Consider the following 70,579-nt stretch of genomic DNA (forward strand, 5'->3'; position numbering starts at 1 on the left):
ACTTCGTGTATTATATTGCTCTTTGATATTCTATATCCAAGAGAAATTTCTTCGAGAATATTCATCGTCAAAATCTTTATTTACCATCATGTCTTCTATGACATTTAATACAAAGCTTCGGGCCACTGTATTTATTTATGGAGCAACATATATATCTCATAGGATCATGTATAGCTTGAAAATTCAAGTTTCAATAATATGGGATATCTTCTAAAATTTCACATGTATCCCACAAAGACCTTTGAGATTTACTATGGTCATATATTCATTCTTGAGAGTAATACCAGGAACTATAGTGCCTGAGTCTACTACACTTCAGTGGTAGTAGAGTATCCTACTAGGATTTAACAATGACCATTTATTATATAATTCTGTCATTCAAAAAAAATCTAGGATATTCCTTCTTCATGAAGGTATGCATATATTAACATAAATTGGACAATGTGCATATAAGTTTACTACATGTAAACTAGTAGCAAGGTACAAAAAGGTAGTGGATGGTTATTCAAAATACTCTTAGAAGCATCCTAGCACTTTTCACGATTATGGTATAAATATAAATTTTCAGAATTAATATCAACCATTTATTCATCCCAAAATTCATTATGCTAGAAAAATAAATATGAGCCTCTTAAAGGTGATAAGTCTAAGGTCTGCAGGATTTAGAGAGCCCATATACCATATATCGTGTTTCTAATGTAATCATTCAATGCTTTACTCTTGTTATGACATGGTGTATTCATAATGTGTGATAAATAAATGCATTCAAAATAGCATAAAAATATCAGCACACATACGCTATATATAAACTGTAAATAAACGTATAGAATTTACTGTCAAGATAGGAATATATTTTTCTTCTAGAAATTCCATTGTCACATTCTAAATTTTTTAGTCTGTTCCAATGCTTCTAGCATATAGTGGTATGAAGTTGCAGGGAGCTACAAGTTTGTTAAAAGATGCAACAATTCAAAAAAAAATAGAGCTTGTAAGAAGTCCGAGTTTATAGAGGGAATTGCGGATGCAACACAGATTCAATCTGATTCAATGCATGCCGGCCCCGACGGTGCCTAGACTTCAGGCCAGCGAGAATACAATATTCTGTACTTGCCGCAATGACTACATGTCAAGTGCCAGCAAGCAAAGGATATGGCACGTGCAAGTGCAACTCGAATTATAAGTAAAGTCAAGATGATGGAACTTGCCTTAGACTGTCTCCAACAGTCTAGCTATTATGGCACTCATACCTAAAAATAGGTGACTCATGTTGTTTTAGAGGAGAAAATCATGTTCCAACAGAGTAGGCATTAGGAGGACTCATTTTGGGTCTGGGACTGGGCACTACTCATATATGCGTCCTCACTTGTGACTGCGTAGCTCTGACGGATTTGGCCCCACTTGCTTGCATGGTCTTCTTTTGCGTTGCCTGTTGGAAAATGCAAGTTTTAGGTACATGACCTTTTTACTGTATATGACCCAAAATCACTCAATGAGTCTCATATTTAGGTTCTTTTGTTGGAGATAGTCTTATTGTCTTCGTATACATAGCTAAAAACAATTGTAAGACGAGCTAGTGCCAAATGCAAGGTCACGAGATTTAGATGGTATTGACTGCATGTCAAACTCATGACTAATACAATGTAATTGTACGAGTGATCAATGATGAACTTGCACACGTTCATTGGAGAAAGCTAATACGGTAGCTATATCCATCCGCAGTCCATTGACATGTTTCGATTATACACGCACACGCAAAATTTGTACACATGCATATGCATGCTATTTAGCTTCCTTTACTTGCTAATTAATGCACCGTAGACTTCTAGTCTGATGTCATGATCTCCCATCTAATTTATGTATTCTTGCTCGATTTGGAAAAACAGAGTTTCTAGCTACTCACGCAAACATCGAATAGAGATTAATCCAGCTTGATGGCCGGTGCAAAACAATCTACAAGACGTGTTTCATACCTTTTAAAGGATGTCAATTTGATCTACCTCACATGCCGCGTAGGGCAGTGGTTAGTAGATACATACCGCGTAGGGCGTTTGACATTGTCGTAGAACTCCCTGCTTGACAGGGAAGATGACAGTTGATGTAGTTCAGATATGTAGCAGGTAGAGGTAGCAGATCCGTTCCGCTAACAACGTCGGGATGTCGACATCGTCGAAGTAGTCCTGTCCGCGACGTCGGCGGCATGAACGTTGGCGTCGAAGGTCGGCGGCGGCTTCAACGGTGATGTCGACGTAGAGCTTGCCGTGCTGATAACGTGTTATAAAACATGTTGCCAGCGGTTGGGACCTTTCCCTCTCCGTCTCTCATGATCAACATAGTAGATGAAAGTAGAAGAACAAATAGACACAAGATAGGGAGACTATTCTTTATTCCTCTGAATATTGGTGATTACAACATAGATCTCCCACGTATATATAGTCCTGCTAAGGCCTAAGAGTTTTGGTAAGAGCCCACATATAAACGGACTAAGATTAGGATTCCTCCTTCTCCTTTCCTTCTAGGATCAAGTCCGTATGTTTTACAACAGCCCCAACATCATATGTCTGACATTTATCTCCAACTGCCCGAGAAATATGAGCCTCATTAGGGGCAGATTGAGCATCAGGCACAGTAGGCACAACCTCCACATCCATATCAAGATTCGGTAAGGTCACCCTGGGCATTCGGTACTTCGGTTCGGTTCGGTTCGGTACTTCGGTTTTCATAGAAATTCGGTTCCTCGAAAAATAGGTACCGATCGGTTTCTTCCAAAAATCGATACCGAAGAAATTCGGTTTCGGTACTTTCGTTCGGTTTCGGTATTTACCGAAAAGTACCGAATTGATCACATAAATATATAATAGTAAGTTCAAAAGCTAATTTTGACATAATTTGAAAATAATTCTTAAAGAATATTAGTGTCAAATACATACATATATAAGTCTACAAATTATGTGAGTAAAGTACCACATGTATAAAATATAATAGACTAAAATAGTGCTATTAATAATATAACTACACTCAAACTCAGCATATTTCGGTAAATTCGGTAAATTCGGTTCCCCGAGGTAAAGTACCGAATTTACCAAATTAGGAACCGAACAAGGTACCGAAAATTTTGGTTTCGGTTAAAGGGAGGGTCAAAGGGTGCCTACTGAATCGTTTGTGGGGAAACCCTTTGAGGGGTGGGATCAGCTAACACCTGAAGCACAACCACGTCCAAACATTGCAACCGAGTCTTTATAATTAATATGACATAATTCTCCCACTGATCTCATACCCAATTAAGACGATTCACCTTAGTTTGCTGTCTTTTGAACCTAGGTGAAGTACACCCTCAATAACGATGTTGTCATCGTTTCCATACCAATGTAGCTCCTCCCGAGTCCTACCAACAAACTCACTAAACGACGGCCGATCATTGAATAACACAAGCACGTTTTGCATCCCAACAAACTTAACATTTCCATAATCATCTCTTTCCGTACTGCCTCCATGATATAGGATGACTAGGTTGTCCATCTAGTTCATACACAAATACAAACATAATACTTTTGGTCCAAATTGGATGGTAGGTATGACTAATAAGTACCTAAATGACTACCTAACTAATTCACTAACTACAAACTAACTACTACCTACTAACTTATAACGACTACTACTAACTACTAACTAGAAGCTAAGTAATTAAAATTTGCTAATAACTAACTAAGTTACTAGGTCACTACCTAAAATAAATCACTAAGTCACTAAACCAACATCATGTGTCGTTTTTGAGGTTGTCTTAAGTCAAAAATTTTAAACTTTGATTACAAATAAATTATTTTGGGTTGAGTATAAAAATATAAAAGTGATGTAAGTAGATTCATCTTGAAATATAGTTTCATAAAAGTATATACTGACTATATTCTATAAATACTTTATAGCAAAAGGTAATAGTCAAAGTTGTTTTTTTGAGACCGTGTTGCTTTCCAAAACGATATCCTTTTGAAAACTGAAGGGCGTAGCATTGGCAATGGTGTTACCTTTTCTAACGATGTCAATGGCATTATCGGGTGACATAGTGGTAGGGACTAGGCCTTGCCCTAGTAGGTGGCTCCTTGTCAGCCACTAGGCGCTCCTATGGTGAGGCTGCGACCACTAGGGCTGGCCCTTGGCCTGCAGCCCCAGGTGAAGAGACTGCGGCCACCGGCTGATCCTCGGCTCTCAACACTCGCCCCTAGACCCCCGCAAATCGGGCAACAATGAGGAGCCCACGATGGCTAGGCGGGCAGAGGATGACGAGGTGGGTGGGCTGCGTCGAGGAGATGGGCAATGAGAAGGCGTGCATGTATGGAGGCGTCGCAGCGTTGGGACGACGATGCGTGGAAAGGGAGTCAGGACGCGAGTGAGAGAGAAAGAGAGAGAGAGAGAGGAATAGAGGGCGCAATGATAAGGCTACATGCGGCCCACTAGTCAGACCTTGGTGTCGAGATCTATGCCGCTGAGCCGGTAGACCGGTCACCGCCACGCCAACATCCACGTTTGCTCCACGCAACAAAGCTCAACACCGAGATATGTAAAATCTTACGCCATGACCATCACACCGAGACGTGTAAGCTTGACGCCAATGACTATGATGCCAAACCTAACGGTCTAGAAAATAAAAGGAAACTTTCGGAGATCTATTTGTGAATATTTTTTAAAAAAGAGCAAAAAAAAAAAATCGGCGATCCCGTCTTCAGGAACTGAAAGGAACCATGACGATTTCTGTTTACAAGCATCCGGCTTTGTTGCAATCACATTTCAAAATATGCATTGACAATTTCCTTTCCTTTCCTTTCATTTATTTATACGCGGTGACAATGTAGGACGAGTGTACAAATACCACAAATTAATAAAATAAGACACGTCACACAAACAATTGGATGAACATAGTATAACGCGTAACAGAAGAGCAGCAGAGGCGCTAAATCATTCATGACACGTGGACCCCGAACATTTCCTGGAGGAACTTCGTGAACTGCACCACCTTGTCCGTGTCCGGCAGGATGCGCTTGGCTGCGGGGTGCGCGGCGAAGCGCCGGCTCCACCCGTCCAGGAGCGGCGTCGCGGACGCGTCGATGAGGGAGAGGCCGTGGAGACGCTCGCAGGCCCTGAGCGCCGGCAGGAAGCAGCCGAGTGCCAGGTCCAGGAGGCCCGGCGCCGCGTCGCGGCCGGAGAAGAAAGCCGCGCCGCTGCTGCGGTCCTTGAACACCTCCTCCAGGCGGTTTAGCGCGGCGCGGGTGTCTACCACGGCCTGCGCGCGTTCGTCCGCGGTCGGCGCCAGCGAGACGGCGTCCAGCGCCGGCCAAAACTGCAGAACAGTTGCATGTTAATCAGTTAATGTTACTACTGTGAGTGAAGACACTTGCCGTCTCCGGCGAGAACAAGCCCGACAGCAGAGGTGGTCGGTGGTCGGTGTACTCACCTTGTCGTCGATGAAGACGGTCCAGAAGCGGTGCATGGCGCGCTCGTATGGGTCGTCCGGCAGCAGCAGGCCGCCAGCCTCGGCGCCGCCGGTTCCCCGCACGACGTCCTCGACGTACTGGACGATGACGGCGGACTCGCAGATGGCGCGGCCGTCGGGGAGGAGCAGCACGGGGATCTTGCCGTAGACCGGGTTGGCGGCGAGGAGCCTGTCGCTTTTCTTGGGGCCGAGCGGCTCGTCCAGGAGCTCGTACGCCACGCCGCGCAGCTCCAGCGCCAGGCGCGCCCGTGCAGTGAACGGGCTCACCTCCCCGCCGAGCACACGCATGGTCCCGGCCGTCATCGACGTCACTTTTGCTGGCACCTCTTCTTGAGATTTGAGAAGCTCGTGCGCTCTGCCTCAGCTGGATGCTGCCGGCTCTCCTGCAATTTAAACGAGAGCCGGGGAGCCCGGGACGGACGGTAGTAGAGTGCACTAATCGACCTGAGATGAGTGTCGAGTCGTATCGTCATTGACCGGTCGATCGGTGCTCGTGCGGGTTGGTGCGAGAGCTAACTGATTCTGGTGCGTCCAAAATCGGCTCGCGCGCGTGTTTCTAGTTCTAGCTGGAGCTTACACAGGAGGTGAACAGCACGTGTGTGTAATAACGTGTGGCTACGATGGTGTGCACGTTCCGTTTTCTTTTAGCCAAATAAAACTGACATACTATAGGCATTTTTCTAGCAATTAATTTTGAAAACACACTCTTGGGAATATCTTCATCATGTAGTTGGACAATGAATGTAAGTGCGCCAACCGATATATAATTATTTTTTAAGCTGGCTAGTCAGAGAGATTAATTGTACTTCCTTTATTTAAGGTGTGTTTGGTTTGTAGCCCAGCTAGCCTGGATAGCCCAGTCTAGCGAAGCCAGTCCAAACCTGTCCTCATATAGCTTATATGAGCTTGTTTGGTTGTTAGGCTCTCTCTGACCTGATTTTCATGTTCAAATGTTTGGTTTCATGTATTTTTCCTTGGTAGCCTAGTGTAGCCGACTTAGGGGTGTTTGGTTGCTAGTTAATAGTTGGGTGGGTTCACCAATAGAGTCAACTAGTAGCCTTATCCTTCCCCATGCTTGACTAGAATAAATACCTGCCCTCCCATCCTGAATCGGTCACCCCCATTCGTTCACCTCCCACTCGCCCCTTCGTCTCCCTCTCACCAAGCCCTCTAGCTCTCTATCAGTGCACTAGCGTAGCCACCCTTCTTTGACGATGAGCAACCACCAGCCCGCCGCTGACACCGAGGTTCGTCGTGGGCTACACCATTGCCAGGGACACTGGTTGCGAGTGTTTCTTGCATTTCAAGACAGAACTCCGCCCCTCGGCCACTCTGTCTGGCAGCTTCTCCGCGAGTAGTGACGGCGAGCCCATCGATGAGGCTTCGGACAACGGCGACTACGACCACGACACCATATCCGAGGTACGACATCATCTACATCGCTCCACATCCCCCAACCCCTAGGGTTTTAGGTTTAGCCAAAGAAATTGTTCCTCTTTTATTGAGATTGTCGATTACACACCAAAGTTGAGCGATTGATTTGATTTATTATTTGGTTCGGTTCTAATTCGTTTAGTAATGAGTGAAACCCTAAGCTAGGTACCTAAAATTTTAAGAATTTGATATTGGGTCGGTTCTTTGCTCTCTATTCTTCGTAGGATAAGAGCGACTCGGTCGTCCCCGATGCTTATCTGGAACGTGATTGGTCCCGCGTCAGTGATGTTCATCTTCCAAAGTGTGGATGTGGTCTGAATGCCATCATCAAGAGAGCATGGGGAGGAAGAGCACATGCTGACACTTCTTTGGTTGCCCACTGTAGGTGATTTGATTGCTATTGCTTAGTTCATTTTTGTCCTAGATACTGTCATTTTTGTTTTATTTGTCCCTGAAAGATCTAATTGAAGCATGACCTTTGTAGGATGGCATTCAGTAGTGCCAATTCATGGAGTGGATCGATGCACCTTGGCCACATTACATGCAGGAGTCCCTCAAGGAGCTATGGAGCGGGCTAAAGAGCACCAGACATTATGAGGCGAGGACGAATGAGGAGCTGATCGATGCAATCCGCCTCAACTATGCCACGAACAATGCTAAGGTTGAGCTGGAGTAGGAGATCAACCGCACCAAGCGCATGGTTGAGATGATTTGTTCATGCTATCACAGGAAGACTACCAACATTACGGTGAAAGCAGGGAAGCTCAAGTACCTCATGTACTGCTTGTTGGTGGTGATCGTCGTCGTGGCGTTGGCCCTGATCAGGAAGAAGTGATCCCCACCGAGCCATCTTCTAGGTTGTTCGCCACATTAGGAGATTTTGCTGGTGAAGGATCTTAGGACTCACTGTTAGTTAGCATAGCAACTAGTAGTCTTTGTATTTTGGTTGATACCATGTTAGCTTAACTTATAGCTGACGGTGCTCGTATGATAGAATAGTCTACTGGTGTTAGGACTTTGAACACCAAACTCTAAAACTATGGATAGAGCTCATGTCAGTACAGCTGAATGGTACACTGGCTTTGCCGTTAGTTGGCATCTTTTGATAGAGCCCATGTCAGTTCAACTGAATGGTGCACTGGCTTTGCCGTTGTAAATATCTAAGTAGCTAAAACAACTGTCAAAGTGCAATGGCATTGTTCTATGTTAAGCTTGTGTTTGTTTCGTTTCTTGCAAATGACTTTGAATATTAGATTCTATAGATTGTGTTGTTCAATGAATGCTTGTTTCTTGAAGTTCATAATTCTCTTTGATGTTCTCACAATTGGATAACATGTGACAACATTGCAGTCTCACAAACATTGTCTCAACACCTAAATATGGATACTATGGAATATCTCTCGGGTGAAGTGCTCACCGATATCTATGCGCTTGTGGATTAATTCTCTGTGTGCGTATCTAATATCAATAAGCATTTCTAGCGCTGTTGCTGGGGATTAGACTTTTTGTCTATCTTTGATAATTGCGCTATGAAGTGTCAACAATGATCAACTTTGGCTCCTCGTGTTGCTGCCTCTGCTCGTCGGTTTCTCCATCAACCAGGGGTTCATCATTGCTGACCGTGAGCACCATACCTCCATGACTGGATGAAAAGGTTGGGAAGTGTGGTAACCCTAGCGGATGGGATGAGATGCTATCATCATCATCATCACTGTTATCGAGTTATTGGAGCTCAGTACTATCAGTATGGGTTGACCCGGTACTTGATCGGGAGCCAGAGCTAGTGTCCTCTTGAGCTGTATGTGTTGAGCCCTCTTGAACTTCCTAGATCCTGACCATGTCACAGTGGGTGTAGGATGACAAGGACCAGGTAGATCCAAGAGAGATAGATCTAAGACATGGCAACGCTCGATGGGATCCATGAAATGATGTGGGGTGCGAAGCACGTAATCGGAGGACACATTAGCCACACCGTAAGGGAAGGCATGGCATTGCTCTATTAGGGCTTGGTAGTCAGACAACCTCATACCAGTTGTGGGAACAAGTTAGAGGTGGACAGTGCATCCTTCTAGAGTTGAGGTGACCATTGGATCTATTTCTAGATGTGCATGATGACTAGCTCGAACTAGTTGGGGAGATCAGTGGTGACGCTAGGGACCATAACCACCCTTGGCAGATTAATCTCAGATCAAATCTACCAAGGCTAGGGTTTCGGTGAGGTCAGAGCCGATCTGGTCGATGGAATCAAGCAGGTTGGTGTTATCGATCTGTCTCCCCTGGTAATGGGAGAGCGAGCGACGTGATGGCGGTGTGGTCGGGACCAATACTAGTGTTAGTGAAGTCATGGTTGATGCAGTCAGAACCTGCATCTTCTCCGTGGTCGTGGCGGGAAATCTATTGATGCTGGTGGTCTAGGTGACTCGGCCAACGATGAACATGAGTCTGGCTGCCGTGACCATGGAGTCGGGGATGATGACCATCTGGCTCGCTTGGTAAGTTGCACGCACACCCCCTAGCTAGTGCACCACTATCGACAAAATATGGTCGACAGTCTACCTAGAGGTATGCCCAAGGTAGTAGATTAGGTAGAGGTGCGTGAGGCAACAAACTAGATGGTGATGCAAGACAATCACAGGAGTTTTTATCCAAGTTCAGCCATCGTGGGGGCATAATACCTATGCCCCACGTCTGGTTTGTATTACTATATGATATGAGATATCTAAGTGAGATCAATTTGAGGAGGTCCTTGCCTGCTTATATAGTCTGAGGGGCAGGATTACAGATCTACAAACTAATATTGGTCGGTTACAATTGCTATATGAGGGAAGATAAAGCTTCCTATTCTAGCCGACCAAGATATTCCTTGATCAGTAAGCTAAATATGTTGCCTTGCATGCAACGCCGACCAGACTGGTGGGCCGCGTGTGATCTTCTAGTGAGTTGGGTCATCCGTTCTGGGCTAGCCCATGTCGAGCTATGACGGTATAGGGGTTTATACCCCCACACTTTTGCACATTTATTTTTTACATGCCAAGTGATTCATCAGTGGTGAGCTACAGCTTTGTGATGGTTTATTCTTTGTTCTAATAAGGGTATTATGGTCACTAAAAGTTTTATTTCCAATCCTTATCCCACTCATATATACTAAACAAGGGTATGGGTTTGAAGTCTTATGCTCATATCCCATATCCACCTCTTGATCCTATCTCTACCCATTTCCCTTTCCCTTTCCTAGGTTCTATCCAAATGCCACCTTAAGAAATGCATTATGTACTAGAGTGGATTCGGGCCTAGGGCCACTACAGCTGGCCGTAAGCATGGCTTAAAATGATTTGGACATGTGAATGATGCACAAACTACTCCCTTCAATGCCAATTGTATCTTAAGTATCAACATGTAATAAAGATATTATATAATTATACGCAACAGCTCGATTGATGTCAAGTGACAACCATCTAAACAATCCACACAAAATATCTTCATTTTAGAATATTCTATACTTCTCAATATATCATGGTGATCTAAATATAATATGTTCTATGCTAATCTAGACTTTGTTATGTTCTTGTCTTTATTATGTATGAAAAAGGTATAGTATTTAGTCTCCAAAGCCTTGTAGAATTTTCTTAAATTCGCCATGAAGCTTGATTGCTTATTCTATTTCCCCCCTTTGATTGTCATGAAAAGATGATTTTGTCCATATGTGCCAAAGGTACAATGTTATTGTGATCTTCTAGAATGTTCTAGATATATATTTGATGAGGACATCACTTCTTCGGATGCACAAGATGATCCTCCGCTGGACATTCAAGGTCCAATCACAAGAGCTCGCGCACAAAATTAAATTTACAAGTAAGCTCGTTCCTAAGCAAGTCTTTTTATGATTTTGAGAATAGATTGCTACCTAATGATTATATTGTGCTTAGGAATCATGGAAAGGACCAGAGGATACATTAGGGATGGCTTGGAGGCGTGGAGGACTAGCAAGGGCGCCCAAGTCAAGGAGGAGGCGCGTACCGACAAGGGCGCCTGAGTCGACTTCGAGCCTGTTTTGGAGTCTAGGACCAGGGAGAAGTAAAATAGACTTCCAAGATGCATCCAAACTCCATTTTCGATGATCCACTCATGGTTGGAAAGATAATTTCATAACAAAATCAATGGCCTTGGGTTGAGGTCCAAATTCCTTTTGAGTCATCGGGAAATGTTGAAACAAGATAGTGTTTAGAATTTGTTTCGGTGCCGCGTCACCATTTTTGTTCCGTTGGACCGCGTATCGTTATTGAGCCCATTAAGGGGGCGCGTCTAGGGGTGGCGACGAGCCTTAGACCTCTATATCCCGCCGCCGCTACTCACGTTAGGTTTTGGATTTTGCTTAGATTATTCTATCAAGAACAGTTTCGCCGCTTTATTGGTTTGTGAGACCCCAACTCGTGAGATTAATCATTCATCTGTAAATTGGTTGCATTCTTTCTTGTCCTTGTTTGTGTTCTTTTATTTGTAGGCAAAGGACTTAGCCTTCTTGGCAAGGTCAAATCGTGTAACGTCGGTTGATAACCAGAGGAGACGTGGTGCTGCGATTGCGAGGTTTCGAATTGTGTTGTTCGCATGCCAGATCAATTTGTGTCTTGTTTCTACCAAATTGAGAGTTAATAGAACCTTTCGGAAGATCAGACCACCCTTGTTCACATCAATTTTGCTATTTTTATATGCATAATTTCAAATAAAGTGCATGATAAAGACATAGTCCATGGACAATTGAGACCAAATTGATGTTGTGCATGTTGATGCAATTTTTTGTAAACCTTGTTAAAGTTAGAAAAGTTTGGCTTAGACAAAGCTAAGTGTACAATTTAGAATAGAGGAAGTACATAGAAATTCTTACGTGATTCTTATTTCCATGAATTGATTTGTGTGAAATTTGTGTATGCTTCCTAGAAAGTTTATGTGTTCCAAACGGTTGTTGTTGCATAAGTTCTTAGTAGTAGAGGGCTAGACTGCCAATCCCACCTTTAGAAACAGAAAGTAAACGGGGCCTGTTTAGGCCTTGTTTAGTTTTAAAAAATTTGGCAAAATAAACATTATAGCACTTTCGTTTGTATTTGACAAATATTGTCTAATTATAGACTAATTAGGCTCAAATGATTCGTCTCGCAAATTACAGTTAAACTATGTAATTAGTTATTTCTTTTATCTATATTTAATGTTCCATGTATGTACCGCAAGATTCGATGTAACAGGGAATTTGAAAAATTTTACAAATTTTTTTGAACTAAACAATGCCTAGTTCTCAACAAATTTTGTAAAAATTTTTCAGATTCCCTATCACATCGAATCTTGCGGCACATGCACGGAGCATTAAATATAGATAAAAGAAATAACTAATTACATAGTTTACCTGTAATTTGCGAAACGAATCTTTTGAGCCTAGTTAGTTTATGATTGGACAATATTTGTCAAATACAAACGAAAGTGCTATAATGTCTATTTTGTAATTTTTTTTGGAACTAAGGCCTTGGTCAGTTCCTAAAAAACTTTGATTTCGGCTACTGTAGCACTTTTGGTTTTATTTGTTAAATATTGTCTAATTATGGACTAACTAAGCTCAAAAGATTAATCTCGCAATCTACAGACAAACTGTGCAATTAGTTTTTGTTTTTATCTATATTTAATACTCCATACATGTGCCGCAAGATTCGATGTAACGAGACATCTTGAAAAAAATTTGGTTTTTAGGGTGAACTAAACAAGGCCTAGAAAAGACCTTAGTCTGAGGCATTAAATACATACTGTTTGTGTCCATGTTTGTAAAATATTTTGGAATTAGCCTGTTTAGTTTGCAAAAAATTTTAAGATTTTCCGTCACATCGAATCTTTGGTCGTATGCATGGAGCATTAAATGTAGATAAAAATAAAAACTAATTACATAGTTTACCTGTAATTTGTGAGATGAATCTTTTGAGCCTAGTTACTCCATGATTGGACAATGTTTGTCAAATAAAAACGAAAGTACTACAGTGGCCAAAACCGAAAATTTTTGCGAACTAAACAACCAAAACCAAAAAATTTTGGTGTCAGATTTTTAGTGGGCTATTTAGGACTAAACAGCCCCCATGATGATTTCTGTTTACGTACCGACTTTGTTGCAAGCAAATTTCAAAATATGCATTGACAACCTTATTCCATTTATTTATACGCAGTGAAAATCATTCATGACACGTGGACCCCGAACTTTTCCTGGAGGAACCTCGTGAACTGCACCACCTTGTCCGTGTCCGGCAGGACGCGCTTGGCTGCCGGGTGCGCGGCGAAGCGCCGGCTCCACCCGTCCAGGAGCGGCGTCGTGGACGCGTCGATGAGGGAGAGGCCGTGGAGCCGCTCGCAGGCCCTGAGCGCCGGCAGGAAGCAGCCGAGTGCCAGGTCCAGGAGGCCCGGCGCCGCGTCGCGGCCGGAGAAGAAAGCCGCGCCGTTGCTGCGGTCCTTGAACACCTCCTCCAGGCGGTTTAGCGCGGCGCGGGTGTCTACCACGGCCTGCGCGCGTGCGTCCGCGGTCGGCGCCAGCGAGACGGCGTCCAGCGCCGGCCAAAACTGCAGAAATTAAGCCACAGCAGTTGCATGTTACTGTCAAAAGACAAGACACACGCGCCGCCTCCGGTCGCCGGCGAGAACAAGCCCGACAGCAAATGTGCTCTCTGCTCGGTGGTCGGTGTACTCACCTTGTCGTCGATGAAGACGGTCCAGAAGCGGTGCATGGCGCGCTCGTATGGGTCGTCCGGCAGCAGCAGGCCGCCAGCCTCGGCGCCGCCGCTTCCCCGCGCGACGTCCTCGACGTACTGGACGATGACGGCGGACTCGCATATGGCGCGGCCGTCGGGGAGGAGCAGCACGGGGATCTTGCCGTAGACCGGGTTGGCGGCGAGGAGCCTGTCGCTTTTCTTGGGGCCGAGCGGCTCGTCCAGGAGCTCGTACGCCACGCCGCGCAGCTCCAGCGCCAGGCGCGCCCGCGCCGCGAACGGGCTCACCTCCCCGCCCAGCAAGCGCATGGTCCCGGCCGTCATCGACGACGACGAGATGCAGGCCGGCCGGCTGGTCCCGACGTGCTGGGCTCCTCTCCTCTCCTCTTCTTGGGATTTGAGAAGCTCGCGTGCTCTGCCTCAGCTTGATGCGGCCGGCTGGCCTCGCCTGCAATAAACGAGAGCCGGTAGTGGCGAGTCGTGGCATTGACCGGTCGCTCGGTGCTCGTGCGGGTTGGTGCCAGCTAACTGATTCTGGTGCGTACAACTTCGGTTCGCGCCGGCCATTCCAATCGTCTGCACGACAGTTGAAAGAAAGATCGCTCTCGCACAAACTAGTGGTCAGCAAATAAACAAAATTTTTCTTTCACAAAAATTGATATACTCTCTCTGTCTCAAAAAAGTATAATTCTAGCTATGAATCTAGACATATGTGATGTTTAAACTCATTATTAAAATTGTATTTTTTTTTTGGAACAGAGAGAGTAAATATCAGCAAAATAAATAGAAAAAGGTTCAGTACCACATGGCTCCCCTGCCATGCGGAGAGGATGGGTTGGGATGATATTGTCATATATTGTTAATTTAATCATTCCATCATGATTAAAAACATGTGAACATAGCATGTTTAAAATATGTATTATCGCAACAAGCATAATCATATTATAATCCATAGCAGCAAGAATAACCGAATATTTATAAACTATATAAACACAATAATCTAGAGCATAATTAAACGATATAACAGTTGAGAGTGTACCCAGAGGATGGTCCCATGCAGAGGGCATTGAAGGCTCCATTCTCACTAGTATAGTTATGGAAGCAGTGAGTTTGGTCGATGTCATGGACCTCAGTCGATATAGGAAGATGTTCGCAATGCCAAATCCCACGAACGCAACACACCCAGAGGAAGATGACGATGACGATGGAGGGAGCAATGGTGTAGTCGCTTCCTAAAAAACTAATCGCCCGACAACCTCGAGTAGGATTCTCAGACGAGTGACGGTTCCGAAGGCACCTGCGGAATACCAGGACGGAGATTGCCTTGCCTTCAAGCAGTTGAGAGGGTGGATTCTGGTGTTTCTCACGTAAACCTTTCTCAAGACAGGACTCAACTATATATATCCTTGCATGCCAAGAGAGGTGAAGAGACAGGGGTAGGCAAGAGGTTTTGTAACATCAGAGTTTATCATCATAATCCAAAAGAGAAAACTCCTAGAATTATAAGACATCAAGGCACAACACGCCATGCACGCCGCCTGCCTCGCCATGCCCACAACCCGGTCAACATGGGTGGTGGTGCGTGCATGCCATGCCTTCGTTTGTTTCTCAACTTCTCAATATAAATAGATAAAATCCAACTATATAAGTCGAGTTAAGGTTTAGACAATATCTCGTACGGTATTTTTTATTCACCATGTTATGTTATGGATCATAGAGTTTAATTTATTTAATTTTAAATGGGCCAATCCAACATTCTCCTAGGGAAAGTCCTGCCTTGTTGCCACTGATGTCACCGTGGTCTTCTCCTCGGTGTCTTTCTCGTCGTCAATGGTGCTGCTTCTTAGAAAAAGACAAGTCCGATCTCTCAAGCAGTTCCATCTCCATCCTTCTCCGCCCATAGCTGCTTGAGCTCCATCGTCGTCGCCCTTTCGAGCATGATTTGGTGGCAAAAAGACTTTCTCTCCATGTATTTGCCATAGGATTATCTTTGATTTGGGTCTAATTTTAGGAAGAAGTCCAATTTAGCTCATGCAACTATCACAATCATCCGACTTTTCTCCCTGATCTACAAAATAAGTTTTCCAATCTCCCTCAAATTCTAAATGTCGTTCACTTTCACACCCTAGCGATTTTGATGGTAGTTTTGCAAGGAGGTAAAATTGGACTAAGTTGAAAGTTCAAGGAGATAAGTTGCATTATAAATATTTTATAAAAAACAAAATAAGATTCTAATATATTTTGCATAAAAATTGCAATTAAAAACTCCAAACCTACTTTAATTTTTAAATTAATAAAAAATTTATTTTAGCTTGAAAAACTATGAAACTTGTTTCAAATTTTTTCTAAAATCATACTCTATGTTATGGGTTCGTGGCAACCAAAAAGTGTCCTGGTTTCTTTTAAGAAATAAAATTGTGTTTTTTTGGAGCAACAAGAAATGCATTACGTACGAAAAAAACAATTGGACAGACCCAAAATATATAACTGTCCTAATATATGTGAATTTCTGGCCTGGCTTAAGTCGTTGGGCCTAATTTTTACTCCTACCGGCCCAGGACAGAGAGAGCTCCAGACTCGGACTCCCATCCCGACCCTCCACGCCCGCCGCAATTCCTCTCCTCATCTCTCACTCCGCCCGCCGCAATCGACTCCGTCTCGGCGTCTCCGATCCGGCTCTCCGCCGCCGCTAGTCGACCCAGGCATCCAGCACTGCAGCAGGGAGCAGCCGCCGCCCCGTCCATCGATCGGCAACTCGGCCCCTGCCGGAAGCCTACAAGGGGCTATCCGCAGCCCCGCGGTCGGCCGTCGGAGGCGCCGGGCGCGCTGCCCGCTTGGCGGCTGTCCGCCTTGGGCCTGGCCACAGCGGCACAGCCCGCAGGTGCACGCCCAGACTGGACGTTTGGACGCCTGGCCGACCAGGCGCCGAGCGCGGAGCAGCGAGCCGGGCAGCCGGCGACCGTGTATCTCCGTCGCAGCGTACGCTGTCCAGCCTCCAGCTTGGGCAGGGCGCCACCGCAGTACTCTGCACACATAATACATCTCGGTTGGCACTAGACACCATAGTATCAATCAACCAACCTCAATGTATGGTTGCAGCTTATTTTTCCAATATTTTTTTTGGGTTCAGTCAACTACTGCACTCAAGTCCTAGCAAAATTTGAGTTTGGCTTCTGATGCGTACTAAGATGTGATGCTTTGTGGGTCTTGTATCGTGGTAAAGCTAATGCTTTGGAGGTTGTGATGTACAGCTCTGCTGGTTAGATAGATGGAGGTGCCAATGAACTCTACGCAATCTGGTGCTCACTTTCCTGTGCAGCATCGGTCCTTCTCGTTAGACATCAAGGTACCTGTCTTGCTGCGGAAAGTTTCGATTTGTGTTGCATTTAGTCAGATTAAGCGAATGTGATGAATATAATGTACAGTAGAATATGATAGTTTTCCTAGACTGAAGACCTAATAATATCTGCTTTGTATGATTATTAGTATCGAGTTGGTATTGGAGAGTATATTTTGCTTTCTTAGAGTTTTATGAATACGAAGATAACTTGATTACCCTTTTCGCTTTTGGATTTTCTAGGGAAACAAAACAGATATTGTCATCAGTAAATATGAAGATACCTTTCTGGTAAGTTGAAAGTGTTGGTTTTTATTCAGTTGCTCCCTGATTCTCACATGCCAAAGATGTTCATCTTTATTAAATCTGCAGGTGATTGTGACACAAATCGGCTGCATGGGAACTATACTAGCTGCCAAGTATGCTTATTTTTTTTATGCAAATTTGTTCTCCTAAACATGTAAAATTCAGTTTTGTTATTTGCACTATTAGTTCTACATAAGTAGCTTCCAACGTGCTATTTGTTTCACAATGTATTGAAATTGACATTCTGTTGGATCCTTATGAGAGCGTACTCAGGCTTCCTCCACAAATACTTTTAACTGACTGGATCATCTAGTAGAAAGATCTGCTGTCACAAGCATATCAGGTCACAACTGCCAGGTTGTTCACATGTCTAAATCTGTATGCAAGATCATGCCTTTATTACTACCTCAGCATTCTAGTGAATCTATGATGCACTGACACTCCACTTTGGTGCTGTATGGGTATCTTCTGTGCTACTGCTTTGATACTTCTGTGAGCTACTTGCTTGCTACATGTTGGCTGTTTGAAAACCTAAACTTTGAATGTTGGAACTTGATTGATATGTTAATAGTTACTCCATCACCATATTGTATTGTTAGTTTGTGACATATAGACCGTCATTTTTCCTCTTACCTTGAAACTTTGTATACTGTATTTTTTTTATTAAAGCTTTAATTCCACTCGATAGGAAAGATGAAAGTGTTTTCTCGGACCCAACCTACAACGTTTCTGTTCTTTTTGGGAAGAGAGATGAGGTAAGCTCATTAGACCATCTGGCATCAAACTATATATGAACATGCACAGACTAAAGGCTGTACCAAATTTTTTGACTGCAGCCACTCCTAGTAGCTTGTGCACGTCAACTTATTGAGCACATAAGGTTTGCTTCCTACACCATCTACTTCTGCTGTCTGGTCTGTCTCCACATCTTCTAACAGTATTTTTCATATGTAACTTGTAATGGCAAACTGCACACAATTTCTGGCAATATGCTGTGGGCCAGACTGTATCTGTACCCTTCTATCATTAGAAGTAGCAATAACTATTTGAAAATATAGTCAGCAGCAAGAAACTCCTCTTTCGTACTGTTTTTTTGGACATGTATGCAAAAATTCCTTAGTAATGGCTCTTTGATTATATTTGTTATAGTCTGTGTTCAACTAACTTCGGTGCTTCTATTATAACAAAATTTAAAAATATTTCTAACACCACTGTCAACTGTTCCTTTGGCTGACGACAGATACACCGTTTTTGTACATTTGGGTACACAAAGAAATATTATACTCACACAGCATTGTCCATTCATTTTTGTAGTGGCAGTGGCTCAGCCCGGTCATTGGTGATTTCTCTGGGCCTGAAAGATCATTCTCAGGTAAGATGGGAAAATTAACTGTCTGTTTCTAGTAATAGATTTGATGGTCTCGAGCCAATACCATTTCTCCAAAAACATGTTCTGAATTCTGAATCAGCAGGATCACAATGCAGATTAAAGTTGGTTTGAGGTTTCCAAACCCCTGGATATTATTAGAAGAAATGTTAACATTTAATAGAATTAGTACTAGGCACTCTGGATAGTTCCCAGTTGAAATCATTAACGGTGAGTCTGATGGCAAAATGTATGTCGAGTAACAATTTTGAACTTTGCAGGGAACACTGAAGGATATCATTGTAGCTGTGATTGAGAATCGCCTTTGGTGATGATTGAATAGCTGAGCTGGGCATGAGATTGGCTTATTCAGCCCATGGATAAAGATACTGTTTATCATTGTGCGAGGAGCCATGGTTTACCATATACTGAATTCTGGTAGTTTTGTAGTTAGGCCTTCTATCTGTTTGAACTAACAAAAGGCTGGTTTTTAGCTGTGTCAAAATTTGACTGTCAACTCTCACGCTAAACAAAAGACATGGAACGTCAACTCAATCCGAGCAATTGGATGCTTAAATAATACTGTAAGTACCCATTCTTTTTCGTAGCACACGGTTGGAGATTTAGGCTTGGAATAATCCAATCCAAACAAGAAAATAACCCAGAACTAGTTGTCGTAGACACAATCGAGTATATATATAGGAGTAGTAAGCAACAGTAAAATCTTCAGTAGACTGTTCCTATAAAAAGAATCAAGAGTGGACTGAAAGATGCGTCTCTACAGCTAGCTAGCTAGTAATATTCCGCCTTAATTGCTGTCTCCCTGCTGCGTCGGCGGCGGTTCGTCGGACGTTGGGCACAGATCATCCATTGTGAAGAGGAATCTGTCTTCAAGCATCCACCCCAAGTCGAGATCATAGTCCGGCATCCCGATCCCGTCGTAGTTGTCCGCCGGAATGCTATCCTCGATCTCCTTGTCCTCTAGCTTAACGCAGTCTGTCTCCGCCGTGGCGGTGGCGTCTTGCCAAGAGCGCGTGGCCCCCAAGTTACCGCTGGCTTCTTGCCCAGCGCCGCCGTGCGTCGCCGTCAAAGGCGCCAGCTCTTCCGCCGACGGGCTCTCGGCTGCTGGCGGCGGCGTGGACACTGCCGCCCAAGGCAGCGAGCGCGTGGCCCCGGAGTGACTGGCTTTTTGCCCAGCGCCACAGTACGTCGCCGGCTTCGCGGGAGCCTGCTGGTGCGACGCTGGGCTCGCGGCGGCTGGCGGCACCGGCATCTGCGACGGCGCCGGCGGTCTTGCGAATTGTTGGAATGACTGACGACCGGGCAACCCAGTGCTGGGCGGTCTCGCGAACTGCAACAGCTGATGACGACCGGGCATTCCGGTGCCGTACGCCGGCGGCGGCATGGCCATGGTGTGAACCTGCTGGTGGGCTGATCTGGCCGGCGCGGCACCAAACGCGTACTGATGATGATGGTAGTACTGAGAATGCCCAACGTTGGGTATGTGATGCTGCTGCTGCTGGAGTTGCGGCGGCGGCGGCATCCGTGAGGTCGTGGCGCCGGTGGCGAGTGGTTGGTTCCGGCCGGTCAAGATCCCGGACGACGGCTGGCCTGCTGGACACGGCGCCGAGAAGTGGCCGTGAGCAGCAGAGACGTTCGCCAGCGTCTGGTTGCTCCCGGCCCCGTCGTCGCTTTTCATGTCGTCGCCCTTGAGTCTGTAGAGGCGGTACAAGGCCAGGTTGTGCAACTGCATGAAGATCATCATCATAATATAAGAGACAATCAGTGAATGTCAATGTGTGTTTTGCAGTGTCGCTGTGTCAATGTGCGATGGATCGAGAGAGAAATATATAGAGGAAAGAGCTATATATATATATAGGGGTACTGACATGAGTGGTCTTTGTAGGCTCGGAAAGCAGTTGCTGGTGTACGGGGACGGTGAACTCGTGCATGCCCCAATGGCTCTTGACTTGCTGGCCGTTATTACGATGATCGTAGAACACCATGGTCACCATCTTCCCGGCGACGAAGCCGCCCTTGTCTTTTGGCCAATGCAGCACATGGCCGCCGCCCGAGGGCTTCCACCCGCCGCCTCTGGCCAACCGCACCGGCCGCGGCTCGTTGTCGTCCTCGTCTTGGCCGGCGCCGGCGGCTCCCCGCTGCCTCTTTTTATGAACCGGACCACCGCCGCCGGCCGTCTTCTGGAACTGCCGCCTGCTGAAGAAGTAGATGTAGCGGTGCTCCTTGTCGCGCTCGTACATGTCTGCATGTTCTTGTTGGTCAGAAGCTGCTCTCGGAGCGAGAGAGGGAGGGAAGGGGATCCGAAAATTAACTAACTAAAGACGACGGCGGACGGCCGGCCGGCCGGGAGGGAGGGAGGGAAGGGTCGATCGCTAATTACCGTGGAGGTCCTTGGGGTGGTGGTCGAGGATGGTGAGCTCGTGGAAGATGCCAGCCACCTTGGGATGGAGCCGCCGGCCGTTGATCTTGTGGGAGAGGATGGTGATGAGCTCCAGTTGCGTGGGCACGAAGCGGAAGCCTTTCGGGAACCCGTGCTTCGTGAAACGCTTGTCTTCCATCGTCGTCGTCGTCGACGACATCGAGGTCGAGTCGCCGGAGAGGAAACAAGCTAGGCGTCGGTTGCCGTGCTTGTAAGCTGCCGCGCGCGGCGCCTGATTTATTTATTTATATGTCGTCGTCGTCGTGTTGCCGCCGCGGCGTCTCGTTTCGACTCCGAGTCCTCCTCGGTCTGTTGCGACACAGACATCAATTCGATTGTGATTCTATTTCCTATTATAATTTCTTATTAGTGGAAGTGGAGAAGCAAGCCGGGCGAACCGAACTGAACTCAAATTTCAGAATTTGAGCCTTTCTCGGTGGGTGGTGTGCACCGAGGATCCTACATGGCCGCTCACTGTTTTTTTTAACTTCATGGCCACTCATTTTTACCCAACTAGCATAAATACGTGTATGAAAAGCTATTAAATTTTAATAGTATTTGTGTTTTATTTCTTTTATAAAATCAAAAGGCTATAATTTTTATGATAACTATGACATTCATAATATATATATATATACTAGCAAAAATGCCCGTGCGTTGCAACGGGAGAAAAAAAGCTATCAAATCTATATCTATATATCTATTACCTAAAGACCTTGTTTTGTCCACCTCAAAAACCAAAAACTTTTCAAGATTCTCCATCACATCGAATCTTGCGGCACATACATTATGCATTAAATATAGACGAAAACAAAAACTAATTGCACATTTTACCTGTAAACCCTAGATGAAACTTTTTTGAGCCTTATTACTCCATGATTGAATAAAATTTCTAAATAAAAACAAAAGTGCTATAATACCTGAAACCAAAAAATTTTTAAAACTAAACAACACATCGCCGGTTCGTGTAGGTCCGTACAAAAAAAAATCAACATAGCCTCCTAGAAGCACCCGTGACTCATCCCGTTGTCCATGTTTGTGTGTGGTCCCAAAAAACGAGAAAAAAAAGAACTTGTGAAAAAGGCAAAAAAATCAAAGGAGTCACCTTCATCCATCTAGAAGCGTCTCTTTATTCTTGTTTGTTTTTCTTCCATTGCGGAACCGCCTCTACGTCGCTCATGGCCCTGCGCTCCCAACGCCGTGGCCGTGCGCCAGCCTTGCCCCCGCACTCGCTACCGGTGGTCGTCAAGCTCCGACTGTCCACACGCCTCCGCCTTATTCTGAGCTTACCCGTGTGGCTCCTCCGCATCCTCCCTCAGCGGCGTCGAGGATGCGCTCGCCCGCGCGGTGGCTGGGCGAATCTCGTCGGGCGGCCGAGCTCCGCGGCTAGAGGTCGTCCGCTTCTTCCCCGATTTTGGCCGGTGAGTCCCCACTTCTTTCCTGTCCTTAAGCTGATGGACCCTCTGCCGCCGATTCGCGCGGCCGCCCAACCCTGCGCTTTCTCGTGCTAAGATATCCCTGCTCTCTCCTGAAAGCCCTACTTTGGTTCTGGATAATTGATAAAACCCTAGTACTAACCTCTATACTAAGTGTGTATAGACTTAATGAGGTTGGTACATACCAAGTGATGGAGCAAGTGATGATCATGGTGATGATGACCACAAGGTGATCAAGTGCTCAACTTGGAAAAGAAGAAAGAGAAAAACAAAACCCTATGGAGATATTGCTGAGGGTTTTAGTTTGGTGATCAAGACACCATAGAAGGTGTAATCACATTTAGGATAGATAGTCGTACTATAAAGAGGGGAATTCTTTGGCTAAGCGGTTATCAAGTGCCACTAGGTGTCATTGTTCATATGCATGCATTTAGAACCTAGTGAGCTAACTTAACTCCTTCGAAGAAAATGATTATAAAAATGCTAACACACTTGCACTTGTTGGTACACACATGGTGGTGTTGACACACTTTGAGAAGGAGGAGGAGTTTGAAGGGTAGAGAGGGTTTGGGTTCCTCTCGGCAGGATTCAGCGCTTTTGAGAAAATAAAATGCTTATTTTCTATTGCGTCGGTGGGAAATTTTGGAGAAGTTGCGGAAACACTCACCGGACGCTGGCCCAGAGGCACCGGACGCAGTGCCTGTGCGTCTGGTGTGCTGTCTGCTTCTTGCGGTGTCACGGTTAAGCACCGGACGCTCTGCACCGGATGTGGGCTAGACCCTGTGTGTGCGTCCGGTGTGGTCTGACTTCAGCAGAGAGTTTGACTGAGAGCACCGGACGCTCAGGGTGTGTCCGGTGGTAAGCCTCCGATGTCCTTGCGTTTTTGCAGAGCTCTCTGGGTAAGGGACCGGACGCTCTAGAGCGCGTCCGGTGGTCTGGGTCCGGTGACCCCGCGTGTTTGCAGATCTCTCTGCGCACGAGTCTGGTGTCTTAAGTGCGTCTGGTGGTTTGTAGACGACCGTTAGACTTCGACGCGTGAGATTCAAAGAGCTGACATGTGGCTGCTTTTGGAGCACCGGACGCCCTATTCCAGCGTTCGGTGCCTCACCTGCAGCGAGTCTGGTGACCCTGTGTTTTACCCAGTGAAAGAGCCAACGACTCTATTTGTTTGAGGGGTTTATAAATAGTTATTGGCCGGCTTGGGGCTCACTCTCTTAGCATTCTAGCATTTGACATCCTTGTGGGCCTAAGCAAACACCTCTCACTCATCTTCTTCATAGATTAAACATCTTTGTAAGATTGGGAGTGATTCCAAGTGCATTTGCATGAGTGATTGCATCTAGTGGCACTTAGGGATCGTTCTAGCTGTGGTTTTCTTGTTACTCTTGTTGGTTGCCGCCACCTAGACGGCTTGGAGCAGCGGAGGAGCATTGACACGAGTTGGTGATTATTCGTGGCCATCTCCCGGTGATTGTGAGGGGTTTTGTACCTTCCCCGGCGGAGAGCCGAAAGGTAACTGTAGTGGATTGCTCGTGTCATTGAGTTACCTTACTTGCGGGTCGGTCCTTGCGGTGCTCGTGGTGAGTTTGGGTGTGGAATCCCAATTAACCGCCGGACCACGAAGTGTTGGTCGACACAACGGGGACGTAGTGTGCCGGCAAGCACGTGAACCTTGGGAGAAAAATTTTATCTCTCTTTGTCTCCCTTGGTTATTTGGTGATTGATTGGATTCTTGGTTATCTTGGATATTCTCTTGTGATTGGATCAATCTCCTCTACACAGTGGTATAACATCTCTAACTCAACTTTGCATTACTCTCTTTTACATTCTCGCAAAACTACAGTAGCTTACTTGTATAAAAACTTTAGGTAGCTCTCTAGTGTAAGTAGAGACTTAGATTGTGTGTGCCTAGTGATTATAGCAAGTAGAATTATTGGTTAGGTGGCTTGCAAACACCCCTTTAGAGCTAGAGCAAAAGCTTCGCTTTGTTATTTACTAACCTCTTGCTCAAGTGAGTTTGTAGAAATTTTTTAATAGGCTATTCACCCCCCTCTAACCATATTAGGATCTTTCATCCCCGCCCTCGCACTCCTTACTGCGTTGGCTCGTCGGTGCGCCTCGCGTTCTGACTTGCTTTTTTGATGAAGCTTCCGGCGAGATAGCGAGCGCGAGTACCAGGTCCGTCCGCTCTGGTTTCATCTCCATATCACACGCCCTGCTCTTCCTCTGCGGCTTGCTCTCGGTTCCGTACGAATCGACGCGAAGAGATGTACAACGCGTGGAAGCAGGAACATGGCTCGGACTTGGTGGCAGAAAATCTATTGGCATACTGAAATTTTGGTCTGCCCAAAACTTTAGTCTGTCCAAAACTTTCTGTCTGCCCCGCCAGTCCGGAATCTGCTCTGATACGTAGTGGAAGAAGAAAAAAATTTAAAACTTTTCTAGTGTTCCCAATACAAAATTTCCTATACACATTAAAGCATGTTAAAAGTAAGAAAAATACAGGGGCCTAAGTGTAAAGCTGTCCCCTCCCCTCTGTCCGGCCCGGCACGCTGGCCGCTCGGTCTTCGTCCGGAATTGCCCGGGCTCGCTGATCGAAGAGTAAAAAGAAATAGAAGTTTTTCTAGGGTTCTCAATGTAAAATCTTCTATACACATCATACCACGTCGAGAATAAGAAAAGTATAGGAGCCTATATACAAAATGTTTGTCCTATTAGTTTACTTTTCTTTTATTCTTTAAATCGGTTGAAAATTAATAAATACACAGTAATTTAGAAAAATCAAAAAATTACAAAACAAATTTTGTTCAGCTCTAAATATGTACATCCATGCAGTAAACAAAAAATATCACAAATTTTAATATATTTTTTGCTGGAGATGTTTGCTATTCTTTTTAGTGTAAAATTGAATTATAGTTATCTTGCTCCAATTATTATGAAAATTCTATTATAGCCTATTTAATGTGATGCTTGATTTGTGATAAAAGTTTTAGCACAATTCCTGCATATCTCACTGATTTACTTAAATTTATGCTTGAGGATGCTTCCACTACCTTTGCACGATGTGTTGTTATGTCATATGAACACTTTATAAGCCCATGTATTCATAATCTACATACATTTAACTGATATATCATATTTTATAGGAATCCTAATCTAAATAAAAAAAGTTAGCAACAAACTTCTCATGTTTTAATATAATACTAAGGTATATTAAGAGGTAATATTAGAGTAAGATAATATTTGATTAATTTATTTTTTATTATTAAATAAATATGTCTCCAAGATATATATTATTGTAAATATTAACTATCTAATACCATAGATGTCATGGTTATCAATAAAATAAATATGGACTTTAAATTTTATAAAAAGGATAAATATAACTAGACATACAATATTATGTCATCACTTTCTATGGTCATTTGATATTTTTCTTCCGTTGTAACGCACGGGACATATTTGCTAGTAATAATAATAATAAAGAGGAAAAATTTCAGTCCATCTTAGATTTTTCATCCAACCTATAATCTAAATTGACTCAGTTATGACCAATTCACTCGAGATTGGAGTAGTATTGGCAGCGCCGCAGCCGGTCTTTCTCGGTTCGAGCCGTCTTTCTGTGTTAGGTGGGCTGGGTCGCCTTGCGTTTTGGTGGGAAAGTGGCGGGGCATATATATATTACATAGACTGATAGCTAGAAATACTTAAAATACATCATATATTATTATTAAGAACTTAATTAATGGTTATTTTGTCTTTTAAAAAAAACAAGTGTATATAGGTTTATTATCATGACTCACGATCATAGTATCTTCTTGTGCCCAATAATTTGTCTTCTATTATAACTAACTAACCACAAATGCTTTTTCAATTCAAATACAGGCATGTTTGTCTACTCTTTTCAGATCGAAATACAAGGAGCTCGTCAACCCTTTTACATTTATATCTTATCATTTTATACTTAGATTCTTATTTAGAGTACTTGGAGAAGAGGGGTCTATTTAGATTAGGATATGATTCTTATGGAAGAAAGTGTCTACATCAAGGATGGTTGTCTCTGCCTACCGTAAGATAAGATCAAGGCCACCACCGCTAAATATAGATAATGAGATGGACAAAACTTAGAAATCGACAATGATCCTGTTGCAACGTACGAGCACTTTTGCTAGTATATATATAGAGGACCCTACTATTTAGCATCCTGGCTTATAAAAACTGAGTAATATTTGAGCGCACCGTCGTGATACCAGGCCGCCGGTGAGCCTTAGGGGAGCTTGGTTTCATCCGGTAAACTTTACCGCCCGTCACATCGAATATTTAGACACTATAGCATGACGTACTAATTACTAAATATAGACTACTTACAAAACTAAAAACACGCTAGAGAGTAATTTGCGAGACGAATATTTTGAGTCTAATTAGTCTATGATTGGACAGTAATTTTTAAATAAAACAAAAATGCTACAGTACATGTTAAACTTTACCAACCCCAACCAAATACCCCTTAAATAGTCAGCATTTGTAATTAAAAGTAACTTTTTTAATAGTAGTCAGCGTTTGTAGATGATGACCATGCGTTGGCTAAGACGTAAATAGGCTCCAGCTTTAAAGGGGTTAATTGCATTGATGAGGTGCCATCCCCATGCGCTTGATCAGGGGGAAGTGAGATTTTTTTATATTAAAATTGGATAGACACATCGTGTATCCCGGCACGCAGCCTGCCTGGATTTTTTTGCTAATTTTTTTTATTCTCCATATTTACCTATGACGTGGACAAAGTAAATTTTATTACTAATGATATCATTTGGCTTATAAATAATTCCATGTAGACTTTCATATAATAAGATTTATTGTAATAATCACCAGCATTTTTTGATATAATAATATCATTTTGTTCAATAAATAATTTCATTCTAACCCATGTGCAGACGTGCAGTCAAATTGCCTATCATAGTCACCCTGGCGTATGATCATGTCAGACTATTTTTATTACTAATAATATCATTAGTGCTTATAAATAATTCTATCTAGGCCTATGTGTAATAAATTTGCTGTAATAATCACTGCCGAGTCTGGTATACGGTCAGCCTATTTTCATTACTTTATCATTCGGTCAATAAATAATTACATATGGACCTGTGTGTAATAATCAAAGGACAGTTGTTAGTCAAGCCTTTGGGGAGGCTATTTTTTATTACTAAACATTATTGTTTGGGACTATACAAAGACTTGTGAGCAGTAAATTTGCTTATGATATGCGTAATAAAATTTGTTCTAATAGTCAGTTACGTGTCAGGTCTTTAGCGAGACAATTTTTTATTACTAAACATTATTGTTTGGGACTATAAATAATTATGTCAAGACTTGTGAGCGGTAAATTTGCTTATGATGATCAACGGGGCATCCGTTATCCAGACATGATAATTTTTATTACTAATAGGGTCAATTGGATCTATAAATAATTTCAATCCTGCATAGTAAAATTTATTGTAACAATATGATAATATAAGTAATAAAAAAGTTAACCTGATCGCTAAAATTGGCATAGGAAAATTTATTGTTGACATTCGTTGATGGAATTATTTACTTAACCAAATAATAGTTTGAGTAATGAAAAATAATCTAACTGAAGACCGGATACGCTGATGACATAGGCAAATTAACTACTCACAGGGCATGGTGGAGTTATTTAATTACCAAAATTATACTATCAATAATAAAAAGTAGCCTGAACACATCGGAGAGTGTGAGTAATAAAAAATAGCTTGACTAAAATTATGGTAATTTTTTAATTACTGGTACTATCACTTTATTTAGTATATTATATCTTAGCTTGTGAGTGGTTAATTTGCCTGTGCTAATCACTGGGTGTCAGGTCAAGTTGTTTTTTTATAACTGATCTATCATTTTGTTTGGTAAATATTACATCGTGGCTTGTGAGTAGTTAATTCATTTGGTTTATAAAAAATTCCGTGCAGACCTATGTATAGTAAAATTTATTATAATAGTCACTGGCATGTTTTGTTGTAATAATATCATTTCAGTTAATAAATTATTTCATTCTAACCCGTGTGCAGTCAAATTGCCTATCATAGTCACGTATGGAAATTAATTTTCAAACTGGTTAATTTTTCAAACAAAAGTAAAAGTTTCATGTTCTTTGCCCGGTCAAAATAATGTTCCATAAAAAGTATAGTGTCATTCGGATATTGCAAAATAGAGAGCCTCCATCAATTAGGTACGGTAATGATATACTTAAGACGTCCGTCCGTTCGGACGTTGCTGTCCACTCATTTCGCTCCTCCTCGATGCCTTCTTATCCACTCATTCTTTTCCACTCTACTCTTTTCTCTCGTCTCGCTGCCGCCCGCCGCTCCCACCATGCGGTCGCACTTCCTGCCGCGCCAATGGTGAGTCGCTCCTCCCTCCCTCCTCGCTGCGACCCACGCGCCCTCGAAGCCACCGGAGTAGAGCGTGACGGTGGTAGCATCCAGTGAGCGGCGCAGCTCTCTTTCTCCCTGCCCTTTCTCCCTCGCTCTCATAACATCCATGCATCTGGAGATGGAGAGAACGGCGCGGCTCCGACGAGGTAGGTGGGGAGGGATTTGGATCTGAGGCCTCCCTCTCCCTTTTTCCTCCCTCCTCTTTTGTGGATCTGGATCTAGGCCCTCCTCTGCTCCTCCTTCTCCTCTTCCTCTAGGTCTAGATCTATGAGATGTGTTGGCTAGGGTTCCGGCGAGCTCTTGGGATTCAGTGCTCTCGCGTGTTGTAATAGTGGTTATTTGCAGTTTTTCAGGTGATGTTGCAGTAGGATAGGGTTTTCGGCAAGCTCTCGGCTTCAGATTTTGTCATTGTTGCAATGGTTCTTTCTAGACGTTGCAGTAGGTTTCAGTCGTTGTTGCAGTATTGTGTTTTTGAGATGTTTCAGTTGCTTCAATCTGCATGTTGTAGTATTTTGTTTTATGTTATTACAACAGTTGTTACTATGTCTATGGTGTTTCAGTTGCTCCATCCAATGCTTCAATCTGCACTGTTGTATTAGTTGTTGCATATTGTTGCAACAATTGTTCGATGTTGTTGTAATACTATGTCCATGGTGTTTCGGTTGCTCCATCCAATGCTTCAACCTATGCTATTGTATTAGTTGTTACATGTTGTTGCAACAGCCGTTCGTTGTTGTTGTAATACTATGTTTATGGTGTTTCAGCTGTTCTAACCAATACTTCAATCTGTATGTTGTAGTAATTGTTTGCATGTTGTTGCAGCAGTTGTTCATTGTTTGTTGTAATACTATGTTTATGATATTTCAGCTACTTCAACTTGTTTGTTGTAGCAGTATGTCATGTGCTGTTGCACTATCATGCATATTTGTGTTGCAGCGTCAAGTATAGAGGCAGGCTGTAGGGACGAGTTAGCGGCAGGTAGATCTACTAGGGGCTGACAAGGCGAGGGGCGGGGCGGATCCCATGCTCGTGGGGTGGGGCACAGACTCCTTGCACGGGGAACGGACGAAGGGCGGTCCTCCGTGCGGGCGAGTGGCGCAGGGGCGAGTTGGTTGGGAGGGAACGGACAAGAAACAATCGTCTGTGCGGGGCGAGTGGGGAAGGGGGGAGTTGGTTAGGGGCGGGTGGAGTTTTCTTTTCTTTTTTTTCTTCTTCTTTATGGTGGCGCGGGTGGTGGGCTCGGCGTCCGGACGCGTTACTGGCGCCGGACGTCCGGGCGCTAGCAGTCCCGTACTAGGTATGGTACTAAACCGGTTATCTGTCCATCTTCTTTTGTTCTTGATATTAGTACAGTCAACATATCAGCTACAAGAATATTTTGAAACTCACATTAAGAAGGCAAATAGGACGAAATTGCTTAATATGTGTGGCCTCTTTCTGCTTTGGTAGCAGTGTTATAATAATACCAAAATTAAGACTAAAAAGATTCAAAGTCTCATTATGAAACTCCTTAAATAAAGCCATAAGATCATGTTTGATAATTTCCCAGAATGCTTGGTAGAATTCCGCTAGGAACCCATCTAGTCCTGGCACTTTTATTGTGTTTCATTTGAAAATTGCCTCTAACCTCTTTGTCAGTAAAAGGTGCAATTAATTTCTCATTGTTTCCAGCTGATACTTGTGGTGTATCGTTCCTCCTAAACTTATCCATAGTGAAATCTTCACACGCATTGGGACCAAATAGGCCCTTGTAATATTGTGTGATATAAATTTTCAATTGTTCGTCACCTTTTATAATGTAAGTGACATCTTCAAGCTGAAAGATGTGTGTTTTCTGGTGTCTACCATTTGCTATCAACTAGAAATACTTTGTATTGCCATCTTGTTTCAATAGTTGTTGTGTTTTTGATCTTTGGTAGCACCGAATTTCCTCTTCTCTCAGCAATTGGACTAGCCTTTCTTTTAAACAACATTTTAAATCAATTTCATGTTGTTGTAGCACCACGGATTCAGCTTTTTTGTCAAAATGGTCTATCTAGCACCCTCTGTGCTTCACTGTTGTTTTAAGCATTTTTTAATTAGTTAAAGGCATTCTTTAATTCAATGTCGTCCCTGCCTACAACAAGAAATTATTATATTTGGAAGCAAGAGAACTTTTATTGTTGTAATATGTACGTATATGTATGTAGAAATACTATTATGTGGAAACTCGCTAGAAGCACACACAGACGTTCACGCATACACAAGATGTGCGAAAAGCTCGCGACGCATGGCGCGACTGTCTGACGACTGACGACGACGACATCAAATTCAAATCTGAGCAGCAGCAGCAGCAGCAGCACCATCGCCGGGCTCGTCGCCCCATCTGGAGGGGCAGAAGGTGATGACGTACTCCTGCGCGTAGCACCCGCTGGCCGTGGCGGCGGTGGTGTCGTACGCGTAGCTGTAGTACGCCGGGCAGGCGTCCTTGAAGAGGCGCGAGTACACGGTGCCTCGGCAAGTCGCCGGCGTCGCGTACGCGCCGCGGCAGCAGAAGGCGTCGAGCCCGAACGCCAGGCACGCGCTCTTGCACGCCACCACCGTCTTGCCACCGCCGCCGCCGCCGCCTGTAGCGGTCACCTGCAGCTCCGGCGGGCACACCGCGTTCACGTTCTTGGCGCAGCCGGCGATGGCGCACTTGTTCGGGTCGGCGCCCGTGCCGGTGGCGGAGACGGCCACGGGGAGGTTGTACCCGTCCACCAGGCTCACGTCGTAGGAGCTCCCCTTGGCGTGCAGGCTCACCTCGACGAGCGTGGCCGGCGGGGCGCCCACGGACCCGTTGCAGGCGAGCCGGCCCTCGCAGTCGCCGGTGAGGCAGCCGGTGGCGCCCACGCCGCCGTTCGCGGTGAAGTTGCACCCAGTGCGTGCCCAGAAGCGGCCGTTCCAGGTGGCTGGAGCGTCGACGCGCCTCGACTTGCCCGGCGGGACGTAGAAGCCGCCGCCGGCGAGCACCGGGTGGCCGGTGTTGGGGGCGGACGCCGGCCACACAGGGAACGGGCATTTGTTCGCCACGTGGAAGACGATGGCGTCGGCGGCGAGCACCATGGGTCCTGCTCCTGCTCCTGCAGCCACGAAACTAACAAGAGCCATGAGCGCACAGGAGAGGAGCGGATGACGAGGAGCACCGGAGGTCGTCCACGCCGAGTGGTGATGGTCCGCCATCTCTTAGCCTCGGTCGTCCCTACCGCTGGCTCTGAAGGACGTTGTTGCTGCGGGGAAGCCCGCGAGATATGACGACGACGGGGCGGAGATTTATTATAAGTGAAGAGTGCCAAACAGGCTTCTTTTTCTTTGTCTTAACGGAGGCCCAAGCTTTTAGGCTTAGAGGGGGCTTTGTTAGTGTGACTTGCATTCCAATGGAAGCAAAGGCAGCCATGCCCATGACCATGACTGGAGAACGTGAACGGGGGAGAGCGAGGTGATGAGGCCGGCCAGCAGGCAGTCCACCTTGTGGTGCATGCACGCGCAACACCTTAAACGGTGTGGTGTTTAATGGCAAAATTGTGGTTTATTGGAACCATTTTTTCAATTAATACAATCAAAACTGAATTTTATAAAAGGTTTGGACTGTGGATACCAAAAACTAAGAACACAGGGTTTAAAGCCTGTTTCTAAATAATTTTGAAATGGGCAGCACTGTAGATTGATTACGTCAAAACGGAAGGGTTTTTCTACAAAACCCTAGGGCTGACCGTGTTGACTGGTATCACTCGGTCGCTGCTTGCGTGGCACTGACGTGGTGGTCAAGCTAGCTCTGCTGCCTTCGTTGACTCGTGCATGCAGGGCGGATCTGGACCGTCGAAAATGGATCGGATGGGCGGGGGGTGGGTGCTCAACTAGGTTGACTCAGATGGCGTCGGTCATCGACAACGGTTACACGGCGATGCACCAAGGAAGACGACATTAACTCGCCAGAGCTCAGAGGGACATGAGCTATGGGGCTCGGTCAGGACTAGGAAGGGCATAGGGCGAGAGACCTCACCACAAAGAACTCACTCCGCCTACTCCACGCGCAGACAATACCAGCAGTTGCACTAGACGCGACAAAATGGCTCGGGCACGGCAAACGACTACGGTGAGGTCATGCACTCATGTGTGTGAGAGAGAGAGACCAACATGGTCCTTCTCCTTGTTGCGGTGGTCTCACCGGCGAGAAAGGAGATTGATGGTGGTGGGATTTTTCCGGGGGCAGCGGCGATGTCGGCACATGCGAAAGCTTTAGACCAGGTGGCAGCTAGGTTTACGGGGCGGCTCGGCACACAGGAATGCTCTATTTATAGCCACGGGAAACCTCGTGCCACACAATTGAAGATCGATCGTGCGGTGACAGCTAACTCCGGCTCCAGCAGAGTTTATTGGTGAGGAAGGCCACTCTCACTGACGCATGGGCCCCCTAGTTAGCGACTCAGGACAGGGCAGCACGGGCCACGGTGGTTGACGAGCGGGCCTACAGAACAGCGCATGCAGGGTGGGACGAGCGCCGAGGCCCATCAGTGAGGGATATCATGTGGAAAAAGGCCGGGCGGCTGGGCTGTGAGCGCTACCGAGCTGGGTGAAAGCAGACGGGAGACAAGGGCTAGAGCGGGCCAAAAGCCAGGGCAGGCCGATATGCAGAGAAGAAAAAGAGAGGATTTTTCATTTAAACAAGGACTCATATCACTTTTTCAAAATCTTTTTCAAACTAAAATTTGAGACATATTTTGATATTATGTTTTAAAACTATTTTGAGAGTTAAAATACATTTTATCAATAATTTTCAAACTCAAACTTTGAAGTTATTTTTGAAATAGTTTAAACACACTTTTGAAGCTTTATTTTCCAAAAATAGAATAGGGCTTATGAGTGGTTGGATCAAATTTTAGAAATTCATTTTTCACATAACAGAACTAATGCAAAGGCACGAATGCACCAAATATACTTTCATTACTTGTAAAAGTTTTATGAAACATATTTTCTCTCTTTAAGATAACAACAAAATAAATATTCTTGAATATTTTTTAAAAAAGTATGAAATTCTTTATTTTGTTTAGTATTTTCTATTCACAACTTAAAATAGAAGTCTTGATGTGCGACAGCCATTGGCACCGACATGGCCACTCTATTTTATGAAACTCAAGTACGGTGACCTAAGAGAGGAAGGCTGTGGCGACTAAAGTTGAGCAACGGGCCAGTCCGGCCCAGTATGGCACAATTTGATAGGGCACGGACTCGTATAGTCCGCGTAGCACCGGGTCATGTTTTCAGAGGCCACCGTGTTTGTCCGACGGCCCAGGCACGACACATGGGCCGATTTTCGGGCCGGGACGACCCGAAAAGCATGAGGCCCAATAGTCCATCGGGTTGGCCTATGGCCTCACTATATGAAAAACACCAAATTTAATACAGAATTCAACAAAACATAAGTAAACCACATTTAAGTCACAAACCTTGATACTTCACAATTCACATAACACAGTATACTTACAGATCATATTTTACATGCCAAAAATCACAAGTTTCACAAGTCACATAACTTACTTCAAGTTTCACAAGTTCCCTGATACCGGACCGACACCGTACGTGCTATTAAAAGTGGGCCGGGTCGTGCCATCCAGCGGGCTAAGGGGTCAGCCCAAGCACAGCCCGCTAAGTGCTTTGGGCTGACACGGGCACGGTTGGATCAAGCCGTGCCGTGCTCGGGCCGGGCCAAATCACCGTGTTTTGAGCCGTGCCTTTAGCCCGTGGTCTACGTACTCAACTTTAGTGGCGATGTCGCCCGCGAGGCCCAGCGCCAGGAGCAAGCGGTGGAGCCGTGGACGCAGGTGCCGTAGTACGGAGACCAGTGGTGGCGGTCGAACGCGTCGTAGGTGGCCAGCACGAGGTCGCCGTACTTGAGGAGGTCGTCGCGGAAGCCGGCGTCGAGTGGATCAAGAAGCGCCGACCAGTCGCTGTGCCGGGCGAAGCCGGCATCGGCACGATCGGACGCGACTCAGACTTGGCAGCGTCGCCGCCGCTAAGGTGGAGGAGAGCAGCGAAGGCGAGCATTAGATGGAGAGGTCGCGACGTCGGAGTTGGAGTGAATCTGTTGAGGGTAGCTGGTCAGCTGGACTGGATAGAGCGATGGACAGCTCGTGGGAGCAGGCCACCACGAGCATAGCGGTGGAGGAGCCCGGTGAAGGAGGCCATGACCTTAGACGAAGGCCGAGAGGTTACTACCGCAAAACTGAATACCCTTGAGGGTCAAAAACCCTGAATAAAACCCCTAAAACCGCCAAGAAAATCAATATTGGCGGCTAGCACTCAAGGAATGGCCGTCAAGGGTAGAGAGACAAGAAAATACTATTTCCTTGAGTGCCGGCCGCCACAAATCAATTCCTTGAGGGTTAAACCGTCAAGAAAATAAATCAGTGGTCAAATTTTTAGCATCGTCAAGAAAATATAACGACACCCAAGGATATAGATTTTCCTTGAGTACCAATGACACTTAAGAAAATACAGAAACACTCAAGGATATAGGTTTCCTTGAGTGCCGATGGCACCCAATAAAATGTAAAAACACCCAAGGATAGATGTTTTCTTGAGTGCCGATAACCCTCAAGGATATGCATGGAAAAAAATCTCATATTTGTTGTAGCTGAGATTCGAACTTATGACTTGAGATTCTAGGTGAAACTAACTTACTACTACACCACTTAGTCTTTTGTGACCAATAAGTGAATGTTTCTTTCTTTTTGTTTCACTTTAGTGGATCTTGTAATAAATATTTAAAAACAGAAATGATTTCAAATGAAAAAAGTTTGAATTATAAAGTTTTGTATCTCATCGAGTACTATAACTTTGGTTTAGGTTGTATCTCTATCTGATGTCATTTGAAAGATTCAAAAAATTTAAAGTTCAAAATTCTAATAATTTAAACATATTTTATGGACCTCAAATAATTTCAAATGAAAATTTCATCAACTAAGAAGTTGTATATCTCTTCGGGCTCTATAACTTTGATATAAACTTTGCCTCCATACGATATTAGTATGTTACATTTTAGCTCTAAAATAAGCAGGCATCTTAAGCTAAGTGCTAGTACATGCGTTCTCTAATGCATAACAACACAAAATTAAAACTTTTATTAGATTAATTTACTAACAACAAATATATATCATTTTCCAAACATGTCAATGGAGCATTTATGTCTATAAAATGCAATGTCTAACTAACAAGAATGCAATGAGTTCACTATATCGGTGGTTTAGAGAAATATGACTATAAACTATTTTTTTTCCTTGGCAGCTACAATAATTTACTTGAGGGTTCTAAAGAAACTAGAACTTCCTTGACGGTTTCTAGTTACACCCAAGAAAATGTGAATTACCTTTGGTGGTTTATAATAACACTCAAGAAAACATAGAATTACATTGGCGGTTTCAACTAGCACTCAAGGAAATACAGATTTAACTTGGCGGTTTGGTTTAGCACTCAAGAATATACATTTTCTTGGGGGTTTTATACAACCCTCAAGCTAATTGTATATTCTTGGGGGTTTAATTTTACCCCTCAAGAAAATTACTGGCCCTCAAGGATACTTAGTTTTCTCGTAGTGTATAATAATGTCAGTCTCGTTAAAGTGTGTTGAAGGAACCGCAGCGGCCGGGATGGCTTAGCTAGAGAGCACGGATGGAGTATATATCGTCAAACTGGATGTGCCTAGCTCACGCCGGCTGATGACGAAATTTCCTGCCAAAGCAGCGAATTGAGAGGGCAATGGAGGAATGCAAGCAGCGCTTCATCAATAGTAGTCGACCACGTAGTAGCTAGGGGCCCGGGTGGAGCCAGCGCAAAATTAACTTGATTAAGTACGCGCCAACCGACGCGGTAGCTACTGGGTACGCCAAAAGGGGTTACACCAAGAGTTTGTTAAAATTAAGTTGACAAATCTTGTGATTTGATAATTTTCTAAAATATATGCTAAGTGAAATAATATAGGTTCTTCAATAGTTTGCTATTTGGATTTGGTAAAATCAAAAATATAGGCTCACAACATGATCAGATCCAACTGTTTTTAACCGTAAATATTTTTCAACCGTAACGCTCCTCCTAGCTAGCAACGTGAGACTCGTCGCGACCATCATCCAGATTTATATTAGCTTATATTCAGCTATAATTTAAAGAACCTTTTATTTACATGTTTCAGATAACTTTTTCATTGTGCCATTGTGAATTAAAGAACATTTTTAAATGTGATGGACGGCAGAAAGTGTGCAGCATGCACGTTAATTCAACTGATACCTGCACCTATTGGTGGCCGCAGCATCCAACATGACACTTGACACCTAAACCTACACCAATCAGGCGTCGTGCGGGGCGCGCGTGCAGGAGAGATGGGCAGCGATACGTGTGCGCGTGTGGAGGCCGTCGATGCCAACTGGCTAAAATTGCCAACTTCATTTATTAATCTGTTGAAGATTAAAATTTCTTGTTTTGCCAAATAATCAAGGATAACAATCTAATTTAGCAAACTCTTAGAGATGTTCAACATGCATACTACTAGTACAAAAAAAATACAGTAGAAAACATCGGCAATGACCGCGTGCTGATTTCTCTGACTAAGCAGAATCCCCTTTAGACCAGATCAACAGGTCTAAATTATATGACGCCTTATCATTTTCTAGATATATAGTTTTTGCTAATAAATGGTAAAAACAATATATATATATATCTAGAAAAATCAAAACATTTTTTAATTTGGAACTTACCGAGTAACTTAACTATTTAGATGGGTTAGCTAGAAAAATTAGTTAATAGCTAATTGTTAGCTGAATGGTACATAGGACATTAGCCAAGTTTTTTAGCTAAGGATCTAACTAGGACTTCATCAGTTAGAATTTTTTTAAACAAACAGGGCAGAAGGACTGCCTGTTATATTATAAAGAAGGTGAGGGACTTTAGAATAATAGTATATATTTATAAATTTCTAAGCTTTGGGCATCAATATGAAGTTAAATGCAAAAAACATCTTACTAATTTAGCATCTATACATAGTAATTTTGGTGGGGTAAAACAGAATAAACACGGGTGCCGAAGGGCTTTGGTGAACTGATGATACAGTGAAGAAAATCACCGGCGGCATGCGGCAGCACGACTTGGCCACTTGGGCTAGCTCAAACAACGCGGCTGCTGGTCGCTGGCGCAGAAGCGGTGCTGACGGACGGGATCGACGTCGGCGGGTCGCGAGCTCGGCCGATGCAGTAGCAAAAGTAGGGCGCGGGACAAGCGGCTTGGGGAGTGGGGACATAGCGCAGCGGCGTCAGCGGAAACCTGCTTGCACTTGTAGGGACATGGCCCGTGAGCAAACTCTGGGCTTGGTATGTTACCGTGTGTTTGGTTAGAGAGCGGGGCGAGCCGGGTTGGAGCGAACCCGTTCCTGTGGCTGTTTGGTTGGAGGATGGGAGAGTTGGGTTGGCTCCAGGGTGGAATATTCCTCTCAGATGCGGGTTGGACTCGTCCGTCAAAATCTGGCGGACGGAGCCGCTCTAGCCGGGTTGGCTCCCACCAAACACTGAATTCCTTCAACCAAACACTGAACGGAGCCGCTCTGTCCCCAATTCTTCAACTAAACACTAAAATGGGTTGGCTCCGTCCCCAAAAACAGAAGTGCAACCAAACACTGGACGGGTTGGCTCCGATCCCAAAAACTGGGTTGGATCCAACCCAACCCACCCAACCCCTAACCAAACACACGGTTAGATAACGGATGGACAACAGGCCAGAAACGAGATCAGAAATAAAGGGTCCAATCATCTTGTTTTCTAATTCCAGACTTTCAAAACTCTGAAGAAAATTCAGACTAAACATATTTATGCTGATGGTTCTAAAAATATTGTAATTATATTCATACTATGGCCTTGTTTAGTTCCGAAAAGCGAAAAGTTTTCGGAACTGTAGCACTTTTGTTTGTTTGTGATAAATATTATCCAATTATGGACTAACTAGGATCAAAAGATTCGTCTCGTGATTTACAGCTAAACTGTGTAATTAGTTTTTGTTTTCGTCTATATTTAATGTTTCATGCATGTGCCACAAGATTCAATGTGACGGGGAATTTTGAAAACTTTTTGGTTTTCAGGGTGAACTAAACGAGGCCTATGTATGTCTGATCTGTCTTTTTTATATCAAAAAGGAATATAATGGTTCGTAGAAATCATATTCGTACTTATTATTATGATCGCTTGGAAGCATTAAACAGATTGAATGAAATAGACAATGTATTAGTCGTTTGTCTGTGGGTTATACCATAATCTACATGCCATAACGGTGATATCACTGGTGAATCCTTGGAAAAGCGATGGGTGGATGGATGTCCTGTGGGCTGTGGCCATTGCCAAAGCTTTTTATCTGTATGCCATTATGAAAGATTGACCAAATCACCAGGCCACTAAAAAGTTGTTTCGCACCGCTGTGCCCAACTTCATCTTCGACTATACCCGTGTGCCATTCCGTCCCCATTCTGTCCGTTTTTTGACGTTTAAGATGTCTGGCACGTGGGTCCTGGGTAGGAAAATGTCCTTTTTGCCCTTGTAGTCTCGGGCGATAGAAGAGGAGCGAGCGCCATTGACCATTTCCATTCCCCGTTCCCCACCTCAGTCTCCCTCTCTCAAACCCCGAGCTCGAAACCCTAGCGGCGGCGGCAGCGGTGGGGCGGCGGATTCGGCGGCGGTCGATGACTAGAGTCCCCCCGTGTTGCGTCGGCGCATGGGTGGGGGCACTTGACCGGTCGGCGAGGGCGAGGACCTCTGTGCGTAGCAGCCATGGCATGGAACGGTGCGGGCGAGCGTCCGGATTGGTTTCGAGACGGGTGAGTTCACTGATTCTGCGCTCCTTAGTTAAGTTGATTGTAGTAGCTATCGTTGAGGGTTTTGCTTTGGCTGTGCGCTACGGATTGGATTGGATTCGAGCTAGGGTTTATTGATTTCGTGTTAATTTGTTCATCTGTAGGATGGACCCGGACAGTAGCTTTAATTTAGAAATGCGGATTGTTGTTCCAAACTCACGTGCGCGCTGGTTTTGTGTAAATGAAGTGGTGGATGCTGACCGCACACACTTCAGTGGGATGCTCGAGGATGTTGTTGACAAGTATCCGCCTAACTACGGTGATGTAGCTAGCTTATTCTATTTCTGCAGAGATAGTAAAGTTCACATCCCAATCCGAAATGACCAAGATTTGGTAGAAATGTTTGCTAAACATAGGGCAAGCAGGTCTTGCTGGTTGACAGTTGCATATCATAAGGAAAATAGTGAGCCCTCTGTTCTTCCAAATTGGGACTTTGGTGAACCAAACAATCCTGTACCCTCCCCAGACACCCCTACAATACTAGAGCCAACACCCTCAGAACCCAGCCAGACCACAAATACAGATCAAGCTGGGCCTAGCCAACCCTCCTATGACGATGACCATAATGACGATTCTGTTGTTGATGATGATGGAACCCTAGCCAACCCTAACCTAATGTTTGAGCATGTTGGTGTTGACGATGAATCCCTGTATATTGACATTGGTCCCCAGTACCACCCTGCACCTCCAAATCCTATGTACTGGCAGAAAACAAAGGGAAGAGGAAGAGGAAGAGGATAGCTCTGGTGATGAAATGTTGTCTGACTCTGATGCTGATGCTGATGATGTGTCTGATGATGAGATTGTTGCTGACAGAGTGCTTGAACCAAAGCCTGATGCTCATTATGATAAGAAGGATCCTCCTATGTCGGTAGGAACTATTTATTCAAATATGGCTGGTTTTAAGATTGCATTAGCTTCTCATTCTGCTAAACATGAGTACCATTACTTAATTGAGAAAAGTGATCTAGGGAGGTATAGGGTGTACTGCAAGTACAAGGATGAATTTAATTGCCCATGGAGAATTCATGCATCTACTCTTCGGGATGGTGTGATAGTTAAGGTAATTAGTAGTTGGTCTTCTCTTTTTCTGCCACCTTATGTTGTGTATGTAATGTGTGATGGTCTTCTCTTTTCTGCAGATCAAGAAGAATAAAGATGATCATGAATGTCAGAGTGCTAGGAGAGTTGGAATCTGTGTTGGTCTGGATCAGTATTGGGTTGCTGACAAAATAGCTGATTGGTTAAAGGAAGATGCCAACATCAAGATGAAAGAGCTGATAAGGAGGATCAACGAAGAGTACAAAGTCCTTTTGACATACAGGAGAGTGTACAAAGGTAAAAATATTGCCATGGATAGGATTTATGGGCCCTGGGATATGAGCTTCAACAATTTGTTTAGACTCCAGGCCCAGTTAGAGCAATCTAGTCCTGGCTCATCTCTTATCATTTATTACCACACAGTCAAGGATAAGATCGGGTTTAATAGGTTGTTCTTTGCATTGAAGCCCTGTGTAGATGGATTTCTTAGAGGGTGCAGACCATATCTTGCTGTAGATAGCACATTTTTGAGTGGAAAGTTCAGGGGTCAGGTGTATGTAGCCTGTGTAGTAGATGGACATAACTGGATGTACCCAGTAGCACTAGGAGTTATAGATTCAGAGACCAATGAGAATTGGGTTTGGTTCATGCAGAAGTTGAGAGAGGTTATTGGATCCCCAGCTGGGCTGGCTTTCTGTACAGATTGTGGACAGGCTGTTATGAATGGGGTTAGTGAGGTCTTCCCTGAGCTGAGCACAGGGAGTGCATGTATCATCTAGTACAGAATTTTAAGAAAAGGTTCAATGGCCAGGTCTTTGATGATCATATATGGGCTACCTCTTATTCTTGGAGCCCATACATGTGTTAACAAACATTACCAGGCCATGGCTGCAGCCAGGCTAGATGTAATGAATTACCTAGATGACAACCATAAAAAGTTGTGGACTAGGAGTCAGTACAGGACTACATCCAAGGTGGATTATGTCACTAATAATCTGGCTGAGTCATTCAACAATTAGATAAAGCTTGAGAAGTCAAAGCATTTAGATGATTTGCTGGACACAATAAGACAGAAGATTTTGATCAAGTGGAACCATAGGAAGAGAGTAGCCATGAAGTTCACAGGAAAGATATTACCTCATATTGAGAAAAAGTTGAGAGAGGACAGCTACAATTTGGACATTGAGGTCATAACTGACAGTCCTGAAGGTGTGGCTGAGATTTGTGCTAAGGGGGGTCTGGCTATAGATTTGTGGTCAACCTACCAGAAAGAACATGCACCTGTAGGGCTTGGCAAGGGTCTGGAATCCCTTGCAAGCATGCAATTGCTTACATCACCTCAATCCCACATGCAAGACTAGAAGACTATGTGGATGATTATTATTCTGTGAGCAAGTTCAAGGCTGCATATGCAGGTTCTATCCCTTGCATTCCTGACAAGAGTATGTGGCCTGAAAGTAAACATGGTTTCTTCATGCATCCTCCATGCTTAAGGCCAACAGCTGGTGGAAGACATAAGAATAGAATGAAGGGAGCCCTAGAAGGTGGCAACAGCAACAGAAGGAGGCATGAGTGCCCAATATGCCATCAAAAAGGCCATCATTGGTATACATGCAAGAATGGGGATCCAGAGGACATAGCTGCAATGCTTGCTGAAAGGTAACAACTTATTTGTCTTGTGCAGTGCTTATCTATTTGTCTTCAGTTACATTATGTTTTGTCTTGTGTAGGGGTGTCCCAAAGAAAAGGCAGAAAAAAGCAACAAGCACCAATACTGAGACTAGTTTGGTGCTGGCTAATCCTACATCATGAGTGATGCAGTTCCCCTCCAATTGTCGACGAAAGCTAGTCGGCAGTCCACCTTGGGGTATACCCACGGTAGTAGTTTATCGGTAGACGGTGCGTAAACTACGAACTCGATGGTGACGCAAGACACGGACAAGCTTTTTATCCAGGTTCGGCCGCCGAGTTGGCGTAATACCTACGTCCTGCGTCTGGTTGTATTGGATTGTGTTGAGAGAATATGATGTGTCCCCTAGGGGGGTCCCTTGCCCCTCCTTATATAGTCTGGAGGGCAGGGTTACAGATCTAGAAACTAATCCTAGTCGGTTACAATTACCATAGATAATTCGATATCAATTCCTATTCTAACCGACTAGAATCCTGCTTGATCTCCACGTCTTGTTTCCTTGCACGAAACACGGGCTGTCGGATCAAGCCTTGAACTTGTCTCGTAGTGGGCCAAGCTTCCTGGCTGAAGTCTAGCCGTAAGGGTATAGGGGTTTATACCCCCACAGCTAGTCCCCGAGCGCCATGTATTGTGATGCAACACGCTGTCTTGAGCTTCTTCGATCAGCGAGGCTTGTCGTCTTCAATAAGCGGGAAAATCGCCCAAACAGTCGCAACGGTTCCTTGACCACCTCGAAAGACAGTTGATCAACGTTGACATCGAAGAAGCAGGTTGTTCGAAGAATACATGGTGCTCTAAAAAAAAATTTCTTTCCTGGTGAAGTGTGCCCACTTTGCCTTTCTGAAAGGTAGAAGCATCAAAAAAGCAAGCAAATTCACCGCTAGGTGAAGTGTGCCCACTTAGTCCCCGAGCCTGGTAGTAGGTGGCGTAGGCACGTGGTGCCAGGGTCAAAAGAAAATTCCCCAAAGTGGTTTTGAGACTGAGATGCATCGCTAGATGCATCGTACCGATGTAGTCCCCGAGCTTGCTGGAAGGCGAAGTATGAGCCTTGTAGCAAGGTCTGAATAATTGAATGTACCAGTCCCCGAGCATGTCATGCTCGTCTGCAATCGAAAATGCCAATCGACCAGTCCCCAGGCACTTAATGTGCTGCATGGAATTACATGTTACTATACTTGTATGATCAGTCCCCGAGCATCGAGTGCTCAGTGGTCGGTGCGTGCCTTAAAGCTTTGAGCTGATAGACTGAGCGACCAGTCCCCGAGCGTCGAGTACGCGGTGGTCGGTGCAGTCCTTAAGGTTCCGAACTGATAGACTGGGCGACCAGTCCCCGAGCGTCGAGTGCTCGGTGGTCGGTGCAGTCCTTGAAGTTCCGAGCTGATAGACTGGGCGACCAGTCCCCGAGCGTCGAGTGCTCGGTGGTCGGTGCAGTCCTTGAAGTTCCGAGTTGATAGACTGGGCGACCAGTCCCCGAGCGTCGAGTGCTCGGTGGTCGGTGCAGTCCGAGCTGATAGACTGGGCGACCAGTCCCCGAGCGTCGAGTGCTCGGTGGTCGGTGCAGTCCTTGAAGTTCCGAGCTGATAGACTGGGCGACGTGGGGTACGTTCCCGAGAACTCGACGCTCGGTGGTCGGTGCTGACTCACTGGCGTATGTGTCTTCATACTTTTGAAAAAATCTTTCCCATTAAAGTTGACATGACGGGGTCTCCTGACGATATGTCAGACGGATGCATAAAAAGCCGCACCTGGCAACTGTACAACCGCTCTTTGCATGGTTTGAGAAAAGGAAACCATCAATTGGTACGAAAACTCCGCCGCATTAATTGCCTATAATCATTGTAAACCGAAACGCCGCGTCCGCCGCATGGCCTGCCCACTTCCCGAGAATACAGGAAGTGGGAGAGGTGGGGTCGCGGGTTTATAAGGGCCTAATAGGACCGCCTGTACCGCTTCTCCTGCCATTGCCTTCAAATCTTCCGCACTCATCTTCTCCAATCTCCTGCATTTTCCTAGCTCCAGCTCACATTCGCACCTCTAATGGCGAAGAGCGATTCCAGGAAGAGGGCCGAGTTGATGGCCAAGGAGTGGAAAAAGTCTCGCAGCACCACAAAGTCTCTTGGCGACCTCGTCGACATGGGGCTTCTGCACGGCGCAGAGCTCGGCGGCTGGAGGGCGCCGGAAGGGGAGAGCTACCCCGACCCTCGCGCCGGTGAGATCGTCGTTTTTGAGGATTTCATCAAGAGAGGCTTTGGTGTTCCTGTTCATCCCTTTCTTCAAGGTCTTCTTTTGTACTATGAGATCGGGATTTGCAATCTGCACCCGAACTCAATTCTCCTTATTTCCACTTTCATCCATCTGTGCGAGGCCTATGTTGGCATAGAGCCGCACTTTGATCTTTTCCGGTACCTTTTCTGTCTGAGGAAGAAGGGAGCAGTTGGAGGCTCCAAGGTTGCAGGTGGAGTATACCTCAACCTTCGTGATGGGATGAAGAATCGCTACCTGCACTGCCCATGGAACACCTCCTTGACCGAATGGTACAGGAAGTGGTTCTACGTCAGGGAGGAACCGGGCAGCTCCACGTTCTGCGACGTGGGGTACGTTCCCGAGAAGAGGGCGAGCTGGACCGACCGCCCAGAGTTCGACGGTCAAGTGGCGGATCTGATGAAGCTGATCGACTGGTCGCGCCTGGATGGGCTTAGCGTGGTCGGCAACTTCATTTGCCGCCGGGTGATGCCCTGCCAGAAGAGGGTGCACTCGGCGTATGAGTATGCCGGAAGCACAGACCCGACCAGGATGCGGTCGGAGATCCTGGAGAAAGCGGAGGTACAACAGCTGCTGAACGAGCTGTTTAACTTCGCGGATGGGGGCTTCACCCGTAGCAGTGATCGGGTGCAAGCCTTCAAGTTAGGACGACCAGCACCAAAGGTATGTAGCAGACTCCGTTTGATCATTCGTATGTCGTCTGTAGTTGGCTCATCTCTGTTACTTTTGCAGGTCGGTGATGTCGACCGGTGCGTAGTGTACGTATCACTGGCACCGGGGATGGAAGATCCTGTGGGAGAGGTCCCGCCAGAGGAAGACCGAGCCCGCCCCGTCCCGACCTCCGAGGAGAGGGTAGCGGGGAAAAGGCCATTGCCGGTGGATCCCCTGCCGACGCCGAAGCTGCCGGCAGACCTACCGGCGGAGAGCAGCCAAGCGCCGAAGCGTCGTTGGCTCGTGCGGATCGTCGACGACGACGACGACGACGAGGAGGCTGCGCCGTCGTTGGTCCGACGGCCTCGGGGCCGCCCAGACGCTGCGCCGGTCGCCACTGATCGAGTGGCCAGCGGCGCAGCTGCCCCGCAAGTTGCCGAGGTGGGGGCACAGGCGCCGACCGGCCGGGCGAGGAGGAGGTTCACCGCGACCCATCGCCGGTCAGACCTGTAAGTGTTCAACTTACGTATTTTGGACTCCCTTTTTTTTTTTAACTTTTGTTCCTGTAGTGCGGCATCGGATGTCGACCCTGGCCAAACTGCCGGCCAGGGAACGGGCGAGCCTGCCCGCGGTTCTGGGGATGCGGCCCCCCAGACCACAGAACAGCCGACTGCTGCAGTCGCGCCTGGGAGCACCGAGGAGCTCCCGAGCGCGGCGCCGACTACAACAAGCAGCCCGACCAGGGCTGGGGAGGCTCCCCCAACTGACTCCTCGGAGAAGGGAAGGTCTCCGACCGCTCCTCCTGCCGGGGGGAGTGAAGTCCCCCCGCCGCCCCGAGCAGGAGCCTCTCCGGCTGCGGGCTCCCCAGGTCTGGTCCAAGGGACGGTGACGCCTGGGACCACCACCGGGGGTGACGCAGCCCAGGAGGAGGAAACCAGGGCGGCCTCCGACGACGAGGTAGAAGAGATCGAGGGTCGTCCCCTTGATGGCCGCCAACACGTGTATGTGTGGCGCCAACGCGGGGATCACTTTATCGGTCATGAGGAGCTCGCCGAGTCCGAAGAGGCCGCCAGGGTGGAGCGCGCGGCCAAGCGCCTTGTCGACGAAGTCAAGGTAAGCGGCGTTTTGAGCTGCCGCGCATTCTTTTGCCTTGTCTTCTGCGCATTGTTATATGCTTGCTTTGTAGGATGTTATGAAAACGGCGAAGTACCGGAAACGGTGCTTTGACCAGATAGAAGGCGTCATGGCCGAGAACAAGGCCCTTGCCGCGGAGGTAGACCGGTTGCGGGCGGAGGTCGGAGAGAAGGTGGTCGAGATGAGCGCCGAAAAGGAGCGTCGTCTCGACCTCGCTCGTCGCCTGGCCGACCAGTACCGGCTGCAGGAAGGTTAGTCACACGCTCCGAGCAGTTTCGCATACTTGCATAGTTTGCTTTGCTGACCAGTTTAGGATTCACGCAGACTTGGAGGAGGAGGTGGCGAGCCTCCAACAAGAGAAGGAGCGGCTCGGCCAACAGCTCGCCAGTGCACAGGAGTCCGGACGGCGAGCGGAAGAGGAATTAAGTCGAAAAGACCGGGAGTTAGCTGGTAATGGGTGCCGCCTTGTTGGTTGCTACCTGCCCCTTTGCTTGTCTGGTATGCCGAAAGTAACGTTTCGTTTCGTTTGCAGTGCTCAAGGTGAACGCCAAAAAGCACCTGGATGAGCTGGTCAAGGACCGGGACTCCTGGAAGGTCAACTGTTGCAGGATCTGGAAGGGAGTGTCCCCGGTCCTGGACCTGATCAGTCCCGAGCTCCCGGAGAGCCAGCCCCGCGCGCCGCAGTTGACCCCGGTCCAAAAGGCGCAACGGGCGTGGGACTGGCTCCAACAGTTTGTGAAGGACGCCGGGGAGTTTGCCGGCGCGCACGTCCTCAGCATGGTACGCGCCCACTACCCCCTGGTCGACTTGAGCAGGCTGGAGAAGGGGTACCCGAAGGAAGTCGGCCCACAGGAAGCGGACGAACTTCGGGGTAGTCTGCTGGACTTGTCGTCGATAGTGATCGGCGACATCAACCTGTGCGGAACGGCCACTCCTCCAGACCAGCCGAGCTCAGATAGGTCGGCCAGGGAGTTGTCGGGCGCGTCCTTTGCTGGAGATGGGCGGTCGACGCCTGCGGTCTCGACCAGCCAGGCGCCGGTGGCCCCGACCCCTTCGTCCGGGCAGCAGGGCCAGGCGGGTGATCAGCCCGAGCAGCTAGGCCAATAAAGTAGTCTGTAGGAATAGACTAGTATCTGCCCGTCAGGGTATTTATTGTAAACTTTGTATGTAAAGTTTGTAATAAAGTTTTCTTTTTGTCATGACTGTTGTTTTGAGCGCTGTAAAGATATCTGAGTGACGTGTCACCGTATTTGTCTTGGTTGTCGCCAAGAGCATCCATTGCGGGAGTTTTGCCGAGTGCTGTGTATGACAAGGTATAGGCAAAAAATAGAGAATTTTATTGTCACAAATTATAAGACACTTACAAAAGAAAGTCGCTAAAACTTTATGGATAGAAACGTCGCAGTTTGTCGATGTGCCAAGAGTTAGGCACTCGTGTTCCGTCTGGGTATGCCAATCTGTAGGACGTAGGTCGTGTGACCTCGGTCACCACGAAGGGTCCTTCCCAGGGAGTTGATAACTTGTGCATTCCCTCCTGGCTTGTTTTCCATCGAAGCACCAGATCGCCGACCACGAAGGAACGGTCCTTGACGTTCCTGTTGTAGTATCGCCTGACTGCCGCGAGATATTTTGCTGTTCGGAGACATGAAACTAAACGCTTTTCCTCCATGCAATTGATTTCGAGTTCTCTGGCGTTGTCGGCGGTCGCCTGGTCGAAGTGCTCGATTCTAGGGGATCCGAAGTGTATGTCGGACGGCAAAACCGCCTCTGCGCCGTACACCATGAAATAGGGAGACACCCCCGTGTTTCGACTGGTCTGAGTTCGGAGGCCCCAGACCACTGCCGGCAATTCTTTCATCCATCGACCGGGTGCTCTGTCGTTCTCGGTGTACAATCTTTTCTTTAGGGCGTCGACGATCATTCCGTTAGCACGTTCAACCTGACCGTTGGCACGTGGATGTGCCACTGACACATATTTTATGACTATGCCTCTGTCATCGCAGAAATCCCAAAAAGTGGTGCCAGTAAACTGAGTGCCCAGGTCGGTGATTATGCTGTTCGGGATGCCGAATCTGTGTATGATTTGATTGAGGAACTCCACAGCCTTCTCGGAAGTTGCCTTGACCAGGGGCATGTATTCAATCCACTTGGAGAACTTGTCGATTAACACGAAGACAAACTTGAAATTGCCCGGGGCTGGTTTAAATGGTCCGATCATGTCAAGCCCCCAGCAAGCAAAGGGCCAGGACGACGGGATGGTTTGAATTTCATGGGCAGGTACGTGGGTCCTCTTAGCGAAAAACTGACATCCTTCGCAACGCCGAACCAGTTTTTCTGCATCGCTGGCCGCGGTCGGCCAGTAAAAACCTGCTCGGAAAGCCTTTCCGACCAGCGTTCTAGATGCGGCGTGGTTGCCGCAGGATCCGGCGTGTATGTCCTCCAAGAGCTTGATACCATCGTCTTGGGGTATGCACTTGAGCAGTACCTCGGAGCTTGCGTTTTTCCGCATGAGTTTTCCGTCGACCAGGATGTAGTTCTTTGATCGTCGGATGAGACGCTCGTTCTCTGTTTTGTCCTGAAAACCTGTCCCGTCTGAGATGTATTTGATGAACGGGATACGCCAGTCGCGCCCACCGGTTGTCAGAGTGGCGTCATCTATGAGCATTGCCTCGGTGGGTTGCTTGTCGACCAGGGGGGAGCTTACGCTCGGCTCATGGATGTCCTGGACGAAAATACCGCGCGGGATTTGGGCCCGAGACGAGCCTAACTTTGACAACGCATCTGCTGCTTGGTTCTTATCCCGGACCACGTGGATGTACTCTATGCCATAGAAGTTAGTTTCCCATTTGCGAATTTCTTTGCAGTAGAGATCCATCTTCTCGTGGGTTGCGTCCCACTCCTTGTTGAGCTGGTTGATGACCAAAGCGGAGTCGCCGTAGACACAGAGGCGCTTAACCCCCAGCTCGACGGCTAGTCGTACGCCATGTAAGCAAGCTTCGTATTCGGCGACATTGTTTGACGCCGGAAAAAGGATCCGAAGGACGTAGCGGAGTTTGTCCTTGTTTGGTGATACGAACAATATCCCAGCGCCTGCACCGTTGATGTTCAGGGACCCATCAAAGAACATTGACCAGTGGTCTGAGACATCGGGAACGGAAGGTTCGTTGAGATCCGTCCATTCGGCAATGAAATCGACCAGGGCCTGGGACTTGACAGTGGTGCGACTCTGAAACTCCAGGGAAAATGGACATAATTCCATTGCCCATTTCACGATTCTGCCATTGGCGTCTTTATTGCGCAGGATGTCACCGAGGGGAAAGCTGGTTGTCACCAGGACTCGATGGCCGTCGAAGTAGTGCTTCAGTTTTCTTGACGTTATCAGGATGGCGTATATAAGCTTCTGTATTTGTGGGTACCTGGCCTTGGATTCGTTTAAAACTTCGCTTATGAAGTAAACGGGTCTCTGGACCTTGAAGACGTGACCTGGTTCATCTCGCTCGACCACTATTGCCGTGGAAACAACTCTGTCGGTTGCAGCAATGTAAAGGAGCAGGTCTTCATTGGGCTGAGGCGCTGTGAGAACAGGCGGTGAAGTGAGGAAGGTCTTAAGCTGAGTGAACGCAGCGTCGGCGTCTTCTGTCCAGGAGAATTTTTCTGACGCTTTCAATAGTTTGAAAAAAGGGAGGCCTTTTTCTCCCAGCCTTGAGATGAAACGACTGAGGGCGGCCATGCATCCGGTTAGCTTCTGAATATCCTTGACGTTCTTCGGTGGTCGCATGTCGAGTACGGCTTTGACTTTTGAAGGGTTTGGTCGTATGCCGTCGCAACTGACGACGTTGCCGAGCAGTAGACCGGAAGGAACGCCGAAAATGCATTTCTTGGGGTTGAGCTTCCACTTGTACCTATTGAGTGCCTTGAAGGTTCGGTCTAAGTTGTCGATTAGGGTGCTCGCGTCCCTTGTTTTTACGACCACGTCGTCCACGTAGGCCTCGACGAGGTCATCGCGAATCTCGTCGTGGAGGCATTGCTGGATGGCCCTTTGATAAGTGGCCCCGGCGTTTTTAAGTCCGAAAGACATGGTAGTATAACAGTATGCGCCGAAGGGTGTGATGAAGGATGTTTTGATCTGATCTTCTTCTTTTAACGAGATCTGGTGATAACCAGAGTAGCAATCTAGAAAGGAGAGGAGTTCGCATCCGGCCGTTGAGTCGACCACCTCGTCGATGCGAGGAAGACCAAAAGGATCTTTAGGACAGTGTTTGTTGAGATCGGTGTAATCAACGCACATTCTCCATTCATTATTCTTTTTGCGTACAAGAACCGGATTGGCGAGCCAATCGGGATGGTACACCTCTTTTATGAATCCGGCTGCTAAAAGCCGTGTTATTTCTGTCCTAATAGCCTCCTTTTTGTCACGAGCGAACCGTCGCAGTTTTTGCTTGATTGGTCTTGCGGTCTTCGAGACGTTTAAGGAGTGCTCGATCAGGTTTCGTGGGACGCCGGGCATGTCTGCGGGTTTCCATGCGAAAACGCTCACGTTGTCCCTTAGAAACCTGACGAGCGCGTCTTCCTATTTTGGATCCAGGTTAGCCCCGATGAGGGCTGTCTTCTCGGGGTTGCCTTCGACCAGCTGCACTTCTTTGTACTCCTTGGATTTTGAATTCTTTCTGGCTGTCTCCTGCTCAGGTAATCGGAGCTGGTCGGGGGGCAGCTGTGCGGCTTGGTTTGCTGTTTCCGCCATGCGGATTGAGAGGTCAATTGCCTCGGTGATCTTAAAACTTTCTTCTTCGCAGGTGTACGCAGTGTAGACGTTGCCTCTGACGGTCAGGACACCCTTCTCCGTGGGCATCTTAAGCACTAGGTATGAGTAGTGCGGGACTGCCATGAACTTTGTCAGCGATGGGCGGCCCAGTATGGCGTGGTAGGTCCCGTCGAAGTCCGCGACTACGAAGTTGATGAACTCCGTCCGGAAGTGATCGGGTGTGCCGAATTGGACAGGCAATGTTATCTGTCCGAGGGGCACCGAACTTTGACCTGGCAGAACCCCCCAGAATTGGGCGTCGTAAGGTTTTAGTTGCGCCGGTGATATCTTGAGGGCGGGCAGGCTGTTGCGGAAGAGGATGTCAATGGAGCTTCCCCCGTCCACGAGCACGCGCTCGAATCTGATGCTATTGATGCAGGGATCAAGAATTAGCGGGAACCGACCCGGCTCTGGGATAGCGGCCCACTGGTCCTTCCTGCTGAACGCGATCTCCCTGTGGGACCAGGCGGGAAATTTCGGATCTGCGATCAGCCCGTCCGTGCTGTCTATGTTGAGGCAGGCTCTCTTCAACAGCTTTCTTTCTCGCTTGGACTCAGTGGAGACCTTGCCCCCGAAAATGGAGTGGACCACGTCGGTGGGGCTGACGTATTGGTGTCGGGGGTCCCTGTCTTGGTCCTCATCCTCATCTTCGTGGTCGTGCCCGTCGCGTTTGTTACTTTTCTTGGCGGTGTCTTCTTGGGCGGCCCGCCGTGTATAGATATTTTTGAGGACGCGGCACTCTTCCATGGTATGGTTAGACTTTGGGTGTAGCTGGCACGGTCCCTTCAACGTTTTGTTGTAGTCGTCTTGGTAGTCCCGTCGTCCATTGGGACGTTTGACCGTGTTTACTTCGTGGTCGTATTCGCGAGGGCGCTTTCCTCTGAAGTCGTCGCGGCTGTCGCGCCGCCGATCCCAACCCTCTCGGTGATCGCGGTTGTCGGATCGACGGTGATTTCTGTTGTCGTAGCGGCCACGACCGTCATCTCGCCGGGAGGGCTGGTCGGTGCCTCTCGCATCGTCTCGGATTAGTTTTTCTGCGTCGTCAGCATCGGCATAATTTTTAGCCGTGGCGAGGAGCTCTGCTACCGTTGATGGACGCTTACGCAACAGCTTGTTCCTCAGCGCTTCATGGAAACGTAAGCCCTTGATAAAGGCTGATATGGCCTCGTCGTGAGAAATCTTCGGGATTTTGAGACGCATATCCGAGAATCGTCGGATGTAATCGCGCAGAGGTTCATTCTTCCTGTCTCTTATCCTTTCAAGGTCATACTTGTTTCCGGGCTGCTCGCATGTGGCGATGAAGTTGTCAATGAAGGCCTGTCGTAGCTCTTCCCAAGAGTCGAAGGAGTCCTCGGGCAAGCCGAGAAGCCACTGATGACCAGCCTGGTCGAGGACTACGGGGAAGTAGTTAGCCATGACGTGCTCATCTCCTGCCGCTGATCGGACGGCGATTTCGTAGAGGGTGATCCAGTTCTCTGGATTTTCCTTGCCGTCGTATTTTTTAAGTTTTTCGAGCTTGAAATTTCTGGGCCACACGACCTGGCGGAGGTGTGAGGAGAACTGCCTTAGGCCCGGAGGACCATGGGTCGCATCGTACTCGATGCGGCGCAGGTTTTCGTGGACTGCTCTCTCTGCGGCGCGCCTGTTGATGCGGTCCCGGGCATCTTTGGGAGGGATGTTGTGGCGGAGATCCCTGTGTTGATCTTCTTCTTCCTGGCCGCGTACGCGGTTCTGCTGGCGAGGCCATTGGCGTCTCGACCACCATCGTCGCGCCGTGAGTCCCCTCGACGGTTGTCGGGGGAGCGGCTGCGGCGACGCCTGCTGGGCGAGGCCCGGCTACGATGAGTCTGGTCGGAGGCGGCTTCCGTATAAGAGACGTCCTGGACTCTCTTGAGCAGAGTCGCTGTCTGTCCCATCGCGGCGATCAGGTGTGCTCGGATACTGGTTCGGACTCCCTGGCATTCGGGTGTGTCAGGAAGCCGATCCAGGTTGGCCATGGCGACAGCCACGTTGGCGCTTGGCGTTTTGTAGACCGGCTGGTCCCCGACCATGTCAAAGGCATCGTTGAGGTTACCTGGTGGCGTCTGTTGTTGCTCGTCCGCACGCCGTCGGGCGCGATCGGCGTTACGCTGTTCGCGGAGTTGCCTCTGGTCGTCTGTTTCTCCGTCAACAACCGGTTCGTCGGCGCTGACATTGAATACAATATCCCCTCGCCGGGGGGGGGGAATATCGGGAACCGGTCGAAACCCGGAGGGTGTGAAGGGAAATCCAGGTCGTAGTCCTCGTCTTCGGTGTTCACAACCTCGGTGGGGACGGAGCCGGTGCTTGAGTTGGTGCTAGACACCTGGCCGTCCCGTAGCTCTCGGATGGTCACCATGTTGACATGGTGACGATTGTTCCTTGTCGGTGACCAGCCCGCTTTGCTGAAAACAGATTGGACATGCTGTGAGTAAACAGAGGCCGAGTTGTTCAGGCCGCAAGGATAGTCTTCCCTTTTGAGCTCGGCGGATCGTCCTGCGGGGGTTGAGGTTATCGTCAGGGACGTTCCTAGCCGTTCGTGTGTGGCGACACGAGTTGGCCGGCGGAATTTCGAAAAATCCGCTCGAGCGGCTTGGTCGGGCTGGCGCAGAACTCCATCTATTAGTTGGGAGACTTCGAGTAGCTTGGAGTCAGCGCGATCGAGCGCTTGGAGGAGGTCCGAGCAGTCGATCTCCTTTCCCTTGTAGAGCGGGAACGGTGGTCGGGAGCTTGGTGCCGTCAAGCGTGTGGTCGGAGACGGCGTGATCTCAGATTGGATCTGGATCTCTTTCGGAACCGTGGTCGCGAAACCGCCGCTGCACGTCGTCCACGTGATCTGGCCGACGGTGAACGTGAGGCCTTCGGGCACGGTCGCCGAAGCTGGGATCGTGACCATCTTGTTCGCCGGAAAAGTTGTACGCACACCCCCTACCTGGCGCGCCACTGTCGACGAAAGCTAGTCGGCAGTCCACCTTGGGGTATACCCACGGTAGTAGTTTATCGGTAGACGGTGCGTAAACTACGAACTTGATGGTGACGCAAGACACGGACAAGCTTTTTATCCAGGTTCGGCCGCCGAGTTGGCGTAATACCTACGTCCTGCGTCTGGTTGTATTGGATTGTGTTGAGAGAATATGATGTGTCCCCTAGGGGGGTCCCTTGCCCCTCCTTATATAGTCTGGAGGGCAGGGTTACAGATCTAGAAACTAATCCTAGTCGGTTACAATTACCATAGATAATTCGATATCAATTCCTATTCTAACCGACTAGAATCCTGCTTGATCTCCACGTCTTGTTTCCTTGCACGAAACACGGGCTGTCGGATCAAGCCTTGAACTTGTCTCGTAGTGGGCCAAGCTTCCTGGCTGAAGTCTAGCCGTAAGGGTATAGGGGTTTATACCCCCACACCAATGAAGTTGTAGAAAAAGCTAGGGAAAAGAAAAAGAATAAGAAGGCAGCTACTACTTCTGGAGGTGCTGCAAAGAAAAGAAAGGTGACAGCTGCTACTACTTCTGGAGGTCCTTCAAACAGGTACAATCTGGACCATCTCAGCGTGTTTCCATCCATTTATTAGCCAGTGACACTTCTTGTTTTGTTATCCCTAGGTCTGGAACTGGCTCCAATGAACCTGTACCACTATGCACTGTGTTCCTAGCTCCAAGCACTACTAGCCCAGGTCCTGTTGAAGCCACAGTACACACAGAGCCTGTGGTACCTTTGGCCAAGAAAACAACACCAAGAAAGCAGCTAGCAGTGAAGAAGAAGAAGAAGCTGATCCTACCACTTCAGGAAGGCAGTCAAGCTACCTCTACCAGTCCTCCTTCCAATACAAGAAGCAAGAAGAAGCTAGACCTAGCGTAAGAGGTCTCTTTTCTTTTGTTTTGGGATGCCATGTCCAGCCCCCACTTTTGGATGTCATGATGCAACTAGTTGTATGGGAGTCTGCAACAGGGGTCTGAAAAACATTTCTTTTGTAAAACTTGGTTGTATGGGAGTGAGAACTATGCATGCTACTGCTGTTTGCTGAACACTTTTTTTATATGTGATGACTAATGTGTTTGTGCTTAATCTAAAATGTTGGTTCCATTCATTCATTGATTCATCTCGATGTTCATACAACATACATATGCAGCATCTACTTCTTCATTATAGCATACAAAGCCATGAAAATACATACATAGATAAGCTTCTCAATCCACCTAAGCTGCTGCATAACCCTATTGTCGCCCCTATTTTCCACTACTGCATTGCCTACAACTCCAACAGCCTGGGATCCTTCTTGATACATGGCTACTTGATCAGCACCAGAGATTACTACCTGTAGGGGAACTGCATGTAGGGGAGCAGCGGTTGTTTGGGTCTGCACTTCAAAGTCCACCATTTCATCCTTCCACTGATAGTATCTGCAACCACCAACCTGGAACCAAAACCATGAAAAGCATCCACCTAAACCATCAACAGAAAACCAAAGATGAGGGGAAAAAGAGGCGACAAGAACAACACTCACTGCATAATACGGACACTTGTGAAAAGCACGGTTAGGGCTCTTCTCTGTCCTTGAAATGAAACGGTTGGCAAGCACATGACAGTTAGGGCACAAGACCCTCTTCACCCTCCCCCCATAGCTGCTGCTAGAAGCTTGAGACATGGATGTGGAGGACTAGAGAAAGGAGGAGCTCAGAAAGGAGATAGAGAAGTAAGAAGTTGGCTAGGCAATGGGTGACCATCTCATTTATAGCAGAGCAGCAGGCCACTTTGGCGCCAAAATCAGGAGCTCTTTGGCACCAAAACTGGCAGCCAGTCAGTGGCACTGAGGACAAAAAATTTTTGTTCGCGAGACCAAGTGACCTAGGGGCATTGAAGTCTATTGACAAGCCACTTAACTGCTGTTAGGCTTCAAAATGGACGGAATGGCACACGGGTATACTCGAAGATGAAGTTGGGCACAACGGTGCGAAACAACTTTTTAGTGGCCTGGTGGTTTGGTCAATCTTTCATAATGGCATACAGGTAAAAAGCTCCCATTGCCATTGCCCGTACGCGTACGCAGAGGCGGCTGAATCAAGGCAATTCTCTTTTCTTTTCAACCATACTTTTTCTACCAGCCAGCATTATTTTTCTCTCATAATAAATCAACCAACAGTAATTTCAGTCTTTACTTTTCAGACCAACGAATTGGTGAGGGCGATCCAGGACGGAGAAGAGAGTTGCACAAGCAGGCATGGTGCATTAGTGATGGAGATCCTTGGAAACCGTACAATTTCCAAATCACATATATGCCTTGTTTAGTTGTCGAACAACTTTGGATTTGGTTAAGATAGCAATTTCGTTTATATTTGACAACTAATGTCTAATCATAGACTAAGTAGGTTTAAAAGTTTCGTCTCTTAAATTATAGATAAACTGTGCAATTAAATATTTTTTATTCTATATTTAAAGCTCCCTGTATACATCTAAAGATTTGATGTGATGAAAAATCTTTAAAAAATATTAGATTTTGAGATAAACTAACAAGGCCATAAGAGCAACCACAATGTGTGGCAAAAGTAGTCCATAGTGATTAAAAAATTATCTACCAGCTACATGATACATTGTGAGGGCAGTCTATAGAATGGTCAACAGCAAAAGCTACCCATAGCACTATGGGCTGCCCATAAGATAATAAAAAAATAATTTACTGTACACATGCGGTGGTGGAGAGGTTGAAGATGAAGTTCTTCCATACATGGGAGGTTCATATGAGATTTTTTATTTCAGCGTGGGACCCACTCCTATAGCCTAGATGATCTATATACATTGTGGGCAGGATTTTAACTATTGCCACCTGCTGTGGGTCCTATCTCTATGGACTACTTCAACCATATACATTGAGCTTGCTCTAAATTTACTCCTACCTACTACAGTACTACCTGCTACGGGCGTACCTGTTAGGCTGTTACCCAGGCCAGACACACTGCCACACGTTCGGGCATTAGCACCGGTCGGGAAGGGCCTGTTGCCCCGGTTCCCGAGCCGGTGCTGCCCTTCCGGGACTAAAGGCCCACCCTTTAGTTCCGGTTCGTGGAACCGGGGCTAAAGCCCCCCTTTAACACCAGTTGGTAGTACGAACCGGTGTTAAAGGGTCCTGCCAGGGCTGCCACGTTGCAGAACCCTTTAACACCGGTTGGTATACCAACCGGTGTTAAAGGGTTTCTTTTTTTGGTTCACTTCTTCGGTTCTGTTTATTGTTTTTATATAATATATAATAATAGGTTTTTCAATACATGTTTTTGCTGATACAATAATATATTTATATTACACGCATATTAAGTATATATAAATGAAAATTATAGGCTTAGCTTAATAATTAAGCTTTGCCTATAATAAAATGAATAGGCCACATCAAAAATTAAATAGATATGTAAAAAGCTTTATATATATAGTTTTATATGTACAAAATTCATAACACATATATACATAGAGTTTTTTCTCTCAATGTCTACAAACGATACAAATGATCATCGTTGTTCGGAATAAGAGTTTCGTTGCCGTTGAAGTGAAACTCGCCGTTTGGATTGATCACTTGGTCGCGGAGAAATCCTGCTATCGTCTCTTGGATAGCTTTGATTCGGTCTTGTTGTAGGACCTTTTCCCTCAACCATTCCGTCTTTAATTTGAAATAAATAAAAAAGGTATTAGTTATCTAAGTTATTCAATATAATTCAGGAGATAATGAAAAGAGACATGTAACGTACTCTGAGCGTCTCTGTGGGTATTTGATTGACTTGTGCCATCATAAATTTGCACACGTAATATGCACATAGATTGTTCCCCCCTTCTTGTCTTAAACACCACTGTACGATATATATATATATATATATATATATATATATATATATATATATATATATATATATATATATACACGACCACGACAATAAGAAGGCTAAAAGTTAGCGAAAGTTTGTTAGCTAGTAGAACTTACTTGTGGATGTATTATGTTAAGCGGCGCTTTAAATCCACTGAGATGTTCACGGTCAATGAATCTTTCCCAAACCCTATGCACAGCCATTGTGGATCATGAACTAATAATTACAGAGTCATATTATGATATTTTTGTAGCTGAGATCGACATTACGTACCTTTGAATAATGTTTACCATTTGTTGATAATTTTCTTGTGGTTTTCTCATTGAGTCAAAGATTATCAACCGGTTCTTGGGAATTTCAATGACCATGAGTATCCAGTGAAAGCTGTTTACACACATATATATATAGTCAGTCTTATAATGTAAAATAAAATATGCATGCACTTAATAACTATATAACTCACTCGAAGTTGAAGGGGAAGAGTATTTTTTGTTTTTCTTTTTGGTTCACAAAGAACCTCATAAGATTGGTGTAGACTTCTGTCTCATGAGCTGCTGTCCACACTGCCTGCGGAGCTTTGAAAACAATATAAGGGTCAATGAACCCAATACTATTGTCATTTCTGATTCTGAGCTCTCATTTGGTGCCTGCATATATACATACAAATCCAAAGTGTGTAAGAATTATATAAATGTAATTAAAGAAGTTAGAAGTATAATAAAAAGAAAAATATACTTACAGACAAAAGCAGCTGACAAGAGATTTGTCGAGAGCGTCAAGGTGACATAATTGGTGCAATTCTTCGAACTGCACGTATATGAGGTCATCTCCACGGAAGTAGTGATGTTGTCTAATACGAACAGAAATCCAATTCTCTCCCCTTTTAGACGCCTCAATGCACCATTTGTTTATTACAAACATTTGTGTGCCGAGCTCATGTAAACGCTGAGGGTCGAATAGACTTCTGCCCGGTTCATATCTTGCCCTCCATTGATCAACTACCTCAGCTTTTTGAAATGTTTGGCATCCAAGAATGGCGGCAATTTCTTCCATTTTTAAACTGCTCTGTCCAAAGTAATGCTCAAGCAAGTCTAGCTCAGACAACGCTAAGGATTTCTTTGGCATCAAGTCTTCATTTGAGCCGTATTGATTTGGCACAATCAAAGGAGGCACCGGTTTTGATACTTCTCCGAGCTGTGGGACCCCCTTTCCTACTCTCTTTCTAGGCTATGAAGACTTGATCAGAGACCGCTCATAGTCCGAAAGTGCTAGCTTTTTCTGAGCTTCGCGTTTCTTCTTTTGATGGTCCGCCACCTTCTGCCTCAGTTCCGATGGCTTTACATAAAAGTACGGCTTTTCTGGGTTTAGCCGTTTTTTCCTATCCTCCTTCAATTTATCAAAAAAATGTTTCACCTCAACTTTGGATGCAGAAATTACCTCTTCTTCACTCTTTTCGTAAGGTAATTTTTCTGGCGTCTTAGCTCTCTTTGCTGAGGCAACCTTCTTTGGAGGTGGGACCGATGACTTCGGTCGTTCTTGGGCGGACTGCTTCTGACTACCTCGCTTTGGAGGCGAGGGGACCGACTGTGCACTCTTTGGAGAGGGCGGTGCAAGCGGTGGAGGTGGTGGGACCAATTTTTTCGGTGTTGGAGAACATGGTGGAGGAGTTGGAGACCTCGGTGGAGGAGGTGGAGACCGTGGTGGAGGCGGTGGCGGGGTCGGTGTGGCCGCCGCAGGTGTTGGAGGAGATCCAGCATTGTCACCGCCCGCAGCACTATGATGCGCTGGGGAGAGAACTGGACTTAGGTTGGAGGAGTCCCTGCAAAGAAAACAATTACAAGTTTTGTGAGCAAACTTTTTTAATTTCAATACATAATAAATAATATAAGAAGTAAAAACACACACAAACCTCTGTTGAGGAATAATTATGAAGCGCTTGCACCAACAAATAAATGTCTTCTCAGCTTCACCTAAGGTCTTCTCTCCGTCTCTCCCTTCTATGTCTAGAGGCACATTGCCACAACCTTTCTCAACCCTATCAACCGAGACGCTAGCATATCCACCAGGTACTGCTCGATTATGGATCCTTGGAGTTCTCGTTCGGTCGATAGGGTTGACAACAGCGATAGCCACCTTTTTTGTTACAAACAGCAATGCTCGCAGGTCAAAGTGCTCTTGTTTGTACTCATCCCACACGCGAACTCCTGGTTTGCAACATAAAAGTTGAAGTTGCTCAACTAATGGCCTTAGGTAGACATCTATGTCATTGCCAGGTTGCTTCGGTCCTTGGATAAGCACCGGCATCATAATAAACTGTCACACCCGGATGTAAAAGAGCATTCGGGTGTCAAATCACCTGTGCGCCAGGATCTCAAATTCACACACATGGACCGACATCATCAATGGTACAAAACACAGTGTTCAAACGAATTACATAAATGAGAGTAAATGTACCATTATTACAAGCCAAAAGTTTATCAAAGTGCGAATGGGAAGCATAAACTAAACTGTTCCATAAATAAAGGGGAAACTAAACGTCGACGTAGCAGGACCACCTTGCCACAGGAAGGTCGACGGTAGAACCACACGAGCCTAACAACCAGGAGACTCAGGGTAGTCCTCAGGGAAATCGCAATTGTACTCCTGATCGTCCGAGCAACCTTTAATGATTATAGCAAGGGTGAGCTCATGTCGAACTCAGCAAGCACAGACGGAAAGTAAATGACATGCAAGGCTTAAAACAAGGTAAAGCTGACTTGGTTTAACTGCGGTAGCATTTTAGTTGATCACTTTAATTATGAATATTATTAGAACAACCTATTACTAATTATGAGTAGCATAAACCCAACCCTTAATTAGTGTAAGTAGTAATTAGCATCTTTTAAGGGACTATCCTAATTATTATAGTAACCCAGGGATTAACCCCTAATTATTAACACAGGATAGCAATCCTGCCAACACGGAATAGCCATTCCGCCAAACACGAGGTAGCAACCTCGCCAAGTTCCATCTCCAAGTATCCAGTGAATCCATTTTGCTCATCAAGTGAGGGTCTGGGCCGCTCATGACCGTGAGCACGGCTGATGTATCAGTTTTACACTCTGTAGAGGTGTGCACGTTCACTCCAAGTCGTGATTCCCATTTGCCCGGGGTCGCGACTCCCCAAAACACTTCCAAGGTGAGCAGGCAGGGTCTCACTACGAGACCTTTCACAGGGTCCAACTAATAGGATGCCACTCGCAAGTTTTTGCCGGGGCGCTCGACAGTCGATACCCATAGCCATGGCGTACCGATCAACCGACAACTTAATATTCATTACCCAAGTTACTTCCTCACGCCTACCCGGAAAGTAACACCCTACTAGTGGAGGTCCTGCTAATTAGTCAAGCCAGAGCCATATAGCTTGGAGCTGCACTGTAAGTCCCAGGGGGCCGCTCCCTGACTAAGTCCTTACGGAAAGCAGAGACGGGTACGCCCGGCAAACCGGACCACCAACGGTACCCGCTCCCCCTTTCACCACCATCATCACGATGCTCGTAAGCATCCATCATCGCCATCACCGCAGTGACCAAAGATTCAACACAATTTAAGCATCAAGTTGAGTAGAGAGTAATTCTTGTTTAAACATGTGTATAAGATGAGTAGAGCAGCTAAGCAGACCTAGTATAGCCTAGTCTACCCAAATACATAACCCCAGGTGAGCAAGGAATAATAAGTAAAGCTAGTCATGTCCTTAGGGTTTGCATTCATTGGACACATGCATATAAAGTAAATGACATTAATGAATAGGTTCAAAATGATCAAACGGTGTCTGCACTTGCCTTGATCGATGTCGGGTTGCTCGAACTCAGCGGGATCCTGAACCTCTTCCTTCACGAACGTCTCGTTGGCTATACGCGACAATCATCAATCATAGGAACAATACATGCAAGCAAACAAACTTAATCAGAAACAGTACACCAAAGCATGCGAAAACAAAAAGCAACTGCACTACTGTATTCTACTCGACGAAACGAAACCATAGCGACCAGAATCACCTAAATCGGAGTTACGATGCAAAAGTTATGGCTAAAACAAGTTGAATGGCATTTCTCTAGATAAACTGAACTATTTTTCGTAATTAAAACTAATTAAAACTGAATTAAAAAGAGATTTGGATTAAAACTATAAATTCTAACCGAGCCAGGGGTTAAACCGCAAAAACTAAGGGCATAAACTTAAATACTTTTGAAAGGACTGGATTGCGGGTTAATTTTGAATAAGCCCGAGGGCTTTTCTGCAAAAGCGGCAGGGGGCGCTGGTCGGCCAGCTTGGCTGGCCACGTGGCGGCCGGCGGTTGGCGGGTCCACGCGTGCGCGGTGGACCGCGCGCACGGGGCAGGGGGGCCCGCTGGGCGATGGACCGGGTCCACCGGTCCATGGTGGACCGGCCACGCGGGCGCTAAGCCGCGGTCCATCGTGGACCGCGCGTGGGGCAGGCGAGCGGCGGGGCCGCGGCGGCACGGCGGGCAGGGACGGCGGCGCCATGGCCGCCGCCGGCGAGGTTGCGGGCAGGGCCCTCCGGGGCGAGGCGGAGCACGCCGAGGGCACCCCCGGGTTCGGCTCGACGCGGCGAGGACGGGGCGCGGCTCACCTTCGCGAGAGAGGCAGCGGGGCGACGCGGGCGACGGCGGCGGATCGCGGCGAGACGGCGGCGGCGCTGCAAGCTTCGGCGAGAACGGCGGCGGCGCGTATTTCGAAGCTAGGGTTCTAGGGGCGCGTGCGGGCGGCCGAGGGATGCCTTAAATAGGCTAGGGTGGCCCCGAGGTCCTCGATCCGCGCGCGGCACGGAAGCCGAGAGGCGGCGCGGCGGCTGCCCCGTCCGTTTCGGACGGGAGGTTGGGGGCGGCCCTGACGGGTGGGGCCCACCCGTCAGCGGCAGCGGGCGGCAGGGGCGCTGCTGGGCCGCGGCTTGGGCCGAAGCGGGGAGAGGGGGGGCGCGGCTGCTGGGCTGGGGAGAGAAGCCGGCCCAGAGAGGGCGCTTGCCCCCTTTTTTTTCTTTTTCTTTTTTTTTAACAGATTTCTCCTATTTAACTATTGCTCCAAAATTCAAATAAAGGCACAAACAAACAAATAAATAAAATCAAGCAAAAATTATGCTGCAACATGAATGCAAACTCAAACATGTTTCTACCTTATATTTAATTTTATTTAATTTTGTAAATTATTTAATAATTCCCAAAAATTCAAATTGAGCCAAAATTAAATCAAATTTAAACTAAATTTAAAATTCAAAAATTTGGAGTGTTATAAACCTACCCCCTTAAAAGAATCTCGTCCTCGAGATTAGGATGAACCAGAGAATAACTGAGGGTATTTGGATTTCAGATCATCTTCTCTTTCCGAGGTTGCCTCTTCCTCAGAATGGTGTTTCCATTGTACTTTACACATCCTGATAGTTTTACTCCTGGTAATTCTCTCTGCTGTGTCCAGAACTTTGATAGGACTCTCTTCATAAGTTAGATCATCCTGTAAATCCAGTTCCTCTAGTGGCAACTGTTCCTCAGGCACTCTCAAGCATTTCTTGAATTGGGAGACATGGAAAACATTGTGCACATTGGATAAACTAACAGGCAGCTCAAGCTCATAAGCCACCTCTCCTTTTCTTTCCAAGATCTTGAAAGGACCAACATATCTTGGAGCTAGCTTTCCCTTGACATTGAATCTCTTTAGACCTCTCATTGGAGACACTTTCAGGTATACATAATCACCTGCCTGAAACACAAGTTCCCTCCGTCTCACATCAGCATAACTCTTCTGTCTAGACTGAGCTGCTTTCAGAGTCTGTCGGATGAACTGAACTCTTTCTTCGGCTATTCTCAATGAATCAGGGCCGAACACTTGCCTTTCACCAGTCTGGTTCCAGAACAATGGAGTCCTACACTTCCTTCCATACAAGGCTTCAAAAGGAGTCATCTTAAGACTAGTCTGATAACTATTGTTATAGGAGAACTCGGCGTAGGGCAAGCTAGTATCCCAACTATCTCCATACTGTAAAGCACAAGACCTGAGCATATCCTCTACTATCTGGTTGACTCTCTCTGTCTGACCATCGGACTGAGGGTGATAAGCAGTACTGAATCTGAGCTCGGTTCCCAAAGCATCATGTAACTTCTCCCAAAATTTTGATGTAAACTGTGTACCTCTATCAGACACAATCCTCTTAGGAACTCCATGCAGACACACAATCCGTTCCATATACTTTTCTGCTAACTGATCTCCACGGTAGTTAGTTCTGACCGGTATGAAATGAGCTACCTTGGTCAATCGATCTACTACAACCCATATTGAGTCATAACCTCGTTGAGTTTTCGGCAATCCCACTATGAAGTCCATGCTGATCTCATCCCACTTCCACTCAGGTATCTTCAACGGTTGCAACAATCCTGCTGGCCTCTGATGTTCCGCTTTCACTCTCTGACAGGTGTCACACAATGCCACATATTCACCAATATCTTTCTTCATACCAGGCCACCAATAGTTTTGCTTCAAGTCCTGATACATCTTAGTACCTCCTAGATGAATAGAGTAAGCAGATTCATGGCACTCCTTCAGTATCACATCCTTGATTCTCTGAATATCAGGCACACACAATCGGTCCTTGTGCCAAACAATTCCTTCTTGATCAACTTTGAATCCAGGTGCTCTGCCTTCCTCTATCAGCTTAAGTATCTTTTTGATCTCTTCATCCTCTTTCTGACCTTTTCGGATCTCTTGCTCAAGAGTTGGTTCTATGTCCATGGAAGTACCTTGGGTATTAGCAACAAACCCCAAATTGAGATACTCAAATTCTGCCAGTAGTTCCATCGGTAACTTCGTGGCTTCCAACATATTCACTTGACTCTTTCTACTCAGAGCATCAGCAACTACATTAGCCTTGCCAGGGTGATAATGAATCTCCAATTATAGTCCTTGATCAATTCTAACCATCTTCTCTGTCTCATGTTCAAGTCATTCTGAGTGAAGATGTATTTCAGACTCTTGTGATCCGTGTAGATATCACACTTATGACCCAGAATATAGTGTCTCCAGATCTTCAGTGAATGGACCACAGCTGCTAACTCAAGATCATGAGTTGGATAATTCACCTCATGTTTCTTCAACTGTCTAGATGCATAGGCAATCACCTTTCCCTCTTGCATCAGCACACATCCCAAACCTTGCTTGGACGCATCACAATAGATAGAAAAGCTTTTAGTCACATCTAGCAAAGTCAAAATTGGTGCAGTAGTCAACCTCTTCTTCAACTCCTCAAAACTAGCCTGACACTGTTCATTCTACTTGAATGGCTTACCCTTCTCTAACAAAGCAGTCATGGGCTTGGCAATACTGGAAAATCCTTCAATGAATCTCCGATAGTAACCAGCCATTCCTAGAAAACTTCTGATTTCTCCAACAGTCTGAGGTGGACTCCACTTAAGAACATCTGCCACATTCTTCGGACTGACAGCAACTCCACCATTTGAAATGACGTGTCCAAGAAAAGATACTTCCTTCAACCAGAAGTCACACTTACTCAACTTGGCATAGAGCTGATGTTCCCTCAATTTCTGCAACACAAGTCTCAGGTGTGCCTCATGTTCTTCCTCAGTCTTGGAGTAGATCAAGATATCATCAATAAAGACTACCACAAACTTATCCAATTACTCCATAAAAACTTTATTCATCAGATACATAAAGTAAGCTGGAGCATTAGTCAACCCAAAAGACATAACTGTATATTCATAAAGTCCATATCTGGTGGTGAAAGCAGTCTTTGGAATATCACTAGGTTTAATCCTCAACTGGTGATAACCTGACCTCAGATCTATCTTGGAAAACACACAAGCTCCTTTCAACTGGTGAAACAAGTCCTCTATTCTAGGCAAAGGGTATTTATTTTTAATTGTGACCTCATTCAAAGATCTATAGTCTACACACATCCTCTGTGTCCCATCCTTCTTCTCTACAAAAATAATTGGAGCTCCCCAAGGTGAGGAACTAGGACGGATATACCCCTTAGACTGTAACTCCCTTAGTTGTTTCTTAAGTTCTTCTAACTCATTAACAGCCATTCTATAAGGTCTCTTAGATATGGGTGCAGTACCAGGTAATAAATCAATAACAAATTCAATCTCACGTTCAGGTGGCATACCTGGCAAATCCTCTAGGAACACATCAGGGAACTCTTTCACAACTCGAATATCTTCTACTGACCCACTGCTCACATGGTAAACTGTTCCTTCACTGCTAGGTGACATAGAAACTCTGACCTCAATTCTGTTCCCACTAGGTGCTGTTAGAGCCACTGTCTTCTCAGCACACTGAATAGTACCCTTAAACTTGGACAACCATCTCATTCCCAATATCATATCTAAACCTTCTGAACCCAACACAATAGGATTGACAGGAAAATCTACCCCCCTTATTTTAATGCTCATTCCCGGACACAAGGTATTAGTATGCATCTTTCCCCCAGGTGATTTAACTATCATGGTGTTTTGCATGGTACAGGTGGCTATACTATGTTTCTCAACAAACTGTGCACTTATAAAAGTATGTGATGCTCCAGTATCAAACAAAACAGTAGCTGGGCAAGAGTTGACAAGGAACGTACCAACTACCACATCTGGAGCCTCCTCAGCGGTTTCCAGCTTCACATGATTCACCCTTCCATTGTTGTTGTTATTCTTCTGCCTCTGGGGGCAAGCATTCGCGTAGTGTCCAAGCTGACCACACTTGAAGCAGGTATTTCCAGTGGGGGTGGGGTTGGCGTTGGGATTTGCTGGGACAGTGTTGGAGTTCTGGCGAGAGCCTGATGGTGCTGGGGCATTCTGACAAGGCGCCTGACTAGCGGGGCGCTGCACTTGGTTGTTGTTGTAGCGCTGGCTCGTCTGCTGACTCTGGTTGCTGTACCTGACATTCTGCTGCTGTCCTTGGTTACCAGACTGATATGCAGGGCGAGACTGAGGGCCCTGCTGATTGTTGTAGCGGGGACGGCTGGCACCAGCCTGCTGCTGAGAGGAATTATACTTCCTCTTCTTGTCCTCCATCTTGCGGCGCTTGCTCTCAAGCACCAATGCCCTGTCCACCATCTCCTGGAAACTGGCATACTTGACATTCGACATCATGTAGGACAGACCATCATTCAAACCTTCCAGAAAGTGATCTTGCTTGTCTTTATCATTCTCCACTTCATTGGGGCAATACCGCGACAACTGAGTGAACTTGTCACGATACTCAAAAACTGTCATGGAGCCCTGCTTCAGAGATAGAAACTCCTTCTTCTTCAGCTTCACCAATCCAGCAGGCACATGATGAGTCTTGAAGGCGACCTTGAACTCATCCCAAGTGATAGTATCCGGGTCCTGATGTGCAAAGCAGTACGAATCCCACCAGTCCTGTGCGGCTCCCTGAAGCTGCCCAGAGCCATACAGAACCTTCTCCCTGTCATTGCACTGAGCAATGACCAGCTGTTTCTCCACAGCTTTAAGCCAATCCTCAGCTTGCATAGGATCAGCTGAGTGAGAGAAGAACGGTGGACGTCCCTTCATGAACTCTCCACGCTTGTCCCTAGGTGGGGGAAACGCGTTGTTATCTCCTTGATGTTGATTCTGATTCTGATTTTGGTTCTGCTGCATGTGGTTCATAATATGGGCCATCCCTTGCATGAGTTGAGTCTGCATAGTCATCAACTGCTCTATGGTCATGGGTTGATTCCTAGGAGGAGGAGGGTTGGCATTAGTCCCGCTGTGATCGTTGTTGTTGTTGGACTGCCCGTTGTTTCCTCCATTGGTGTTGCTCCTGGTGTGGACAGGCATCTGATGTATAGAAACAGTATAATAAAATCAGATGTAGTTCATATGTGTAAACCTGAGCTGTAATGTAAACTGCAATGTAAAAATCTTTCCTCAAAGTATGAACCAGCTGATAATCACTTTCCCTTCTCAGTTGATAAACACAGTACTCACAACCGATGTAATATATAGATAATGAACTGATCATGATAAAGTAAGACTGATAAGATAAAGCGATATGAAATATGATAAAGCACAAATAAAGGAGACCGATGATAACCCAAACTAACTTACTCAAATAAACTTAATACTTAATCTTGTTCTTGATGCGTTGTGGACATAACCCACAACTCATCGCACTCATTACAAAGAACCAAATCACACCATTAACACAATAATAAATCAAGTTCTCACACAGACCAAGCAAAGCACACTAAGCAAACGACTAAGCACTAGACTCGCATAACTAAGATCGTGCTAACGTTCTAAGCGTGGCACTATTTATTACTAAGCTGGGAATAGCTCCTATTCTATAGAAGTACGAGCGCTGTCATCTCCATAGGCTGGGTCTTCACGGGGCGGAGAGAAAGCAGGCCACTTAGGTGAAGGCCGTGGCACTCCAGTGATCTGAGCCTCCAGCTGCGCTATCCTCTTCCTGGCGTCGTCCAGCTCCTTCCTGACTTGCTTCAGCTCCACTAGTGAACTGTTGAGCTCGGTGTTAGTGACTGCCACCAGCTTGACAGTCCTGTGCACGCGGGGGTCTTGCTCATCAGTGGTGGAAGCAATAGTCATTGCCAAATCTCCACGGCGATGGCGAGGGTAGTAGCGGCGCTCATCCTGGCTGATCTCCTCGAAGAAGTGATCACGGTATGCGTAGAAAGCCTGGCGAGCAGCATCATTAATGCCCGCCATCTGGGTAGACCTCTCAGCCGCAGCTTCATGTATGGACATGATCCTCAGTGCTCTCAACGTCGGGTTAGGCCTGTCGACGTGTGCCCAGACCTTCCAGTACGCCGCGTAGTCTGGGTGACTCCAGTGCTCACTGCGGTACTCCACTGAGAACATGCCATGTCCCAGCTGCTGGTCAAGGAGACGCTTCGGCTCGCTGTGGAAGAAACACTCTCCACCATCCCTGGTGCAGACTGTCATGATCCACCCATCATCAGCAGCAAAAAGTCCATCTTGACCTCCAGGTCCTCCAGGTCCACCGGGTCCTCCGGGTCCTCCAGGTCCTCCAGGTGCATCCTCATCATCATCATCATCCATGTCATCATCATCACCGAAGGGATCATCTCCTCCAGCTGCCCAGCAAGGCGCCCTTCCATGCACCACCAGAGCTTGAGGTGGTTGTTGTCCTTCATAGGGCTCCGCGTCTTGGAGGTTAGCACCGTCATCAAGGTGTTGGTTAGGCTGGAACACGATGTTATCCACGCGACCAGTCAACAAGAACTCCACAGCTTGAACGGGGCGGAAACGAATAACGCTCTTGCGGCAAGTCAGATGGCGAGTCATCTACTTATGCATAAGATCATAGACATGCAGGAAACGGTTAATAGATCATGACAATGATAAACAAATGAATAACATAAATGAAGGTAAAAGTGTATGTGTAATGAAGATGAACCAAGATTATACAATGGATGGACAATATGAACTTTGGTAGTATTTATGGTAAGATATAAAAGCAAGTAATGAAGGTATAAAGTGAAAACAAGGTAATGAAAGTTATTGTCAAGGCAGAAATAAAACATAACTCAAGTAATAAATGAAAAACAATGAACAAGAAGGTGATATGAGTAGAATGATAATAAATGACAAGGTATAAAAGAAAGGTTCAAATAACAAGTAGTAAAAGTTGAAACAAGAATATAAATGCAATATGAGAAATAGAAAGCAATAAATGATAACAAGGTAATAAATGCAGGAAGTAGGTGAATAAACTGAACTGTTAGTAAAAGTAAGTAGATAAGGCTAATAGATAAAGTCTAATGAGACAGGTTAGTAAGGTAGTTAATAGATCCAATGGTGTATTCCACCCAAAAGGGACAATCTAAACGGCTGTTTCTAGCTAGGCTGCGTGATCCTACGGTCAACACGGCTTTGATACCACTTCTGTCACACCCGGATGTAAAAGAGCATTCGGGTGTCAAATCACATGTGCGCCAGGATCTCAAATTCACACACATGGACCGACATCATCAATGGTACAAAACACAGTGTTTAAACGAATTACATAAATGAGAGTAAATGTACCATTATTACAAGCCAAAAGTTTATCAAAGTGCGAATGGGAAGCATAAACTAAACTGTTCCATAAATAAAGGGGAAACTAAACGTCGACGTAGCAGGACCACCTTGCCACAGGAAGGTCGACGGTAGAACCACACGAGCCTAACAACCAGGAGACTCAGGGTAGTCCTCAGGGAAATTGCAATTGTACTC

At 46.3% G+C, this 70,579-nt stretch overlaps 5 protein-coding genes and 1 long non-coding RNA gene across 8 annotated transcripts; 2 read left to right on the forward strand and 4 right to left on the reverse strand.

The window, feature by feature from the left end:
* LOC8064923 (probable glutathione S-transferase BZ2) lies at window positions 4,752–5,836 on the reverse strand. Its single transcript, XM_002467206.2, has 2 exons — window positions 5,444–5,836; window positions 4,752–5,329 (listed from the first exon to the last, which is right to left on the reverse strand). Exons 1-2 carry the CDS (start codon window positions 5,783–5,785, stop codon window positions 4,952–4,954), a joined length of 720 nt encoding a protein of 239 aa, XP_002467251.2. The 5' UTR covers window positions 5,786–5,836; the 3' UTR covers window positions 4,752–4,951.
* On the reverse strand, window positions 13,034–16,391 carry LOC8066146 (probable glutathione S-transferase BZ2). Its single transcript, XM_002467207.2, has 3 exons — window positions 16,198–16,391; window positions 13,630–14,062; window positions 13,034–13,501 (listed from the first exon to the last, which is right to left on the reverse strand). Exons 1-3 carry the CDS (start codon window positions 16,389–16,391, stop codon window positions 13,124–13,126), a joined length of 1,005 nt encoding a protein of 334 aa, XP_002467252.2. The 3' UTR covers window positions 13,034–13,123.
* On the forward strand, window positions 16,218–19,236 carry LOC110432042 (proteasome assembly chaperone 3). Of its 3 annotated transcripts, none has more exons than XM_021452002.1 (8): window positions 16,218–16,734; window positions 16,899–16,993; window positions 17,228–17,275; window positions 17,357–17,403; window positions 17,979–18,045; window positions 18,127–18,170; window positions 18,605–18,662; window positions 18,938–19,236. In XM_021452002.1, exons 2-8 carry the CDS (start codon window positions 16,916–16,918, stop codon window positions 18,986–18,988), a joined length of 393 nt encoding a protein of 130 aa, XP_021307677.1. In that variant the 5' UTR covers window positions 16,218–16,734; window positions 16,899–16,915; the 3' UTR covers window positions 18,989–19,236. The 3 variants fall into 3 exon arrangements, with proteins under 3 accessions (XP_021307677.1, XP_021307678.1, XP_021307676.1); XM_021452003.1 differs by having other exon boundaries at window positions 16,218–16,693; XM_021452001.1 differs by having other exon boundaries at window positions 16,219–16,993.
* Window positions 19,279–21,422, reverse strand: LOC8066147. Its single transcript, XM_021452000.1, has 3 exons — window positions 21,058–21,422; window positions 20,546–20,919; window positions 19,279–20,403 (listed from the first exon to the last, which is right to left on the reverse strand). The coding sequence occupies exons 1-3, from the start codon at window positions 21,254–21,256 to the stop codon at window positions 19,465–19,467; spliced, it is 1,512 nt and encodes a 503-aa protein (XP_021307675.1). The 5' UTR covers window positions 21,257–21,422; the 3' UTR covers window positions 19,279–19,464.
* LOC110435731 lies at window positions 22,130–29,789 on the forward strand. The gene is made up of 2 exons (XR_002453587.1): window positions 22,130–22,517; window positions 27,464–29,789. It is a non-coding gene; the product is annotated as an uncharacterized LOC110435731 (long non-coding RNA).
* LOC8066148 (thaumatin-like protein) lies at window positions 31,114–32,281 on the reverse strand. Its single transcript, XM_002467209.2, has one exon. It carries the CDS (start codon window positions 32,177–32,179, stop codon window positions 31,289–31,291), a length of 891 nt encoding a protein of 296 aa, XP_002467254.1. The 5' UTR covers window positions 32,180–32,281; the 3' UTR covers window positions 31,114–31,288.

The sequence above is a fragment of the Sorghum bicolor genome, chromosome 1 (assembly GCF_000003195.3).
Source record: "Sorghum bicolor cultivar BTx623 chromosome 1, Sorghum_bicolor_NCBIv3, whole genome shotgun sequence".
NCBI classification, from domain to species: Eukaryota; Viridiplantae; Streptophyta; class Magnoliopsida; order Poales; family Poaceae; genus Sorghum; species Sorghum bicolor.

Excerpts from the sequence above, each read along its gene's own strand:
- LOC8066146 (XM_002467207.2), bottom strand. The coding sequence starts at position 16,391 with ATGGACGGGGCGGCGGCTGCTCCCTGCTGCAGTGCTGGATGCCTGGGT. Across the intron at positions 14,063-16,197 it reads GCTCTCTCTGTCCTGGGCCG|AGCACGCGAGCTTCTCAAAT; the intron begins GTAGGAGTAAAA and ends AAGCTGAGGCAG. Across the intron at positions 13,502-13,629 it reads CCGTCTTCATCGACGACAAG|TTTTGGCCGGCGCTGGACGC; the intron begins GTGAGTACACCG and ends TAATTTCTGCAG.
- LOC110432042 (XM_021452002.1), top strand. The coding sequence starts at position 16,916 with ATGGAGGTGCCAATGAACTCTACGCAATCTGGTGCTCACTTTCCTGTG. Across the intron at positions 17,276-17,356 it reads AATATGAAGATACCTTTCTG|GTGATTGTGACACAAATCGG; the intron begins GTAAGTTGAAAG and ends TTAAATCTGCAG. Across the intron at positions 18,171-18,604 it reads CAACTTATTGAGCACATAAG|TGGCAGTGGCTCAGCCCGGT; the intron begins GTTTGCTTCCTA and ends TCATTTTTGTAG.
- LOC8066147 (XM_021452000.1), bottom strand. The coding sequence starts at position 21,256 with ATGTCGTCGACGACGACGACGATGGAAGACAAGCGTTTCACGAAGCAC. Across the intron at positions 20,920-21,057 it reads CCACCCCAAGGACCTCCACG|ACATGTACGAGCGCGACAAG; the intron begins GTAATTAGCGAT and ends AAGAACATGCAG. Across the intron at positions 20,404-20,545 it reads AGCCTACAAAGACCACTCAT|TTGCACAACCTGGCCTTGTA; the intron begins GTCAGTACCCCT and ends ATCTTCATGCAG.
- LOC8064923 (XM_002467206.2), bottom strand. The coding sequence starts at position 5,785 with ATGACGGCCGGGACCATGCGTGTGCTCGGCGGGGAGGTGAGCCCGTTC. Across the intron at positions 5,330-5,443 it reads CCGTCTTCATCGACGACAAG|TTTTGGCCGGCGCTGGACGC; the intron begins GTGAGTACACCG and ends ACTGTTCTGCAG.
- LOC8066148 (XM_002467209.2), bottom strand. The coding sequence starts at position 32,179 with ATGGCGGACCATCACCACTCGGCGTGGACGACCTCCGGTGCTCCTCGT.